The 72089-nt window shown below is 38.0% G+C and overlaps 1 protein-coding gene across 3 annotated transcripts; it reads left to right on the plus strand.

The window, feature by feature from the left end:
- Nucleotides 1-12786: 12786 nt before the first annotated feature.
- ZBBX (zinc finger B-box domain containing) lies at nt 12787-39492 on the plus strand. 3 transcript variants are annotated; one of them, XM_087739998.1, is made up of 21 exons: nt 12787-12919; nt 13435-13507; nt 15928-15997; nt 16737-16824; nt 17411-17524; nt 19112-19205; nt 21564-21612; nt 21761-21870; nt 27801-27968; nt 28440-28614; nt 29565-29685; nt 30208-30338; nt 30561-30664; nt 30984-31090; nt 32045-32076; nt 33404-33648; nt 34492-34651; nt 35201-35356; nt 36326-36562; nt 38160-38295; nt 39270-39492. In XM_087739998.1, exons 4-21 carry the CDS (start codon nt 16757-16759, stop codon nt 39343-39345), a joined length of 2283 nt encoding a protein of 760 aa, XP_087596124.1. In that variant the 5' UTR covers nt 12787-12919; nt 13435-13507; nt 15928-15997; nt 16737-16756; the 3' UTR covers nt 39346-39492. The 3 variants fall into 3 exon arrangements, with proteins under 3 accessions (XP_087596124.1, XP_087596125.1, XP_087596126.1); XM_087739999.1 differs by lacking the exon at nt 12787-12919 and adding an exon at nt 13309-13349; XM_087740000.1 differs by lacking the exons at nt 12787-12919; nt 13435-13507 and adding an exon at nt 13599-13669.
- Nucleotides 39493-72089: the final 32597 nt, after the last annotated feature.

Raw genomic sequence — 72089 nt, forward strand, 5'->3', positions numbered from 1 at the left:
GGATACGTATTGCCATGTATCACAAATTCTTGCCATGAACACAAATTACTTTCACATGTATCAATGCTTCTGTTCACACAAGCAAAGAAATTTTTTCTTCTGATAGGAGTGACAGACTTCTGTAGACAGACTCCATGTGGTACCTGCTTTTAGATTTTAATTTTATTTAAAAGATAATGGCTGATACTGTGGTGATTTTTTCATAGGAAATGTTTGCAAATTTCGTTACAACTCTTCTTCTGGGCAAATTTAAAAAAAAAAAATAAATCATTCTGAGTGCCGACTTCGGTCTGGTGAGGCTTGTTCTGGTGAGTTCCCCTGCCCAGGAGAGTGAAACAGTGGCGGCACAGAGGCTGCTCATGAGCGGCGTCCGTAAGAAAGAGTGCTCCGTGACTGAGGTATCAATGCGGCATTTTTCCCAGAGAATGAGAATGGGTACTTTAATATAAGTGGTGTTCTCCACATATAGCCAATATTAATTATTGCCTTCATCAATGATCACTAGACATAACTTTTTGCCTTTATTCTAGCCATTTTTCTGACAATCATGAGAACTATCAGATTTTGCAACAGACACAAAAGAGAAGGAGTTCAGCTTACTCTTAACACTTCTGCACAATGTATAGCTGTAGGAGTGGTAGAAAAAAGGTATTACAGTTCAGCTGATTTGAGACTGGCTTACTGAAATTCAGGAGGAAGAGGCAGAAATAAGTCTTCAGTTAAGTAATATATTTTTGGTATTGTACTTCTTCCCGTTATCTTTTGTTGGTTTTCACTATGCAAAAATCGAAGGCTTAACATGAAGAAATTATGAGGATGTCCATGGTATCAAGCTCTCATCTTGCTTCTCATAATTTAATGGGAATTTTTCCATTGGTTTTGGTAAGCAGAAGATCCAGTTCCTCCTGGACTCACTGCCACCCATCCCAGTGAAGACAAGAACCCCTGCTCAGTGCATGCTGAGAGCCCTGCTTGCTTGGCTTCTGAATACTGCAGACTGGGAGCAAAGAATGTGAATAGTCCTTCACTGCACAGCACCAGTAAACCCTGGACTGCTGGGCCCTGACAGCTGGCACTGCTTTTGTATTACACCTTGGGAAAGTTAATTTTGCCATTCCGTTAATTTCTGCTCTAGTTTTCCAGTCCTTAAGCTGCTTGTGAACTTGTTTTAACACAGAAAAAGTGATTTACTACATCTAGCAAGGATGCTAATAGGGAATTGGAGATAGCTTGACTTTATTTTTATGATGGAGTTTGCCAGTATCAAATTTTAATTCTTAACCGGCACATTTGCAGTTGTAAACCACTGTTCTTGAGCATATCCATCGTGACTTAAATGGGCCATTTTAAGTCTTCCATTTGCCAAATGCCTGCAGGGGAAGTAATAACTACAGTTAAAACAGAATATAGTTACAATATGCCCTGTGCATAAGTTTTAAAACGAAATGCCATGTCATGAGTGGAAGAAGTTAAAACCACCCGCTATTTCAAGCCAATTACTATCAATGATTATTTGCGCTAGGTCCTTGAAGAAAATGCATATTACACAGCATCCATATAAACACCGAGGCAGATTTTCTTCCTTGTAATTGTTCAGTTGTCTTTAGTTTGTGATTTAACAAAGTATTTTACTAAGCTGTGTCACTGTTCTTTGCTGCACGATGAACTACACAAGCGGAGCGATGGGGCAGTGGCCTGTGGTGGCAGGTTCTGACTCCTGACCGCACTGCCAACTTACAAGGGAGACACGCAGCCCGATTTTCAGGACGCAAAGATGTATCTTGGGTAGCTGATTTAAAAAAGGGAAAAATAAAAGTGATATCTTCATTCAGTAGAGAACTGACTTATTCTTACAAAAGAACAAATCTTAGGCTCCCGTATTAGAGTATAGCAGAAGTCCATTGGGTTATTTTCTTTATTATATTAGATTTAACTGATCTTCAGCTACTCTTCCTTCTCACAGCAGTCCTTCTGCTAAAATCTTTCACTGTTGCTGAATAAAATTAAGCATTAAAACAAACAAGTACTTACACTGGAATATTTTTCAGAAAGAATCCTAATTCCTCGTCCGAGCTTTCCTTGGTCGTCATCCAGGGACAGTTCAAGTCCCTCAGTACTACTGTAGTAGTGTTTGGCACTGCTGACCTGGGGAATAGTCATCACATTTCATTTCTTTATTTCACTACTACAAGGCAGCATTTTTGGGACTTTATTACAGCACCATATGATGGCAATCAGCAAATGAGTGCTGAGGGGGAGACAGGACATTCCCCACACCCTTTCACACTACCATTTTTAACAATATGCCTTTAATGAAAAAGAAAAAAAAAAAATTCTACTGTGCTGGATTTGAAATGTGAAAACTAAGATACTTCTTAAATTATGGGTTTGAATCAATGACAGATCATTTGTAGGAGATGCAAATGGATGCCATAAAAAGAAGAGAAATTCCTGTTTTTAATGATTACGCAATCGGTATTTTTATTGGAGTGTCTTCAGGAATGAATTATGGAGAGTCTTGCATACTGATAGGCATTTACAGAACTATGTAGGTCTCTATGAAAGCAAGGAACTATATATAGAATGTAATATCAGTAATTCTACCTTAAGTAGTAGTTTGCTACTGAACGAAAGCTGAATAAGCCCCAACACATAGCATAAAAGCAGTCAACATCAACTTGAGAGATGTGCAATAGTAGTTTAACTATAATACACATTATACGTTTAGATTTTTCTTGTTGAAATAAACAATAAAGGCAGGTAAGGTCAGCTTATTGGTAAGGAAAATGAAATTGTTAATGTTCTGTGACATTACATTTCACTGTGGTATTTTCTAATTCCAAGGATATTTAATAGTTGATGAAAAACCAAAGTTCACAGTAATGATTAGCATGAAGTAATTTTGTCTTTCCTTTGAATATGTAGGTTTTATGCTTTTTGGGGGAAAGCTGAAAATGCCTGTTAGATCACAAAGTGGAAGAGATATGGAATAATCACATAAAGATAGAAAGACGGAATTTTCTGAAATACAATCTAATTAATAGTTAAGTACTGGTTTTATTCATTAAGTGTTAAAAAGATGACAAAACTTGAATTTCAGAATAAAAATTCTGTTTCTCTAGCAGCTCATTCTTTGCCCGTGCAATAATTGCCTGTTCATCTTAATACAACTATCACGAAGATGTATTTGAAATCCATATTGATTAATTCATGCACACTGTGACTTGATATCTAATTCTTTGTCAGCTTGCTGGAATTGGAAGAAAATGTCTGATCTTATTCCTCTGCTGGAATGATTTTTACAGTAATTTTCTAACAGCGAGATCTTCACTTGTATTTACTTGCAGGACTAATGTTTTAGTCCGTAACTCTGGCATGTCAGCAGAGATGATTAATTTCTATTGCTGTTTGGGACAAAAAAGGACTCCAGTGAAGCTTTTTTTTTTTTTTTCCCCTTTTTTCTTAATACAACAGCTGTTTTGTGCTTGCTTGTTTATTTGCTGAATTTTTTTAGACACAACTTGAATCTTTTTCTTCTTTCTTTGTGGTATTGTCAGCAATTTCCTGACAGATATTCCGTCTTGTCTTTTCTCGGTAATGATCCAATAACTAGACTACAAAATTTACACTATAAAGACATCCTTGTTTATAGCCAAATATCTAACATATGTTAATTGCTTCATCTAAAATTCTGGTGGAGCCATGACCAAGGTTGTCATTTTAACACAGATGCAGCTAGCAGCCACCTCCTGTATTGTAGCAGGTACCCCCTTCTGTAGTTATGAGATAGATAGTAAGTACTTCTTTGTGGGCTCTACTAGGATTTTACTTGGAGAGAGGGCTCATTTGTAGGGTACCAGTGCATTCAGGCAGAACTGAAATACCTAAGTCCAAAATCATAATGTAAAAACACAGAAAATGGATCGTTGATATCGATACTAAAGTTCCCTAAGCATCACGGTTCGATTTCTGCTCAGAGGTGTCCCAGTCTGATTAGCTCACTGTTGACAATCGCCTAACATAACTGGGATCCAAAAACCATCTCTTTTTGAAGTTCACAGGCTCAGGCTCTTGTTCATTAGCGAAACAGGCACAATTAGGGGAAAAATAAAGGTGGTCACTTAAAAAGAGGCCAACAATGACAGTTCAGAACAAAGTACAGAAACAGAGCCTGAAGGAGACTGGGGAAAACCCACTCGCTAATAGGAGAGCCAAGGATGTTTCTATCTATCTAAAGTGCTAGTTATGGAAAGGCAGGTCTGCTGGGAGGTCAAAGATGTTCATTTGAGAGCCCTTTGACAGAGATGATCAAGGGACAACGTCTTCCCCTTTTTTGGAGGGATATGGATCAGAGTATTTTAGAGGTGGCTATATTTACACTTGTAGTTCTTAAAATGAGAAGAAAGAAATTCTTGCATAGAATGGAAGAATTTGCACAATCGTTGCTTCAGATCAGCTTCCTGAGGTGCTTTCCTCTCCCAGCCATTGTGCACTGCGTTTAGATAGCTTATCCAGAGACACAGACACCGCTCTAGGAGCTATGTAACTGAAGGGAGCTAAGCATATCTGTTACTAAATTGTTGGAGGAGAGAAATCTTTTCAAAGTTTACATCTTGCAAACAGAACAGAAAAAGTTGCAAAGATCTTTTGTAATGGAAAGTTTCCCAGCAACTTAAACACAGGAATCAGGCAAGTTCTGTTTTTAAACTAACAAAGATTTCGACGATGCACAAATCAGTTTTGCTCCATCACCTTTTCTGACCCACCTAGCACCGATTTCAATGTCAATGACTTCAGTAATATTTGTCTGTTGATCACGGTGCTCTCTGCACAGCTTGTTAAAAGTTACTCAGCAAGTTAGAAATGATAGCAATATGACATGTGCTTCTAAGAGCTGATATCCCTACAAGCCCAGAAAAACAGGATCTGAGCTTTTGATTTTTCTTATTTCAATATGCCATTGCAGTGGTTTAGCAACAAAAGGATTTTAATACAAGCAGACCAAACCATCCTTATCACATTTTGCACATAGTCTACTAAATATATAGGAGCTGGAACAAACGAACAGTAGAAGTCAAGCAAAAGTTGGCAGGACTGCAGTCTTGCAAAGCCTAGCAAAAGCAAAACTGCAAACTCTTCCTAGACAGAATTATTTTAATGATTATATTAAAAACCACCTTCTCCAGAGAAGCATCTCTCTTTCCCCTACAGACGTGCTAACTAAGCAATATTTCTTCATATTTGTAAGCAATTCCAGTGAAAGTTCTTTAAAAGATACGTTAGCATTTTGGCTGTAAAACCTGACTGTGATCCTTTTTGTGTCTTATTCTTTCACTTTTTTTACATTTGTGAAATAGTTGAACTATTTCTACTAGGGCTATGGGAAATAATTTGGTATTGCTGTTAAAGCTACTCATTATTCACATATAAACTGCCCATTTACTGTTTCTCATATCCAATTTTTGAAGAAAATATTGATGATGACATAGAAATACCTTGGCAAGGCTTTGAAGAAGCTCTACAAAGCTAGTACAGAAATAAATTGCAAAACTGAGGTGCACTCACTAACCTTGTCAAGTGAATGTCAATATATAAAGTTCAGTTGAGGATTTCTTAGTTTCAGTCTTTCTAGGAAGTTTGTGCATGTTATTGTAAACCAAAATAATCTTAGATGTACTATCCCCTGATTCCTGTCTTTTCTTATTCCAGAACGGAGAGAAACTGAGATGCTGCAGTTGTGAAATCTGAAGGAAAAGGTTATTAACCACTTCAAACATCAGAATTGCTCAGTTCAGTTTAGTTCAGCTGCCCTAAGCCAGCTAAGACCTATATGAGACCTATATTAATGGCAAGTTGTGGAAAAGCAGCAACAGTCTTACAAACGGCTGTATGAAAAGCAGCATTGAGAGACGTGGGATATCAGGTAAGAAAAGTAGCACTGTGAGTCTGAGAAAGGGAGGAATGGATGCAAGGTGAGTGCCGGCTCACATCCGTATAGCCTTCAGCATTTAAATATGTGTTACCATAGATCAGTAACTGGGGAGGAGAAGGAGCAAACCAAATTCAGCCTGTCCTTCTGTAAAAATCCAGCTGGCAATTCCTTGTCTACGCAGAAAAAAATTGCTATTCATCTGTTTGAATACACTACTGACACGGTAATCTTCAGGCTCGATGCCTACATCTCACGATGCACAGACTTGGAAAAAGCCATCATTGGTACTAAACATGATGGCAAACCCCTCTCAGCAATGGATATCGCTGCGCTTGTCTCGCCATCCTGATCTTCACACCAATTCTCTACTGAAAAGCCTTCAAGAAAACACCTTTCATATGAAAGCTCCTCAGAGGTTTGGGCGTAAGAGACCATTTTCACTTATGATGGTGAAGGTTTTGAGCCAAAGGGAAGGATGATCCTGGGCAGAGGTGGAAATTTCAGGGGGCTAAAATGTGGAATGTCTTCAAGGCAACGCTTACAACCTGGCCTCACCCTGTGAGCAGCGAGTAACTCTCTTGCTTCTTCCACTATAATATCTGCATACAAACAAGAAGTTATGTTTTTCCTACAGTTTGGGAAAAAGTGCCATTTCTATTTTTAATACTTGAATAAGCCTGAATACTTTAACGCTCTTTTATATGAAAAGTGAAGACTGTCTTACCACCCAGACAAACAAATGATTAGACAAAGGAGAACGGTTGTGTTGTCTTTGGCTATGAAACAGCAACTAAACAGTTAAGTCTTTATAATTTCTTAAGCCATTTTAATACATCTATAACTTAATTTGCCTTGTACAGACACTAGCAAAGGCTGCTGTTTTCCTTCTTCTGGTCTTTTATTTTCTTTTATTTTCTTAGGGCTTTGCCATGAAAGCTACTTTAATCTTCGTAGATAGATCTTCAGGTTTTTTGGTTGTTTTTTTTTTTCTCTTCAGACTTCGGCTGTCTTAAGTCTTTCCACTTCATCATGTTTAAATATTTTAGACAATTTGAAGCCCTATTTATAAATGGATATGATTAAGATTAGGCTCTAATAAGTGCTAATCTTCTCCTCCAGCCAGGGAGATAAAGCCTGTCTTAAACCTGAATGGCTTAAGACAAGTTCATTTTTTTTTATCCTTACAAAGTGAACAAATAAAACACTCTCCAGCAGCTGTATTCACTGGAAGCACTGAAGACAATCTTTTCCATTTATTACTGCAAAGTGCTTTTCTTTGTAGGCATCAGCCTGCTTTACCTTCAGATGTGTAGGCTGCAGATCACAGAGCTGCCTGAAACTTGGTAATGAAACTCGAAACTCACCTGGTCTCACAAAAAACTTGAAACTTGGCTCCATTTTTTGATACTTTGGATTGAATTTTGGGTGAAGCAAGGCCAATAAAGGCACTAGTGTTTTTTCTTCAAGGCATTTGTAAGCACAAATTAATTACCTAGTCTTCACACCACTCCTCAAGGTGAACAATATCTCTTTTTGTCAGGTAAACTCCGATGCTTTGCTGTGCGTTCCTCTGTGCAGTTTTGAGTTCATTTCTGCTTGTGCTTAGTTGAGCTCAAGGTTGAGCCCAAGGTTTTTAATCAAACAAGGATCTCTGGCTGAGCAAGGAAATCCCTATTCATGAAGAATGCTAAAAAATTATTGAACATGACAATAGCCCTGGAGTTCTAGGAAGTGTGAAGGACAGTTTTGACAGTAAACCAAACATGTAATAGAGTCTTTGATGACACAGAGCATGAGCTTCAGCTCACTGACCACAAGGGTGAAGTAAGCTCCTTGGACAACTGACGCGTTTCCACCACCGTCTTACAGAATCATAGAATCATAGAATCGTCAAGGTTGGAAAAGACCCTTAAGATCATCGAGTCCAGCCGTTAACCTATCACTGCCAAGTCCATCTATACCATGTCTTCAAGCACCGTATCTATCCGTTCTTTAAATACCTCCAGGGATGGAGACTCTACCACTTCCCTGGGCAGCCTGTTCCAATGCTTGACCACCCTTTTGGTGAAGAAGTTTTTCCTAATATCCAACCTAAACCTCCCCTGGCGCAGCTTGAGGCCGTTTCCTCTCGTTCTGTCACTCGTTACTAGGGAGAAGAGACCGACCCCCACCTCGCTACAACCTCCATTCAGGTAGCTGTAGAGAGCAATAAGGTCTCCCCTCAGCCTCCTCTTCTCCAAACTAAACAACCCCAGCTCCCTCAGCCACTCCTCACAAGACTTGTGCTCCAGACCCTTCACCAACTTCGTTGCCCTCCTCCGGACACACTCCAGCACCTCGATGTCCTTCTTGTAGTGAGGGGCCCAAAACTGAACACAGGATTCGAGGTGCGGCCTCACCAGTGCTGAGTACAGGGGCACTATCACCTCCCTGGTCCTGCTGGCCACACTATTCTTGATTCAAGTCTTCCTTGAACGTGCACCCTGCTTGGGTTTGTGTTCCCAGCAGACTTAACCAGCCCTCTCCTATCAAGCAAAGGGGATTATGCTGTTCAGGGGCTGGCCTGCGTTTAAATAGCTTTAATATTCCAGACCATCTTAAATGGGATCTGATGTGACTAAAAGTATAACATGCTTCACAGCTGATTGATTGGTAGCTTTCATTCCATATTTGTATCTGCAGCCACAAATGGTGGAGGAAGAGCGAAAACAAAGTTCTTGCTGTATGACAAAATGGAGCAAATAATTCTCAACTAATAACTAACGTGGTCTCCTCTTGAAGACTAAAAATACCCTGCTTTTATTGAAAGTATATTAGCAGTGCATAGTCAGGTAAGTAAGATAATGTTATTTCCATTTCTGCTCTGGTCATAAGAACAAGCTGTTCCAGAGCAAATTTGAAGTTCATTTCCTGCAAACACTGGTTTATGAGATTTTAAAACTGGCTTTTGGTAAATGTTCATGAAAGTGGAATTTGAACTACATGAATGTTTGTGGAAAGTGAACAAAGGGAGTTTAAGAAAAAACCAAATTATATTTGCTGTTCCTTCTTCGCTTTCAGTACTAAACTAATTCATAGCTCTCCAACCTCAGAAAGCTTGAAATTTTGGGTCTGGGACCTCACCTTCACAGGAGTTGGTGCCTCCCTACCAGTTTATCAGCCTCTGCTGTAGGCACACTGGTGCTACAGCCCACCACAGACATGGGAAGGATGAGGAGAGTGACTTTTCTGAAGACGACCCTCCTCTTCTCCTTTGGCAGCTTTCCCCTACAGCCCACCTCTCCGTACTGGCACGCAGCTGCACTAAGTGACTCATCTCTTCTGGGAATGGCAGGAGGCTGGATGGAAGTAAAAATGGCCAAATCAAGCCTGGATGGAAGTAAAATTGGCCAAATCAAGCCTGAGGGTCGCAGACACTGTAACATTCATCCATCTGAAGGGCTGAGCCTTACGGTATGGAAATGTGGTCGGGGAATGCGATGCAGGGAGTTGACTAGGAATGCCCAAATGACTGATCTTCATCGTCTGTAAACTGCCCAGGACTGAACTCAACAGAACCCCTTACTTTCCCTTGCATCTTTCAGCTCCCCATCTTTCATCTCTGCAGTGAGGGGGCTAAATCCTATGTGCCTCACCTAAAGTTACAGAGGAAATCCATATAAAACTTTGTAGAGTTTCAGAGTTCCTCAGTCCTGATCCAGTAAAAGCTGCTTCCAATTATTCCACAATAGGAATCAACAGCCTTTTATTTTGTTTGAAACTGAAGCTTGAAACAAATCGAAGGGATTGCAAATCAAAGTAGCAATCTGGGTTGGTATAAAATCCTACAAGTCAGTCTTGGTAAGGTTCTTGCTTCTGTGCTCAGGTGTTCTTTCTAGCTGTAGTTTTAAATACAGAGTTTCAAAAACAGTTTAAAAATATTTTAATATGGACTGAAGAGACAAAACACACAAAATTAACAAATCTGGTTTCCCTTGTTGTCAAGAGCAGTATGAGAACAAAGGCAGAGCACTATGAGAACAAAGGTAGATAATGGCAACAGGAATAGCCTTAAGAAACACGGAAGGTTTATAACTTATTGCACAACTCCACCAGATGGATTTTAGTTGAATTTCAGTTGTTTCTTTTCCTTATAAACTTTACATTTACTTTCAAGAAAAGTGACTCTGGGAGAAATTAGGCATGCACTCCTTTATTTTGTGTAATCTACATTTGTGAAAGTTGATTGCAAAAATACGAAATTATGTTTGATTATGAAAATAAGATCTAAGTAAATGAAACAAAAAATAGAACTGAACACCAGAGAAGACACATAAAATGGCTGAAACTTAAATAATCTAATTATAAATACAGTGACGTATAGAATGCCAGCATCAAATGCTGCGTTACTTTATCTCCCATGTATGTAAATCTAACGGTCCAAACCTCATACAAAACAGGCTCTTGATACTCTTCCAGCTAGAGTATTTGACCCAAAGCTCACAAAGTCTGTATGAATCATTTAAGTTTTGGAAGTGGAATGCCAGTTTTTCTGCAGAAAATTATCTTACGTATAAACTAAAAGGAAAGTCTTGCATTTTTCCTGGCGGAAACTTTGTAATTAAAAGTAGTCTTGAGTATTGTAACAACGATTGGGACATAATTTGTCTAGAATAATGTGTTACTTTTACATTCTTCAAAGATAACAGGTAAGTATCCCATGTGCAATGCCTTTCAGTAAGACATTATTACAGAATATGTGAGATGAAGAACTGTATTTACGTGGCTACTAACAACATGGTTTTCCTACAGGGAAGAATATGTTTAAATGTTACAAAACAGTGCTCCAAATAAGGTCCAAAATACACGTGGGCTATTGCTAATGGCACAGTTCCACTGTGGACACTGCTCTGCTCTGTCACAACAAAGACAGGACAGAAGGATGCAGACACCGGTGTTTAGGATTCAGCTACTGGTTGTTTTTAAAGGTGGTGTTTGTGTAAATCTCTTTTAAAAATAATATTTTTTCCTGATGCCAATGTCACTTTTTATTCTGAAGTACTCGTTTACTGCCAGGTATGAGCCTAAGCTGGCTCCAGTTTGCATGGTCTTTGGAATTATTTTGTTAAAACAGACAATAATTTATTTCTACTTTTTCACCAAGACATTTTTGGTCAAACAGAAAACAACTCCAAATTTGTGTCAAAGAAGAGAGCACTAGGACATAATTTTAGAGTGATACACTTATGCAAACTACAGTTCCTTCTCAAGATCAAAAAATCCATATGTGTTTCCACAGGCACTCAACACAAATTGCCTGTCGGGGTAAAATCTTGAAAACTGTCCTGTAACCAGGATGATGAAGGAAAATTACTGCCAGACAGATTATACAGTCAAGTAAAACTGTGTAAGTTATTTTGTGCCTCCTAGCTTGAATACATATGGGAGAAATGCAAATTTTCCAAATGAAATACAGCTTAGAGTGCATAAATTTCAAACAGATAATAGTTTGCACTTATTAAAGCTTGGCTTGGATCATAAACAGTGCTTTTTCCTGAAATGCCAGCTTTCCTGTAAAGACTGTTTTTTCCCCTAGAGGAGCATCAATTATAAATAACGGTCTAGCCACCAAAATTGGAAGGGCTAGACTCGAAGCAAATATACTGAAAAAATATGATTGATTAAAAAATTAGTATCTTGCCATGCACTCTAGGTATCCTCTGAGGGAATGGCATGGGAGTTATTGCTTATTGGCAGACACATAAATACCTGGTCTGGAATAGCCAAGAAGCGATGCACGGACCTACAAGTGCACATATCTACAGGGTGGGCATAGACAGAGCTTTTCTGAAAAATTAAATGTCACAAGGAAGCCCCATAGTTCTCCGGGCCTGAGCACCAACTGCAGGTTAGTGTTAGCAGCGGATAACGGGATAACTTGTATGAAAAGCTATTTGAAGCCTCCTTGCACTCAACTAAGTTGATTTAGATTTAGCTGCTTAAAGCACAGCACTAAATCAGCAGGAAGAGTATATCGGTTCCTCCAGAGATGAAGTTCTAAATAAATAATAAGTTAGAATGGAAACATCGAAGAGCTGAGATACAAAGATAAACAGAGGCATGTTTTGCTGTGGCTTAGGGAATAAAGGTTGAAATGAGACGGGAAGACTTGCAGCAGGAGCGGTGTGGAAGCTGGGGAGAGGACATAGCGTCCTTCTGCAGCACCGCCATGGGCCGATGGGCTTTATCTACTGAAAGGCGGATCCAAGGCAGCTCCAACTCAGCTGGTATGGGACGACTGTCCTTGGCCAAGGAAAAACCTGTGTCAGATACAATCCGAGGCAATTCCCCCGTTGCCGTGCTCTTCAGGGCACCCCCTACCGCTTCTGCGGGCAGGAGGGCAGCTCACGCAGGCATTACCTCATGCAGCAGCATGAGGACACCAGCCACCTATTTTTGTTTTCACTACAGAAAAGCCTTTATCGTGGGGAAAAAAAACGTGAGGAAAGTATATCCTGAAAACGTAAAAGTCAGGGGATAGAAGTGCTGTAAACGTGTTAATGCATCTCAGGATTTTTGGAGGGCCTCGCTCTCGCCTCGTGGGCCCGACGGCTGTTGATGCTGCCCGTAGCAGCAGGGTCTGCTTGATGCAAAGGGACTTGAGGGTCAGCTTTAAGGCCAGAGAGCGAGGAGCTGCGCGGCCCGGCCAGCCGCAGGGAGCCGGCGGTGCAGAGGGCCTGGCCCCGCTCCTCTTCCCGCTCCCGGCGGAAGGCCTCTCCGGTCAGCCCGGCCCCCCCCGCACGTAGTGGTCTCTCCCCGCATCCCACCCCCACAGCGTCAAATGGACTCTCCTCCTCCCCACGCGGCCCCTGGGGCCGCCCGCCACTGACGCAGCGCGCCGCTGCTGCCATGGCAACGGCGCGCGGCGGTGGCAGCTCTGAGGGGGAGCGGGAGCGGGGCCGTGGCGGTACCGGAGCGACCCCGGCACCGGAGCCATCCCCCGCGGGGGTGAGCCGTGCAGCGAGCCCGCGGCGGCGCCCGGCGGGACGCTGGGTCCGGCGGGAGCCGGGGACGGAGGCCCAAGCCTGTGTCGGGGAGACGGGGGGTGTGGGCGACGCGGCCGCGGCCCCGCCGGGGAGGGATCCCCTCAGGGACAGAGGCTCCCGCCCGAGCAAGCGCCTCCTTCCCCGGGAGCTGCTGCCCGCCGCGAGGCCGGTGCCGAAAGGCTGAGAGAATATTTGGGGGCAAATTATTCCCGGATTCTGCCTGGGAATGCCCTCGCCACCCGCCCTTACAGTTTGAATTTGTATTCGTCCTCTACACTTTTCTCTTTACCCCCCCACCCCGGCTTTCTGGTTTTAGGTTACAGTTCTAGGCAGTTCCCTTCTTCCCTGTCCTTCCTACCTTCCATCAGGCTTCTTGAAAAACAGAGCCACCGGTAACAAAACAAAAGCCCACTGCTTTGATAGCAGGGTTTTTTTATACTTTTTGTCTGCTTTGTGCTTTGTTCTGTGTTTTCCTAGAGCTGTCATCTGGACTGATTGAAGTCTGTAAGCCTTGCTTAGCAGAGACTAGCGTTTCATAGCAGTATTAAAGGCAAGTACTGACTTTCCTCCATTTATTCACCTGTTCTTATCCCCACCTGCTTCTTCATTTGCTCTGCTTACTTCTGGGCAGTGCTTCTGCAGGAGTTCACAGGGCAATTGCTGTAGCTATATAATGCAGATGATAAGGCATTTACCTCATGAAACATACTTGGTAATGTGGTTTTTTGGTGGGTTTTTGGTTTTTTTGGTTTTTTGTTTTTTGAGTATGGAGAGACAGACCATTCTGCTAGTGTCTTTCGTGTTGGAAGTTACTTAAAATGTAGTTGAAATCATAGTTTTTGGTTAAACAATGAAGATGACTTGTCAGAGTCATTGAGACAATACATCTTTCCAATGTGTGACAAAATTGCTAAGTATGAGAAAATAATTTAGGGGAAGTATAATTTAGCTGTTTGAGTTTCATGGTGTTATTTTATGCATGTTGTATGACATTAAACATAGAAATGGATAATTTGTTTAAAAATAGAAAGTGAAGTTTGAAATGGTTGATGTCACAGATATTGGGGCACGGAGAATATGAGTTTATCCCGAGAGACTGAGATTACATTAGCATACCTGACTGCTGGATTTAGACTAGCTGTTAGGAGCAGATTTACAAGGCAATCAAAGTTCATGTGGTTTTTTTTGGGTGGGGGTAATGTAATGTTTTTTTCCTTTTTCTTTTTTTAACCCATTAGTGAAATGTTAAAGGGCATTGTTTGGAAGGCCCAGAAGTCTCAGTTGGTATAATTAACAGCAAATGGGTGGAGAGCAATGCTAGACAAATTCTTCGTTATACTAAGAATTTCTCTTCAAAGGAAATAATTTAGTTTGAATTATTGGTAAGTGGATAGGACTCAGTCTAGCATGAAATCCGTGTTCATGGTTATGATAATTGGATGTGAGCTATTACATATACGGTGGTATCCCTTTGGATTTTATGGGTTTATTGATGTGAGAAAGCTGTTGGAATTCAGTCTGCTCTAGTTAAACTCTTGTAGTTTGAAATAAACGGCACCCATCTTCAGCTGTCTTTAAGTTATAAAGCTATCTTTAAATCGATTAGGAAGAAATTGGAACTAAGCTGAGATATAGGGTATATGGGATTTGTGTTCATTTAGCTGTGCAGACTTTAAAATTAAATTGGCTTAAATTTCATTTAGCAGAAGCACCATTTTTTGTTTTGTTCTGTTGTGCTATATATATCCATTAGCAGCACAGAGGAATCTGCTAGAATGATGAAATTTGAGCACTAGTGTGTGTAGAAGAGCAGGCAGAAAGGATGTGGGTAATTAACACTTGATTTGTTTATGTTGATGAGTTGCTTTACTCTGCCTCACTGGAAATTTGTCTTACATATTAGAAAGAGAAAAGGATTCGTAAGTAAACAAAAAGCACACAGAAAAAGCAAACTTTAGTCTGTATTTAAATTACAAGTCTGTTTCCAAGTAGGGAGTTTGTTTCTGAGGAGTTTGGGTTTGCCACGTTCATGCTTGCCTTTGGTGGACTTCCCTAGCAGTCCCGACAGCCCGTCTCATGGGTACTTAAGGATGTCTTACAAGCTAAGGGTGCATATTTCCCCAAATGGTGTGTGTTTAACTTTGAATGTTACAGTCTTGGTGTTTACCAGCTGTTCTTGTAAAAAATAGAATTAGGCTCTAATAGCTATTAAATGAATTAATGTATTTTCTCAGAACAATTCAGGTTTTTGATCACCTTCTGTCTATCTGTATCCCCTGTTATCTGTAACCTGATGCTTTTGTTTTTCCACCCGGTATTACTGTATTCCCAAAACTTTGTAGATGGTTGTATCTGTGATACTATCGCAACTTTTAAGTTGCGTCTTTAAATATTTGCTTCCAGTGGAATATGTTAAAGTTTATTAAAAAAACCCCCTGCTTTCCCTCCCAGACCTTGGTAAGCTGGCTTCAGTCATTTATCTCTGTTTTTATTATTAGGTAGTCTTTAGGCTACATCAAACCCAGTGCGTTATCCCTGCCTGTCTGAATGTGCTAGTCCTGCTAGCACGCGTTTGCCAATAGAAGAACCTTCTTCTATTCAAAGTTAAAAGAATCTTGTTTTATCTTAGAATGTGATAAAAGAATAATTGTTTTGAAATGATAAGAAAGAATGGAGTGCTTGATTTTTCTGGTACAGTAAGAAACTTTTTTTTTGTGCGTACATCTGACATTTCTGTCAGCACTAAAATGTCATGGCTTTTAGGTTCTGTGGCACCAGATATTTTAACTGTTTTTAATGTGCCATTGACACATGTTTCTCCTCATGGACAGAAGCATTATTTGGACACATTTTAACTGTGTTAATGGTCATTTTCAAGTTTATGTGCAAAAAGGCAGCTGAGCTTTTGCTCTTGAGCTCAGTTATATATTTGATGTATTTCAAATACTAAGCTTCTCTGCATCATTTCAGTTACGTCCTACTTGCACCTGGAATCTGATAGCCAACAGTTGAAGAACAGTTTCCAAACGTCCTGTCAGCTGTAAGTCTGGTCTATAAAGTGTTTTTTTTCTTTTCCATATGCATCCCAGCAGCACAAGTAAATGTGCAGCTTTGGCACTGTGCTTGACATCGAGCATTGGCATGTTTCTGCCAGCAGCCTGCTTAGTCTGTACTAGTTAAACTGCAAACATTCTAGCGTAGGGAGGGTATGGATGTTAAGCTTCAGTTTGGACTCTGTGCTGTATGAACTTGCTTGTTGGAAGAGTATTTTACAACCCGGGGAAAAAAATTCTTTAAAATACCATTGTCTTGAAGAGTAGGGAATAACTCTGCTCTGCAGGTTACCGTATTGTTTTCTATCAATTTGTATATGACAGAAGACAGTTATCTTTTCAAATCAGTTGAGATGGTTTGACTTCATAGCCACTGATACAATTTTCTCCTTCTCTGTGCTTTCTATGGGTCTGGTTCAAGAAAGCTGTGTTTTATTTAACATTAAACTGCTTTCATTGAGCTTTAGGGAATTGCCCAAATGAAACAGACAAATAAATCTTTTCCCTGGTATCATAAATGTAATAAAAAGTTTTTCTTTCAGTTAAATTTAATTTAGAGTTTCTCTAGGATTTTATTGATGCTTCATATGAACAAGCTCTGTGCTCCATTTCTCTCCTTTACGCTAATATTTTTAGATTTGCAACAAATTTTTACTGTTTTAATTTCAATCGAATTCCCATTTCAACAAGTTGCTAACTGTAGATAATTGAAATTCTCTTTTTTAGAAGAGATTATACTGGGAATCATGAACATCAGTGATTTTGTAATACTCCCAGGCTCAAAAACTGGAACCTCGGTGAGATTAAAAGCAAAGTAAGTGCATTTTATCTGATTGTGATAGAGATGTTTTTTCATTATTTTTAATAAGTTTTAATGCAACATTAAGTAGAACAGCTTATTTGTGTAAGAGCAAGGTGACGTGTTTCTTTTCTGGTATTTTCGCTACACTTTTGTCCTTAAGCCTTTCTTTTCTTAGGCTTTAATGAGTAAGTTATAGGTCTTGTAATTCTGTATATCTAACATATATACTTTGTAAACAAACAACACTAAAAGATTCACTGGGATAGTTTATTTTATCATAATTAAGCAACAAACATTTCTGAATACAGACACAATTGTATCAGTTTTATGTTGGCGACTCTAAAGCTTATATTGGAATAGCCATATCGCTGTTGGCATACCCCTCTGTAATGAGAGATTCTTGGGTCCAAGGAGTTTGCACCTGACCTGCCCTAAATTTTCCAGAACTGTTTTCACTCTTGCTGGGAGTGACGTGCCTTTAATGACAATTTTTTTTTTTTATTTTTTTCTGACTGCTTTAAACTTACTTTTTATTTTAAAGACCTTACTGTCTTTCACGTAACTTCTAATGAATATTTTACTACTTTAACTTCTCCAGAACTGTCAGAGAATTGCAGTTGGAGAAAGTGCAGTTAGAAACAGAAAACAAAGAGATGGAGAAGAAATTACGGCAACTACAATCAAACATGAGCAGAGAAAAAGAAGAGAGAAAGTAAGTTAAATTTCTGTTTCAAAAAAAGGAATCCAATGAGATGCTCCTTCCACACCTTCCCCTGCCCGAGATGGGATCTCTTGCAAAGTCTGGACTTATTCACAATAGTGTTCAGTCTCCTCTCCCCAATCTTCTCAATGATAAACTTTCTACCCTATGACTTTCTTATTTTTAAACTCCCATGTGAAATTTTGATTTTTTTTCTTTTTTTTTTTTTTTAGAGGTAAACAAACAAATCCTTCCTGGCAGGGATATTCCTTCAGAAGCAGAGATCCCTTTTGCTCATTTATTCCTTCTTCTCCCTTTTTCCTCTGTCCGATTGGATTTGTCACCTTCGTTTTAAAGCAGGAGACAGAAAATAGTTTCTCTTGCACTATTTCAGTCTTATTTCTGATGTTTCTGAAGAGGATAGTGTTCTTAATATTGCTTTGATCCTGTTTTGCATGCATCTGTGTAGCTTCTCAGAAAGACATTTTCTGTGTGATGGAAACATGGCTTGGAAAATAAGCATAATGTAATGAAGCAAGTGCTAGGGTGGAAGTTTCAATCTCGGCTCTGTTACTGGCTCACTCTGAATGTTAGCAAATCTCTGCAACATCTGCTTCCATTTCTTTGTACTTCTGCCTGACGTATTTTGTCCCTGGAGATACAAGTGCCTTGGATACCTTAGTGCCTCAGTCTTGGTAATGCTAAGGGCCTGCTGTTTGCAGCTCTGTAAACTTTTGCTCGAGCTGTTGAGCCAGCGGCACTTTTTTCAGATAGTGCGTGGCACTTTTTTCCCCATATTGTTCTCATGCAGTTGTTCTTGTATTGTTCTCATGCCCTTGTACCTGCAAACCCTGATAGTGTTGTTACGGTGAGTTAAATGACAGGAATCATTGGCATTTGCAACGCTGGTGGGAAGATCATCCCTCTTCCCTCCTACACATTTTCCTTACCCCTTGTTTTGTATACTTTAGTTTGTTTTGCACTATGTTTGGTTTTCTGTGAAACAAAGTAGATCAGTCATTTGAATATTTGCTAAACACCATGATATAGTGTATTATGCAGTGTGCTAAAGCTGAAAATCACTGTTTAATCTCCCTTAGCCTTAAATTCTTCCCCACTATCTACCATGCTCCTCATAGTACTCAATATCTAAACTGATATTCGCTGAAATCTTAATTGTAGGTATGTGTTCTTGGCTTGTTAAAAGATGCAGCATTTTAGCTGTGCTGGCTGAATGCCCTAGAGTAAGTTGGGACAATGAAGACTTGTCTAAAGTGTGCTTCTGTTACATATTTGTTCTTCTAACGCCAACCTTAGAGAATTGATGCGATTTTCTTACATTTAGAAACTTTAGACTAATTTGGTCTAAAAATAAGTACTTTCTTAGCAATTTGATGTTTTTACTGCTATTAAAGTAGATGTGAAGCAGGTTTCAATGGAAGGGAGGTGTTTGTGTTTTGGGGAATTGATGATCCTGTAGACAAGTACTTTATTTTTGCGATACTCTGTTCTTATTTAAAAACCTGAAGGAAAACTTTTATGCTTCTTTTGCTTACAGAAGACATAATTTGTAAGTTCTTTCTTGCTCTTGGTTCATAGGAAATCAAGTGCTTATCACTGGAAATCTGGACAGGCAGGACTAATGACCGTTCAAGCCCGCGTTTTGTCACAAAGCAAAGAAAACTATAATAAGGTAGTAAGCTATCAGTATATTTGCAGGTAAAGCTATTTAAAACAAAATAAGATTTAGAACATTTATGCTACAGAACATGGGAATTCTAAATACTGTAAAAACAAAAAGGTTAAGCACCTTCTGAGTAAAATTTCTCATTGTTTATTTTTCCATGCCAAGCTTATGTTACCCTTTGAGCTGGAGGAACATCAAGTTCTGTTTGGTGGTCTGTTGGGTTTTTTTTAATTGCAATAGATAGCAAAATATCATTGCTTCTACAGATTTAATATTATAAGGGTCTAATTTGGTAGATGGAAGTCATCGGGAGCCTGTCTTTCAAATTAATTAGGCCTTGTCTAATGTCCATTATGAATCGGAAATATAAGGCTTCATGTGAAGTTTTGAGTCCAAGTTCTCTATCTTCATAGATAAAAGCTATGAAAAAGGCACACCCCATTAAGAAGTACTACAGTTAAAGTTTTTCCTTTAACTCGGTCACTGTGTAATGGCCTCTACATTCACAGTAGGACTCCCATATGACTCTGTAGTTCATTCTCTTTTTTTTTTTTTTCTTTTTTTCTTTTCTTCCCCACTTCTGCATGTCCTATAATCTTTCTTATGATGCTTCTGGATTTTTTTCAGTAAGTACAGAAGGAGACTGAGAACCCAACTTGCCATTTGGTCCACAGTAGCTGGGAAAGTCCTACAGTCATCCTCTGAGGACTGATGCTAGTTGGTCAAGCATGGGTTAAACAGATCTTTGAAGCATTCTCTTGGACAAGGACTGGACTCAGTCCGTTCTCTTGGACTGAAACTGAATGCTTCTGACTTTTGTTCTGTGACATCCTTGCTCAGACCTAAAAGGAGGGGTGTAGAACTTTCCTGTTAAGTCATTGAAAAATTTGTATTCTTTTTAATATGTACCCAATGGGGTATTTTCCCCTTACTTCCTTTTGGAAATGACTAGGGCAGTTTTGCTTAAACTCTCAAAAAATATTAAGGATAAGGCAGATGTATGGGAATGGTAAAAGTTGGTCAAATTTGCAAGTAGCTGAAGACTGGACCTTGTAGGGAGTGTTATCGCTTCCAACTGTAATAACCTAGTCTTAATATTTCATTCTCTGGTGAAATAAATTCATCATTTTAATAGCTTAGGTTCTTGTCCTTGAGGCTTTATACATCATGGAAGCTGCATTAGGTGTATCTGTCATCAAACAATGTTCACGAGCACTGTTAAAATACCAGTTGCGATAACAGCTTATATTCTTTACTTCTTCCATGAATTAGTACGAAAAATCTGTAGGGGATCCCCAAATCCAAACTAATTCAACTCAGAGAAACTTCCTCTTTCCTTTAGCGGACATTGATGTGTCTGGAGAGGCATGCAAATTGGACTGAATGGGACATAAAAGGAGAGTTTTCTCTTGCAGTTATTTTTTCTGGAAGCCATGCTAACTATGCTATGTTGAAATGAGAGCTGTTAATTAAGAGAGACCATTTGAAACTGGCTGAAATAAAGCTTATTTAAGTCTGAAGAGAAAAACAGACAATGGCAGTGGCAACTTCGGACTAAGCCATTGCAGCTGCGATTTGAAGTCTTCTGAAGCAGCAGCAGTTTGGTGTGAAGGCCTTAGCCAACCCACTCAGTTTCAATAAAATTGCCTACTTGCCCATGAGTAGAAGAGAGGATCAGAACGAAAAGGTTTTCTGTAGCCCACCTCTTTCTCTTTCCCCTTCTCTGATACAAGTAACTCAGAGCTGTTAGTGCTTCAGAGACTTCAGATTTCAGCTGTGATGGCTAAGGAGAAGATGCATGGGGCAGAATTTTCAAAACAGCAAAATGTCTGCAAATGCATACGAGTGTGTGTGGGGAAGTGAGGGTGCAGTGTGGACTGTTTGCAGGGAAAAACTGAGGGGCAAAAATGTTGAAAATGATTAGTTACTGGGGTGCTAGATCATGGAAGAGTAATGAGGAGAAGCAGAAGCAAAACAAACTAACACCTCTCCCACCACCACCAAACTATAGGTAGGTACACGTGCAGTAGGCTTCACTGGTTGACATTTGAGCTGAAGTCACTACGGTTGTGCAAGTTGTGCAGGTCTGTGCTTGTGGAAACACTGCTACGTCCCTGGCTGGGCAAACAAGGACAGCGTCGTTTCATGAACTGGGAGACGGGTCACAGGCTTAACGGCTGTCACGGACAATACATGGAGTTTTCTCTTTAAATACAAGCTTAGCTATTTTCCTAGAAACAGTAAAATTTTAATTCTATAAAAGTTATGCTTTTATTCATTTTCATTAGTATCATAATGAATGATACATATGTGCGTGTGTACGTGTGTGTGTACATATATATATGTAAATATTCTTCCATATAGGTTTCTTCAGGAAAAGTGAAGCTGCAAATACTCAAAGAACAGATTCAAGGTAAAGACATCTTTGTAAGTTTTTATTTAGTTAACAAACTTCTGGTAGAGTATCTGATTCTTGGAGGTTGCTGCAATTAAGCAATAAAGACATCAGAGACGGGAATACTGGGTTTGGGTTTGATTATTTTTTTTCTTTCCCCCCCCAGAGCCAGTTAAAGAACCATTTAAGCATGACATGGCAAATGCTGTAGCTCATGAAAAATCGGGAGTGAAAGGGATAGCATGTGGACTACGTGAAATTAAGAGTGCGCTGCTGGTAAGTAAATGGTTTAAAAATTACTCTGTGGCAACAGAATATAATGTGTGTATATATAGTAGCTTTGTGGCAGCACCTAGACATGTATTAGATAGTATACTATGTTGTAAAATGATTTGTAAGCTGCGTGTGGTCTGCACAGACAAGCTGCCTGACCTGGAATTCACTTCCAGGACCCTTCATGAGGAGACCTATATACGGAAATACATATGTGCGTGCCTGAAACACAGGTGCAGGTCTAAACACTACGTTAGCTCTCTGTACGTTAGCCTTTCTGCACAACGCAGTTGTATTACGGCAGTCCACGGATGTCATCGCACTAGCTGCCTCCGCCCCTTCCGTAAAAAGGAATCATTTTGATGGCAGTATTGCTATTTTGAAATGATAAAGTCAAGGAGCTCATTTGAACTTTTAGCCTTAGCTTTTCTGGTGAATTGAAGATTTTTAATACCTTATTTTTGCCGTTCGTTCTGCTGGGGAAAATAAGACTTCTCTAAGATGGTCAGCTTGAGATGCCATACTGACTATTAGATGTGCAGCAACTTAAAAAGAGGAAAAAATTACTTACGTGTTTGAGATTAATTTGATCCTACTTTATTTAAATGTCTTGCTGGAATTGAAATTAAAGTAATAGTGTTTTTTCACCCATTTCCCAAAATATATTGGTGATATCCACTGTAATTTTAGGATTTCTCGCTGTGGTAAGTACTTACTGTGCATAAGGTAAAAGGAGGTTTTATATGCTGATCTCCCGGAATGGCAAGGAAATAGATTAAGTGATTCTGTTATCAGAACTGTTATCAGTTCTTTAACAGGGAGTTTCTTTAAGCTGTATTTTTATTAATTTGCCCAGTATGTGAATGTGAGTGAAGACGACTGACCTCGTACTTAACTAGAGAACACTACCATATGATTAAAATAAGATGTATGGTTGCAGGCAAATAGGGCGAAATTGAGTGGTCCGTGAATATTTTGTCATTTTGAATACTCTGATAAGCACCAGGGCACGTCTTAATTCTGCCTGCTTTCTGAGCTGGTACTTGCGGGCTGTGTTAGAGTGGAAATTACTGTTATCAAGGATGAGGTGATTTATATTTAATAAAGAGATTTTGCCTTTTAGCAAGTATAAATAGGAAACCTAGCCTCTAAAATATGATGTAGCCCCATACTAATCCATTTTTGAAGTAACTTGTGCAAATAGAGTAGTTCCATTGTTGAATAAGAAAATAACATTTTAATTCTAAAAAAGCAGCACCTCTCTTAAAAAGATGCCCCCCTCCCCTCTGCCCTGTAATACATGTCATGATGTGTTTGTATTGCTTTTACAGCAAATTAAAGCAGCTGGAGCTGCTAACACTCAAATCAAAAGGAAGAGAGATTTTATTTGTGTGTGTCTTTTTAATGGTTTTCCTTAGGAAAAAAATACCTGTGGATTTTACATTTCTGTTAAGATTCCCTGGCATCAAAGCCACCGGGGATTCTCCCTCCTTCATTTCTTTGATTTTTTTTTTTTTTTTTTTTTTTAAATTTTGTTTTCCCCCTTCATTTCATTAGTGCTCACCTAAGAATTGACACCCTGTCTGGGCAGCGCAGCCGAACAACCCCAGCAGCGCAAAGGGCGTGTTTTTTCCTGCGGCCTTTTAACGCGCAGTCCCATCTGCGCTGTAAATCCGTATTTTGGCACGGGCCAGTCCCTAGCTGTGCCGAAGCCGCTCTGGTGGAGGTGCGGAGCCCCCGGTGTGGCCGCAGCCTGCGGGCCTGCGCCTTCCCCGGCGGGAGGCGGCGGCCTTGCCCCTGCCCGGGCCGCGGGGGCGCCGCGGCGGCGGCTGCTTGGCCGGGGCGCGCCGCCAGGCGGCGCTGCGCTACTGCGGGAGCCGGCCCTGCCCCGGGGAGCCGGCCCTGCCCCGGGGAGCCGGCCCTGCCCCGGGGAGCCGGCCCTGCCCCTGCCGCCGCTGCTTCTCCCCGTGTTTCTGAAGCAGCGGCTCTTCCGCATCTTCTGCTCAGACGCTTGCAGTAACGGGGGGCTAGCAATCGTTACTTTCATGATGGATTGGTCTGCGAGTTGCTTTTTTATTAACCTCCACCCCCTCCAATTCAGGTGGAGCTATGCTTCCGATCACTTCATTCCCGATCCCAGAAAGTCTTGCAGGTCGTGAATAACACTTGTAAGATTAGGGCAACGCTGGTGGATAACTAGGCGTTGTTTTAACACTGCTTAGTGTGAAAGTAATCCCTTTGTAACCTAGCACATGTGGCTTTCTTACTCAGTAGAAAGTTTTTCAGTTAAAAAAAGAAGTTTTCATAGAAGCAAATAGCATAGCTGTTTTATTGCAATACATCTTGAGAAAAAAAAAAAAAATCATGCTGTCTTTTCTTGTGCCTTGATGGATTTTATAGTTATGCACGCCTCATGGAAAATAGAGTTAAATTGAATCAATGGTAGTGTTAAGTGGTTAGAAACATGTAACAAATTGCTGGGTCAGGAGATTTTTATCCAGGCTCTTTGAAATATTGTTATTAGTATATTGTTCGAGACTTTTCCAAATTATTGGATGTCAAGCATTTTAGAAAAAAAAAATTGTAAATACTAAAAATGGCCAAAGGTGTTTGTTCATTCATCAAAGACAATTACATACCCTTGTGAGTATATTTAACAGTCTATGTTACTTGTAATGTAAATATAGTAAGCTTGAAATTCCGATTTCCTACTTATGATTATATCTGTTCTGTCAGATGCCACTTTCAGCATTCCTGATTCTTTCATACTTGGATTCTACTCACAAAGGAATAAACTGTGATGAAAGTAAAATGTTATACAGTACAGTGGAGACTTAAGTTGTGTGTAGTTTTATTATTCAGCTCAGTAATATTCAGTTTCTAACATACAACTTTGTCGCATATCTGTTATGAAACAATAAAAATTTTATAACTTTATAATTAGGGTAGTAAAGATCCTTCCTAGAATTATTGTATAACACTTAATTGTAACAAACTTAAGTTTCTCATGCGTTATGTTTGATTGCATTTCATAAATGGGTTGTAACAACTCTTTTTTTGGACCAAATTGTACATGCATTTTGGATTTTATCTTTTGGACAAAAACACTGTTTTTGTTTTCCTAGGGTCATTTCAAATTTGATTTGGTAAATGCCATAATTTGCTTTTTTTAATACCTTTTCAAATGTATATTATTACGCTTGTTTTCATTTTCTTTCATTCCTACGTTAATGATAGCTGTTTTATAGCTGGACTTAATGAATCAAAGAGAAGCCATGTGAGGAACCTTTTATGAAAAAAATGTTTGGATTGATATGTCATTGTTATGATTACAAAGAGTCAAAGTTACTTTATTGTGAAACTGCAAGCTAACATAAATATAGAAAAGGAAGACAGGGTCTTGATTAACTGTAAGTTGATTTAACTGTTTCAGTTCTACCATATGAGGTTTTCCTGAAGGAAAAGTTTACTTTTCGATGATGTCACTGGATATATCATTCTGTTATGCTGCTAAAATTTATTTTATTATCTCATTCTTTCTTCCTAGAAATATAATCCTTTCAGTACTGCAGTAAATTGTGAAAGCTATTGGTCTGATAAATACATCTTTGTTGAAATGATCCTTGCTTATAGTATGTTAGTAGAAAGATTATATCATTTGATAGAAAAACTTCAGGTGAGAATTTAAGGCAGTTACAGAAGGATACACCATCCTGTGAGTAACAAAAAGCCAGCAATAAATCATCATTTTGGGATGATGTGTTATCCTGAATTATGTAGTTGATAAAAAAGTTTTTGCATGAGCTGTTTTGCATAGATATAAAAATATTTCACCACACCCATCTAAACGCAGACTGTTTAGCTTTTTTTTTTTTTTTAATAGACTGTAGCAGATCTTTTAAACCTAGAACTGAAAATTGGGTGGTAACAATAGTAAAATAACAATGATAAATCTTGACATTGGTAATGCATTCTCTTTCAGAGAGAGAGAGAGAGATATTTTTTTTTTTTTTTAAAGGGATAAGCCACTTATCTCATTTTTGGTGGTAAGCAAACTGGATTGAGATGTTGGAATTTATTGTGGGGATTAAAGGCCATAGAGCAGTTCATTGGAAGAACACAAGGATTTAAACTGAGAATCATGGAGCGCTGTGATCACTCCATCTCCATCAGGAGAATTCCACCTTAAGTTGTCTTGATTCTTCCCCCTTCTCCACCTTTTACTTGTCGTCTTCTTCCTTATTCTCTCCAGTCCTTCTCTGAAACTAATTAGAAATTTCCTCTCTTAATAAAAGGAGCTAACAAAAGGGTGCAGAGAGAGATGCCTATGTTTGTTAGGCATCAAAGTAGGAGAAAATCAGCATCTGAGTTCAGCTGCTGGGAAGTTTAACATGAGGCCAAAACAAATAAGCTTTGCAAGTATTCTCTAAAATCAGTTTTGCAATTCTTGCTTAAGTATTTTGAAGCAATTGAGCAAAATCTCGATGAAGGTGTAGATGTTGTTTATACAAATAACACAGCAGGGTGAGCCTTTCAAGTATTGACCTCCTGTTATGTACCGTGTGCCAGAGTACCAGAAGGAACCATACATAACGCAAGTATGCTTGCTCGAAGAGAGCAGGTGTATGAAGCTACATCACTGAAATTATCTCCTTCAAAGAAATGTGACTTCTGCTGAATTCTACTGTAATGTTAAGATTATTTTGTTCATGTGGTGAAAAGAAATCAAAACAATCGTTAGTGATGTACTTTGAGTGCCTGTGCCATAGGAAACAGAATGAGCCAAGGAGAAAGGCAATTACAGAGAGAAATGCCCCTCTTTCTCTTTGAATATATGCTTCTGTGATCTCCATGCGTTAGCAACATGTTGGTGATGTCAGGGGGGAAAAAAGAATGGCTATCAATTATGCATGATTATGGACTATTAGGTTTGAGGAAAAAGACAAAGCACGCATGTTCATACAGTAAACTTTGAACCCTATTCATCCTTCATTGCAGTATAAGAATCAGAAGAAGACTGCAAAAGGAAAATATAACCGCTGTTTGAAGTAGGTGGTCCCCATGCGTACTCACCAGCACGTCACAAGTACCATCTAGCGTGCTTCAAAGTCGCTGGATCGATTATAGTGTAGAGTAGGTGGAAAGGAGGAGATGTGAGTATATTCTAGTTTTGCAACGGCTGCTTGACTGATTTGACTCTTTCTGATTACACTTTCTGCCTGTACCTTTACTGCTCTTCTGTTTTTGTGGTAAGAATGTGTTCCTTACTTGAGGATTTTATAGGCAAAGGATCTTTCCTTCTGGTCTCTGTGCATAGGGAGGGCACATAGGGAAAGGATGAACATACAATATTTTTTGGTTTTCCTTCGTAATCATTCAGGAGTTGACAATAAAAACCTTCATATTACATTTCCACTGTAATTTTCTTTGTTCTAATGAAGGTTGCAAATCAGTAAAGTCCCAGTGTAAGTAAAACTGTTATTCTCCTTCTGTAGCTATTTTCAGTCAAACTCATCTAGTTCTTTATACTTTGGACTTACCTGGACCATTTTTTGTCTGTGAACGGGCATTCCAGTTAGTTCTTTAAATGAACATTTTCCTCTTGTTGACCTCTACAGGTGTGCTTCTTTCTACTGAAAAGCTTCAGTAAGCAGAACTTCATTAATAAAGTGCATAGCTCATAAATTTGTTTAAATGATATGTGTTGCATAAAACGCCTCACTTAGTCTTTCCTGTGTAGTACCTAATGGAATATTCAGATTATGGAGTTTTTGCTGACACATTTGCACACTATCGATTATTGAAATTATGATGTGCTTGCTTCACCATTACTCTTCAATATGTGGTTACCTGCCTGCTTTTAATATGCTGTTTGGTGGAATGTTTGAGTATGTTTATAATAAATTAATGATTTCATAATGTTTCGTTAACAGACAGAAGCCGATATACATGTTGGAAGATTGGAAGTTGTTGATCACTTCATCAGCAAAGTAAATCTGAATGAATCGAAAATTAATCATGACCAGAAGAAAGTAAATAGCAAGCATCAGGTTACGTCGGACAAGTTTTCGTCTCTTCTAGTGTCAGCAGGCAGTGCTGAGGTAGTGTACAGTTTGGAAAAAAAAAATTCTTCTTGTTTAGGATATCTTAGGTAGAGTAGCCTTAGGTTTTTCCGCAGTGTGCCAAGTGAGGAATCAGGCTATCAGACTCGCACAGCCCATTGACCCCTGTTCATGTCTGTGAGCATAATATCCATCCTATACATAGGGTGTGGGCTATCTGTGGCTATTGCTTTCTGCCTACTAAAAGCATTTAAGTTAAATGGGTTTTCTGTGTGTGCCTATACAAACTTTTTTTTTTATTTTGCTCTTGATAGAACATTGCAATTTAGTTGTGGGCAAGACTACGTAAAAATTCTAGTGATCTTGATTATCAGGGTAGCTAGACTAAGCCCAGAAAACAGGGTGCTGTATTTCCATAGCTGATACTAAAAATATTGTTGCTATTGCATGTAACTGGGAAAAAGATTATCACAGAAGTGCTGTATTAATTATGCTCTGGCACTGATTTAGGAACTCTCCTCAGAATCAACCTGTACGGGCCTTGAAAATCAGGACAAAGGATTATTACTAAATGGTATATTTAATGAGGAGGAATCTGCAAAGTCTTTTCGGGAAGCTTTGCTTCAATGGAGAAAAGGTAATCGTGATCACAGAGAACAACTGCGTGCCAGCGAGGTCCTATCAGGTATGATTTTTTTCTGTTTTAATTGCATTTTAAAAACATTAGGAGCCATTTTGGTGAGTTAGCAGATTTTTCATTAGTGAAGGTAGATGTTCTGTCAGAATAGTGAATGTTTCTTCTTAAGTTTTCTCTCTTATGTTCCTTTATAAATTAACAACAACCTCTGAAGTTTTTTTTAATAACGTGCAGATTAGTGTTTACCCCAATTCTTGTAATAAACTGTGGCATTGGCATGATTGTTTAGCTTGTGTCCCTGTACTTTTCTATGGCATTGTTTCTCACGTGAGACTTTAATATGAACTGTAGTGCTCACGCGTAAAGTCACAGCTTTTAACTGAGGCAAGGAATGTGTATGCCTCAGGATATTGTATGTTGAATCAAAGTACGTTTTCAGCTTCCCTTCCACAGGCTCTTAAAATTTCTTTGTGCAAGTGAAAAAATGCAATCAGTTGAAGTATGCATGGAAAAATATGAAGAAAAAACAAAACAAAACCAAACCAAAACCAAACCAAACCAACCCAACTTTTGTCTGATTGGATTTGTGCAAGCTAGTCTTTCCTGTAGTCCGTGGATAGCGTTCATTCTTTGTGTATTTTTGTACAAAAAATATTATACCGATTCCTTTTTTTATCTTTTTTTTTTTTCTTTCTTCTTCTTTCCTGTGATATAGTGGGATTTTTATCTGTGGAGTCATGATCCCCCCTGCCCCGCCCCCAATGTGGTAATCTTCCTTTATGTGAGAAGCTGGAATAAATGAGTCTTTACTGGCTACCCCCACTGCTGACTGTGTTGTGTAAATATAATACTGCTGGCCACTTAAATTTTGGAATTACGCAAAGACTTAGCTAGGCATAGACTACTAATGTACATTTATTCAAAAAAATGTAGTTAAATAGCAAGTTTATAAATCTGAATATCTGTATGAATTTTTTTATTCTAAATAATTCTAATAGAATCTGTGGGAATTTGTGAGGTACAGACCAATCTTGCTGTTATGAAGGAACCTATCCAAATTGAATTCAAGAAGGATGGCCTGAGCTACATGGAGAAACTCTTGCTTAAGAAATACAGAAGGTATTGGTACTAATGAAAGAAGTCAGAAATACTTAAAAGCATTAACAAAAATTCCATTGTAACTTTTTAAATATTAGATATATTATCAAGAGTGAAGGTGACTGTATACAGGGTGCTTTGTTTTAATAAAATAACCATTATAACCAGACTTGATGACTTAATATTTCACAATTACCGCAGCGGTAGTATTTGGAGGGATTCTCTTTGCTATCAGTTTATTGTAGAATTTGAAGACTGGTAATGATACTTGGTTGCTTGATTTTGGGGCATTTGCTACAGGAGTTTTCTAGAGAAAAGGAAGTATGATCTTCAGGATACTTTTAGAAACATCACAGAATCATTTTGTTAGTCCCTGAGGTGCGAGGTCATCTCAATGAAATTAGGAAGAGTTGCTGCTTTTCAGCAGCAGTTAACACTGCTGCAGTAAGTAGTGTGGTGTTTTGGGTTGGTTTTCTTTAATGACTGTGATATTATGTATAAAAAAAGATGACTTTTTAAGGTTGTTTTCTTTTCCTTTTTTAGAACTCTTGTTGATCAAATTTCTGGTAGTTGCATTAAAGATTTAAGGCCTGTGCAAACACTGAGTGTACATCAGGCTGTGACTGGAGGAGGGGGAGAAGGAGATGATGATGATGATGTCGATGACCTAACAGGTGTAATAGATTTCTGTTTATTGAATCTAACTATTAAATACTTTTTCTTGGGATTTTTTTTTGCTATGATTGCTGAGCAGTTACATACTTAAGCAGTTTCTGCTTAAAGTACCAATAATGAAAGGAGAAATTTATGGTACTTCATAATAAAAAGTTTGCATTTTTATAAGTGTGTCTTGAACAGGAACAAATGAAATGCATCCTATTAATTATATTTCGTAGTTGAAGAAGTGAAGAGATACTGGACATCTGTTTTTAGAGAGGAGGTACCTAACACTACTTCTGAAAGTGCAGAGTCCTCTTTGAAAATTGAGTTCCTTGATGATGTAAGTATGTAATAAAGGACTTCATGAATCTCCACAGTGATCTGAAGTGATTTGTTTAAATCTTGATCTGGTAAATCTTTAAAGTAGCAACAGTTAAATAATTTCTAATTAAAAAAAATATTGGTGTATTGTTTATCTTTTCCATACAAATGTGGAAAATTTATCTTTCTAAAGGTTCCCTGTAATTTTTTCCTGTTGTGTCCAGGGACCCTTACTATATAGAAATTACACAGAAATAAAATCACTTGAGTTAATGAGGGTTTTTTTGAATTTTAATCTATTGCTGAATATGGGGTTTTTGGTTTTGTTTTTTAATTAGTCTTATGGCAAGGACTTGGAAGAATCATCTAACTTTTTGGTGATGGAAGCTGGGGCTATGAGAGTGAATAAGCAAGGAAAAACCGAACCGCTGAAGCAGTATGGAAGGTATCAGCAATGCAGAGATTATTTGGAAGAGAAAAGGGAATAATCCTCTCTTCTGATTTAGTTACATTCCTAAAAAAATGGTGCTTTTATTTGCAGACAGTCATACTTGATATGAAAGGGGAGAATCCTTGATTGTAAATTGTTTTAAGGCATGGTTAAGATATGCATCTTTTCATCCTTGGTGCAAGACATAGACTGTGCCAGTATCACGACACTTAGTTACTGCTTTCCCTTCCTTTTACATTTTTTCCAAGATCTTGTCTGTGATTGCTGGTTTTTGTCCTTGAAAGTTTTCATTTGAATGATCTAATGATCTGGTGATTAGTTTATAAGACAGTCTGAGAACAGTTTGGCAGTTAACAGGCATAGGACATGTTTACCGTTAAAGTTAGTGAATAGTAAGTTTGCGTCTTCAACTTTGTCAGTGAGCCTCCGAGGTATATTAATTGCCTGTAACTAGAGAGGCACCACTTTGAAATTTATTTCGTTTGCTTGATCACTCTAATATTAAACCATGTAAGATACGTTTCTTTATATGTGCATGTCCTGAATTACAGGTAGAATTTCTTTTTTGTATGCTCTTATCTCAGTAGGAGCAGAGACTAGCATACAGACAGTCTGTAATTGGTCAGTGTTGTGTACTTTAAAGGTACTCTCACTCAACTAATCTTGTAATTCCAGGCAAAACTAAGATTCCTAATAATTAATGATACATGTGCAATTCTTCTGATCTCCCAAAATTTATTTATGATGAGATGTGATCTGGTTTTGTTATATTGTGTTCTTCTGGTCTTTCCACCATCCTCTGTTTAAAAGTGGTTCAGCAGTTGCAGATCAGAACAACACAGTACCAAACTTTTTGCCAAGAGAAACTGTAGGCATCGTGAGAAAGTCATCTTGTCATGTAACTTCCGCAGCTGACACTCAGTATTTTTTACCTTTTCCTCTTGACAGAAATCCCGTTTCTTCTAAAGAACTTTCTGAAGGTAAATTTTGAAAGTTATTTGTACAATTTACAGAAGTGTATATGGTTTTATCATTCTCATATAGGATGTGGTAGTCAACTACCATGGTTGTCTGAAAAAAATAATTAAAGACCGTTAAAATATGTACCATTCCCTGAGCTATGCGGGTCCCTTGACCACAATTTGATGGGCTGCACAAACTATTTTGAAATGATAGGTATCTGCTGTGACAGTACTCTCACAGTTGTGAGCTCATATTTGAGGGAGAGACTGCCCCAATATGAGTTGTATACTGAAAACAAACTGATTATAAAGCAGATGAAGTGATCTTATAAATCCCTCGGTGTATCTGTACTGTATTAGATTTAATGTCTGTACTGTATTAGATGTAATGTATGGCATGTGTCCTTTTTATGTAGAAAAATGCTTTTATATAGATAGGTTGAGAAACTGTATAAATGATTACCTGTTCTGTATGAAAGATCATCATTTGTGTATAAATATTCCAGTGCCTGTTGCGTGTCAGTGAAATCACCATGAAAGTCTGGCAGCTTTATTTTGTGGCACTCTTAAGGGTTCCCAAAGATCTTACTCTGTGTCCTAAAACTATGTGAAATATATTGTCATTTTTTTAATATTAAGAAATAAGTTGGAATGTAAGGGTACTTAATTTCCTCTCCTTGCAAATACCAAACAATTGCTCCAGCACTTCAGAACCTAGCACTTGTTTTCTTTGTGCTTAGTTCAAGAAACTGCTTATTTAAGTCGTCAAATGTGAAAAAGCAAACAAGAGCTGACTAATGAGATGTGACTTATGTGCTTCTTTGGGCACAGGATGAAAAATAAAAAGGCTACGTCTTGTATAAACAAAGAAAAACAGCTTGCAGAATCATTTGCAGCCTGATAGTATGTATTTCAAACCATTGTTCTACTTTTAAGGAAATTTTATGAAATTGCTACTATTGCTGTTCTTATGCTGGAACTGGTTAGATTATAGCATTCTAAATGTAAAAAATTACATTAGCATGAAGAAGTAGTTGGAAATGTGTTAAGATTATTTTCAAGATCTAATATTTTCATAGACAGTGATGTACAGGAACATGCATTAGGTACAGAACTGGTACTACTACCTGGTAAGTCTAGTTGTTGGCATCTCTGGATATCAGACAGGAAGCTGATGAAAGTTAACTGTTCTTATTTGTAGTTTTATGCCTTAGGGATAACTTCAGTGGAGGTTTCATATTTAAGTTCATGAAGAAAATAAAGTAGACTTGCAGGTTATGAGTCATATTCATTTCCATTTAAAAAAAATAATTCCTGTTTTCATTATTTTTTTGTACTCTTGTAGAAAAAACGGTTTTCTGCAATCTTGAAAGAAATGCAGTGCAAAAGGAGCATATTAAACTAAAGACTATGAGAAGATCACTTAGCTCCTGTAAACTACCTGAGAAGATTTCTAACCCTACTGAACTAACAAGCAACAAATATCTCCTTGAGACACAACTGCAGAAAACCAGTCAAGAGTCACAAGAAATGAACAGTGTCTGCAATAGCCAGGATTTCGTTTTGCCTGTAATTACAAAGTCTTCAGTGGTAAAATATTTTATCTTTGATTGCTAAATACATGATAAACTATGTTTAGTGTACTTTCCTAGTTTCGCATGAGGCAACATACCATGTTGCTGAATCAGCTGAGAGATAGTGATAGTTGTATGGTTACCATGAAATATTGTACCACTTTTCCCCATTATCCTCCAGACCGCCACCCCCAGGCAATCGAGACTATAGTTTTAATCAGAGGATTGTCACTGCCTACCATATTTCATCTGTAGGGATGAAGGCATCTGTACTTTCCAATTTGTATTGTCAGTTTTCTCTTGATGTTTAAAAAAAGCAAAAGAAAGGATAGACTAGTCTCAGACAAAACAAAACAAAACAAAACAAATCACCGAGGTGTGGGGGAGAAGGCGGCTCTTCCCCTGTTAGTATCAAGGTTACTTCACCTGTTGGTTGAATGCCAAAAATTGTAGATACTCTTATCTAACTTCAAGTATTCAAATGTTCTCTTGCTGAATATCAAATTGAAAGAAAAAAATCATGGAGGAGATTGGGACGTTAGATTTGGAGTCATTGCTAAATAGTATTACTTTAGCTGATGTACACAGAGAGAAGTGAAAACAAAGAAAAACTGCTTTGCATGTCCACACTCAATCAGTGGTAGACTTGAACTCTTACAACAGTAGCAATGGAAGTTTACAGGGTTTTAAAGCATATATCATGCAAAACCATCAGCCTTAGGAATATCTGTTACACCAGGCTATCGGAATCATTCCAAGTTTTATGAAATGAGCATTTTATTAATATAAGCTTGCAAGGGCAACTTACAAAGTTTCCTGTTTCTTTTCCTGTTTCTAATATTTTTGTGGTTTATTCAAGTTACAGGATGTAGCCAAAAGACAGAAATCTGTTTCTACACGATATTGGGGGCTTGAAGGTTTCTTTGTTGTAGGTGTAAACCCTAAACAAGTAATGCTTGAAGCACGCTCTTCGCTGTGTGCTGACTCTAGCCCTATGGACAGTAGTATCCTGTTTCCAGGTAATGATGTATGGATAAAATCCTGAAGCAATATACGTATTTATCACTGTTACTGTAAGACATCCTTCTCTTCATGTAACTTGGATCTAGCTTGCTTTTAGAAGTCAGTTCGGGGTAACAGTCGTGCCAACACAAACAACTGGTGCTGTAGAAGGATAAAATAAATGTACTACCTTGAGGTAAATTACATCAATATAGTGCCATAGATTTATATGTTTCTTTATATCCCCTGAGAACTTAGTTCCAGTAGGAATTTCTGCTTTTCTTTGTGCATAGTATGCATCACAAAACAATGCTTTTAATGGTGTATACGAAACAACATGTGAAATGATTGGTGAGCATGAATATTAATTTTATCAAGTATATCACTTGAATTTAAGCTTGTTGGTGTGTTATATATATATTTTTTTTTTTTTTTACATTATGTGTAGAAAATTTGTTGCATGACTTCTTTAAATCACACACATTAAATGCAGCAAATATAGTAACGGTAAATGCATATTAACACAAAACCTGCAAATAACTTTCTCTAATACTTTTTAATTTCAGGAGATGGAAAGTGGGTTAGTGAAAGGAGCTTAAGTGAATACGCTGATGACTCTGTAGTTCAAGGTGTCTTAGAAAGTCAGTTGAATAGACCTTTCGGTGTTTTGGAGACTCAAAATAGAATTTCTCCCCTGATGGCAGCGTGGAGGTCATACCCAGGTAAGGATAGCAACAGCGTTGAGGTCCTACTTTAACAAGTTAATTTTTCTTATGTAAAAAGTAGAAGCACTGTCTGTGATGATTCTGTTGAATGCAGGTCATTTTTATATCTTCATCTATGTATTTGTGTTTTGGGTATAATGGCTCATATACATGGCATTGTTTTCATAAGAATGGGGTTTTGAGTTACAAATTATCTCTTTCCAGCTGTCACTAATAGTTCTTTTTATTATGTTTAGTTTCTGCTCCTGCCTCTTCCCTATTACTCCCGTCTTAGCTTGAATATTTATTTAATAAATTGTCTAGAACAAGATTATGTATTACTGTGTGTTTTGCAGCATCTAGTACAATATGGTTTTGATCTAATAGAAGATTTCTTCATGCTACTGAAATAAGTCTTATTACATGCACCATAAGAATCAAGGAAACAAGTAATGTATAACTGCATCTGCACTTTTTAGTAACTTTTCTCAATTTCAACTGTCTCCATCTCAAGGAATGTACCTTATGTTATTTCTCTCATCTTAAGCAACCAGTTTGGCATTTTAATTTTAAAAACGCTATGTGCAGAAAATGAAACTGTCAATTTCGAATCCCAGAGAAATATTTGAAAGTGTCTATATTTTATTCATGTTGCCTTAAATTAAAAAAAGACAGAACCAAAGTTTTAAGCTTTCTACACACATTCTCGGTCTCTCCGCTGCCCCAAAATTTGTGCCATTGTACATAATATTTAAATATTTTTTTTTTTCTGAAAGATACCCTTGAAGTATGAGGTGCTACATCCCAATATAATTGTAAACTCTTTATTAACATTTATTAATTCACAATCTTAAGCAAAATTAATAATCTGTTCAGATCAATTCCTAATTTTAACTACAATGAATGTCATTAATGAGCTGAGATAAAATTCTCTTTATGTGTGAAATCTTGAATTATTAGAAGTTGTGACCTTTTCTGTTATTTCAGGGAATGATTCTAGAAGACCTTGGTCAGCAAATATGCTACACTGTAAACTGACTAAAAATTGTTCAACACACACACAACCAAGACCAAAGAGTTCACCTCTGCATAAGTTTAGAGTTAATACTGAGATATCAAAACACAAGTGCCTTGATGTAACTAAACAAGATGAGTATCTTTGGGAATATGTAGCTGACCAAGAAGCCCTACTCACTCTGGAAAAAGAATTACAAAGTTATACAGGTAAGTGGCAATACTCCTTTTTTTTTCCTGATGCTTTAAAAGTGACATAGTGAAAACAAGTAGCTATTTCACTTGCCTTCTCAGATCTAACCGATTTTGATGCAAAAATGTACTAAACCATTTGATGATGCAAGAGTCTTTTGTGGTTGAACAGCGATTTATTTCCATTTGATCATACTTTAACCTACCCTTAATTTAGTAGAAGCAAACTGTTTCACGCAACTGTCTTAAGTTTTTTATCCCTTGCATTTTGTTGCAAAAATCTGCAGGATGTCCTAGGTATTACTTCAGATCATAAATTTATTTTAAATAGGTATCCCTTCCTTGGGTGTTTAATAATGACCACCCAGGTGTTTGTTAGAAGCTAGATGCGATTTGATGCAAGGGTAGCAAGAAGGGGAAGAGATGGACAGGGAATTTTATAAATCTGTCCTGACGAGAACTGCCACTAATAAGGCACAATAGACCTCTCATTTTGGGTTTGACTCACCCCCCTTTCCTCTGTCTTTTTAAACCCATCTCCTTGTTTTTTGAGGGTGGTGGAGGTGGCAGGCGGGCAAGGTCAGTTGGTTATGGTTGAACAGAACGAGTGAGTTCTGGTTTTCTTTGAATACAGGAAAAAAAATGTTTGGGATGCTTCTGTTCCAGTCTCAGTAAGGAAACAGGTCAAGAGCCTAAGGCACTTTGTGCCATAAGCAGTCTTGATGGACTGCATCTCTTAGGCTGTACCATGGTCCCTCCCTTCTGAGTTGCTATGGTGCTCTTATATTGGCAGGTCCTGGCTATGATGTGTCTTCAGTAAACAAAAGTAGCCTGGATCCCAGAATGTTCTGTCTTTTAAAATGTTTTTACCTTAGGTTTTGCTATATTTTTTTTTTTTCACACAGCTCTTCTGAGGCTTCCAAATATCACGTTTCAGGACAGCTGTCCTTCCTTTTTTGATACGTACTCATCAGAACTCATGTGTTTTTGGAAGAATTTCTCTTGTTAATGCTTGAAGAATGAACATCCATGCTGAATATGCTCAGAGAAGAATAGGGAGGAAAGTTACTGTTGAGCTGTCCCGTTCTTTCTCTCCCTTTTTGTTCCACTTTCTTGGAATACTTTTCACTTATAAATAAGTTCATAGCAGAGATTTATGGCTAGCTGGGAAAACAGTAACATACTTGCATGTGTGTTGTATAAGAAGCATAGACTGTGACCCCAGTTGACCGTGTTTTTGTGTTGGTGGATGTGGGATATATCCTGTTACTCCGGTTTAAATACTACCATTAGTGAGCTGCCTGAGTTCTACATTTGCTACTGTATTTTGAGGTTGCATAGGTATTAGTGGGCCCTATATATAAAGTTTCATATGGTACTGGCATATACATCTTAGAAGCAAACCCCGTCTGTTACTTCTAATGATATGGGAACCATATAATAAAAAGTCATAATTTATTTAAGGGCTTGTAGTGACATACTTCATCAGCTAGAGTTGTTTTGAGACTTTTAAGGGCAAGTTTTTGTTGATACTGTGAAATTGTTTAAAATTGATAGTGTAGATACTGCATTTTTTTGTTTATATTTGTTCCTGAAATGACCTAAAATATTTCAGGTCCTGAAAAATGTTACAGCTTCACTTCAGAAGATGTAACCTCCTCCAGCAGACACTCAGAGAAGGTATGTGGAAATACTACAGATTGCCATAAAAACCTGGACCTAGAAGACCACAGCAGAGTTGATACTATCAGGTAAGTTAAACTTGCTGAGTATGTTTTTATGATATTGTAAAATCATCAATATGCCAAACATCTTGCCAGAACTGAAATAAAAACAGTCTTGACTTTCTGATTGTACTTTACCTGCTGATTACAAATGTCAGCATGACCTCTTTTGCATCTTAATGTTCTAAGCCAGTACTCTCAGGCAGCTCAGATTAAGTGATATATTTTGTCGTTGAGACTCCAAATTATAAATTTCGGGATTATGTTTTTTTTTAAATGCATTAGCTTTTGTTAACACACAGCACTGAGATTTATAAAGTAAGTCTATTACAAATCATCTAGGTTCTTTGGTTGAAAGGAACATTTAAAAAGAGCAGTTGTGAGCAGGTGAGCCAATAACATTTAACTCACCGCAGTCTATGGTATATCTGTTACATCGCCTTGGAGACTAAGGAGGTGACTGGAAACAAGCAAGTTCCCCAAAGTTCTGTCTGTCATTGGTTTCTTACTATGATCTCGTAACTAGTAAGGATAAGTGAGACACTGAGATGTTAACTATGTGCTATGTGAATATAGCTGATTCGGAGATTTGTGTAAGTTTTTTTTTTATTTTATTGATTTTTTTTTTTTTTAATGTTCATAATACTGAAATTGCAGGTCAGCAGAAAATTAAACAATATTTGCAAATAGTGCAGGTAGTATAAATGAGACCCACTTTCCTAGCTTACCCGTTCTACGATGTGGGATTTCTCTATTTAGGCACAATAGTGACAACGTTATTTACCTCCTACTTGTTTAAGAGGTGAAAATGTATGTGACAAAAACTGAGGGGGAAAATGAATACAGTAGCTTGTAATGTATGTATACTTGCAAAATATACAGAAAAAGCTATTTTCATGCCTTTTAGTTCTACATATGTGAACATATGTCACTAAAGCTTAAAGCAGGGTAGCTTGAGGAATTTGAGCTGCTGAAAATCACTGTGGTGTGTTTCTTTTAAGGGGCTGGGATGAAAGCCAAATGGATGATGAGGAAGAAATTCTGGAGGATAAGCAACAGGTTCTTGCGTTACAGTGAACATGCAAAGAACTTAATGCAATTTCTATCTTTGCCTATCATACAAAACCAAGAAGCAGACGAAGAGGTGTCTTGAGTGCTGCTCAAGATATTATATATTAAGAATTGTTTTGTAAAACTGTCAATAAAAATTCTTAAAAATCCCTTGATTTTGGCTTTTTCATTAGTATGAAGAAGTAACAGAATAAAAGAGAACTGGTCTTGTGCTATTATTTTTTAGGATTTTTTTTTTTATTCTTTAATTTTTATTCAGTATAAGATTCTTTGCCCGCAGATTGAATTTTCTGTCTCCAAATGCAGTTTTACGTTGCCAAGCTGAGAGGTAATGTGCAAGAGGGTATTAATGGAGTGTTCTTAAATTGGGGGTCTCAATATGGCCAAGTTTATATGGTGAGATGCATAGCAGAAAGTATAATAGGCCTAGTATACTTTACTCCTTATCATATATTTTACCACTAAGGGACTTTCGCCTTGGAGAATAGAAATTAACAGTTTTACATAGTATATTTTGCTTCTCCTGCTACATTCCTTTCTTCTTAATTTCAGCACATAGCATATACTAGCAGTAAACTTGGCTCCCTCTGCTCAGCGTCAATGAGAAGTCAATTCTCTTTCTGCACTGTACTACTTTCACTGTTCCAGTATGCCAGTTCGGAGTGATTTGCGTTCAGCATACCAAATTCAGCTGTACTGTGGGTTTCTATCTTACAGGCTTTTTAAGATTAAGAGAACAAAGAGAAATACAGTAAAAAGATGATCTTGGGTGGTTTTGATTTCACCAAACCATTTTAATTTCTCTATCTGATGATGACAAGGTCTCAACTGTACTTTTGAACTTGTTGCATCTGTGTTGTATAAAAAGGTTTCTTCTTCTTCCCCTTCTCACCTTCCGAGTTAATCTGAGGTTAAATGCAATTAATATAACTTCAGTAAAAGGTTCCTTGGCTGTTACATGCTGACTTGGTACTTCAATGTAAAGAGGGTTTCTGCTCTCTTTTTGAGGAGATGCTTAATTGTACCCAGTAGTTTTTCTGTGGAGGTGGCAGGAAGTTACGGTTTTGAAATGATCTGACTGGTGTCTTTTGGTGACATCTTTAGGTTTCTCAGACACAGCAGCACGCTTCAGCTTTCTTTAAAGTTTTTTTTTCCTTCATCATGTTCTATTTGAATGTGGTGGACACTTTTTTCCTTCTTTTATTAGTTTCCTCCACTGTGGTTTTTAAGATGCTTTTCAGAGTATCTTAAAAGCTTCCCTGCTCCCCGCCCCGAGTTTTGATCAAAAAAAGTGTATCAAATTGCAGTCACAAAGGTTTCTGTCTCATTGTGTTGGGAAATTTTGGAAGTGGGATTAAGGAAAAGCTTTTGTCTGACTATTATTCTTACCCATTTTTGGGTAAATCACCTGACAGGACTAAAATGGTAACTGTTGTTCACAGAAACTTTCATATAGAAAGAGAAGCTTTGTATCCTGTGTTACATCTTCCACCTGTGTTCCACAGTTCTCTCATAACTGCTTTAAATGAGGAGTTTATAGAAGATGAAATTCAGAAAGCAACATTGTACGTGCTTTTCACCATGTTGTTACTCATCTTATATTTAATGAAAGGATTATGTGTCCACTTCAGTCGTTTTTCACCACAGCAACAGTGATCAGTAAGTTACGAAACTTCATGTCAGATGCCTTTTATTAAAGGTCATGATTTCAATCACTACATTGGTTAATTAGGAAATGTACATAGTTTTAAGAAATTAATTTTGTTTATAGCCTCAAATGCTTAAAGACGTCTTTGAGTGCTCATCTTGAAAACCTTGTGATTCTGTGTTCAGAGGTGGCAGGTGACCTTCCTATCAGTGGAAACATTCCAATATATTACTTAGGTTCTGACAATTGAACACGTACTTGTTGATATTCCCCCCATGCCATAGAACTGTAATGTAGTATGCATTTGTTGTCTGACCCCCCCCATCAATTATGCACTATTAGACAACATAGACAGTAATCTTTTCAACAATTTCTTTTGCAGGAAAAAATACTTCAGTAACCCTAATTCATAAAAACTAGAGCCGTCAGGCTGAACAGACCATTGATTTGATTTCCTGCCTCATTTCTTGTCTTTAAGGTGAGGGCCTATTTTCCACTTCAGTTTTCTTTATGAAGTTTACCATATATTGGTGTTTTATTACAGTAGTTCTTTGCCAGAAATTCTAAGAATAAAATCAGAAAGCAGGTGTTCTACTTTGCAGATTAAGGCCAGTGCTTTTCTCTCATGAATGTAACCTTTTCCTTCTTTTTGAGTTACTTTTTCAGATATTCCTATTACACTCATTTCCCTTGCACAGATAGGCTGACTGCTTCCATGCTGTTCCCAGCCGTTTTTAACTAGAAAACCGATGAAGCAGGTGCTGCTGTAGTGTGTGCCTAGAGCCCTCAACAGTCAGGTTAATCCTTGGTGTTTGTGCTTGTCGGAGATAACTAGAAAGTTACTGACTGTTTTCGACATCTGATTTTAGGTTTTCCCTTCCCATCTCTTTTTCTTGAAAGACAAAAATGCTTCTGATAATACCTCTAACAAACTTTGGACTAAAAATAAGCTTACTTCAATGTATTAGTAATCTTTTTGGTTAGCCAGTGACGATTTAAATGCACCTCAGTTTTGTATTCCTAGGTTTAACACACTTGAAGATGTCTTTCTGGTGTGGAATTTTTTTTTTCCTCTCTTCAAGACCTAGTGATGGAACCGATATCCTAACTAGAAGACCAAAAAATGCATCTGAACTGATGCAGTTCTGTGACATTTATTGCGTGCTTTTCTGGTGCAAATAGAACAAATCTAGTGTTGAAAGCTTGCCGCTGATGATTATGGATGTGGTTTCATGTACTTCTCTGCATTTCTGCCTTGATACAAATACAATGTGAAAATGGTTTTGTTTTTTTTTTCTTTTTTTTTATTTCCTCCTGTGCCTGTTGTAGGGATGGCCAGAGCTAAACCCGTGTCAGGGGATTTGCACAGAAAAATGATCTTTTCTGTCCCATTAGAGAAAGAGAAAAGGAGAGGGGAAAAAAGTGAAAGACCAGTTTATTTTTTTGAGCTTCTAGAGTAAGTCTACACGTCTTTTTGTGTACATTAACTTCTGGCAACCTGATTTTACAAAACATAAAACCTATGAATTAACTTGCAATCAATTTGGGTTTTAAAAGAGGATATCACATTCATTATATATTAAAGTATTCTAGGATTCATGTGGACACACCTAATTTTCAGTAGTCTGACAGACTCTGTAGGTCTGTTGGTTTTCTTTTTTTTTGTTTTTTTTTGGGGGGGGGTTGTTTGTTTGTTTGTTTTAGCTGTTTTGAATATGGCCATTTTCTGCTTTCCAGCAACTCTCAGTATAATATGCATCAATGTAGCAGACTGCTTGGTGGGCAGGTGGGCTAACTATTTTTAGTGGTTATACAGTACAAGAATGGGTGAACCTAGAAAGGATTGGATTGGATTACTGGAGAGATTTTTAGGGCTCCTTTGTTATCTTACAAGCAAATGTTTCCTTTCTGTCCTTGCAACTAAAGAAAATAGATTAGGCATGATTTTTGTGTGTGATGTTTAAATATTAGTATTCCAACACTCAGCTTTTTTTCTCTCCATGATTTTTTTGTTAAGAGCTTGATGTGAGACCCAGGAAAAATTTGACTCCACCACTCTTCTGCTTAGAGACTTGTTACAAACATTATTTGGGACGATTGAAAACCTAGGAAGTGTCTTTTGTCCATTGTCAAGCTTTATGACCTTGTCCTGGTTTCGGTACCAAGAGCAATGTACTTCGGCAGTTTACATATCAGAGTGCTGCTGATCTAAGCAGGATTAGCATATGGTAATAATTAGATGTTTCTAGGTAGTCAGAGGAGCTCTTGTGCTTCACAGGGATTATCTGCCCATCTCTGACGGGGAAATTCTACCCATGTATTAATATTTTGAACTTTACTAGCCCCAGGTCATTACAGAATTCTTTCTTACCAGCCAGTATTTCTTTTTTCTTATTACCTGAAACTAATGATGCATCAAGTGGAGCTACTATCAGAAGAGAGTCCATCAAGACTCCTGTCTTGTACTGTTCTCTTGAAATAGCCTTTCCTAGTGGACCTACCCAGTTGCCTGGTACCAGTGGATGACTTCTACAGGCAAATCTAGCTGATAGTAAGTTGCCAAATATTTTTTCAGTCAGTTTCTGTATCTTGGTGTTTTAAATATCAGTTTTTTCTCCAGCTTGCCAGAAGAGAAATATCCAGCAATAGTGATAAAGGAATCATGTGAAATTTGTGTTGTTCCCAAGCGCTATAATTCTGAGACTTCCATTGCCCTTGCCTTCCACTAAGTATCTTAGTGCATTTCAGGGAAGGTCACAGAATCGCTGGTGAAGTATCATCAGACTGGCACTATCCAGCCAGGGTGCTGTGCTGTTATGCTGGATTCTGATGTGTGTATATGTAATTGCTTAATATGAAACATCCACGTTTCCGTGACCATTAAGGAACAAATTTACAGTGTAAAATGAATGTGCCTTGTTCTCAAAATACAGACAAACTTAACAGCTGTTAACTTCAGTTGAATGCTTATTTCTAAAGCACTTACCTGGGAGTCCCTGAAATATTTTAATTAGCTGCCATTTGGCTGCATGCCTGATAATGTCTAACTTTGTTGGTTTTTTTTTTTTTTATATAGAAGGGGCACTCATCGAAGTAGTCAAGTTGTAGAAACCATGTGAAGTGCTATCTACTTCTGCTACTGTAGTTGGCTGTCCACAAAAGAATACGTTGAGACTGGAAAGTGAGAACTGAGATTTTCCTGTTCATGTTTCATTTCAACCAGTTCTGGCAATGAATGAATTACACTGAAAACACGGTTTGTGACTACTTGTGCTGGTACTGTAAAGGTCTCTGGTACATACTCTAGCACTCTAACAGAGCAGAGCTCTGTTTTACTGTTTGATTCTAACCTTTAATAGACTTTAAGGTGCTGCATCCCATTTATAAAAATTAAGGGTTGTTCTTTCCTCCATCATAATATGGCTTACGTGCATCTCATTCAATTACCAGAAACACATAAAACCAATTAGTTTTAATTTATCCAGACCCTTTACATCAGGGAAAAATACATCTGTCTTTTTCATTTGAAAAATGAATTCTGCAAATTGCAAGTCATCAACACAAGGGCATTTCTAAATTATTTTGGTCGAGAGAAGTGTTCCGTGACTTTCTATTTACTTAGGATTAATTAGGTTGTTGAATATGCTTATGCTTGTTGTAAGGGAGGAAAACATGATAATCTACTTTATATTAATATTAGAGATCAGTTAACAAGCACAAGAAATGGAAACCTCAAAAACCTGCTACTAATTTTCCATATGTTGAGGGATGTAAAGACCCTCACAAAAAAAAGCTATCTGTGATTTCAGTAAAACAGAGGGATTTCAAATGCTGATTTCCAAAGGAAGGACAACAAAGATGTTAAGGAACAAATACTCAGCAGAATATCTGTTCCAGTGGTTTTGTTTTACTTCACTAAAAAAATGGCACTTGCACAGGCTTTTTGAGAAGCAGAGGTCAGTTTTTTGAGTCTGTATAAACAGGTCATTTCAGGTCCACTTCCGAGTAGTAGCTAATAAGGAAGGCAAAGTTTGCAGCGTGGCAGGTGTGAAACCGTGGGAGGTTAGAATTAGATTATGCATACTAGTTCAACTAAAACTTCTGGGGGCGGGGGCGGGAAGCCTCAGCAAATCCTTCATGAATATCCACAGTTCAGGATTTGGCCCAATGTGTACATAAAACATTTCTCTGAACCTAATACAACAGAAAATTTTAGTATTAATATGTTGGAGAATACAAACATCTCTTTGTTTTTGGTTTTTTTTTGTTTTTTGTTTTTTTTTTTTTTTTTTTTGACAGTGTTTCAGTTATGGTACATCTAGCATTGTTTTAAAATTATTTTGGAAGAAATAGGAAAACTCTATAAATTTCTTTTATTTTCCTTTGTCTAGTGTGAGTCTTCCATATGTTACATTTACTATATATTTGTCTACACAAGGTTGAAAATTCCTAGCCTAAGGAAGTCCTTACTCCCTTGGGAGAGACTTTCCATGATTTTCTGCTGTAGTAAGTTTTTCTGTACCATAAAACAATGGCAGTGGATGCAGGAACTTTTAAAGAAGCAGTTGCATAAAGATGTAGAGGTGGTCCTTGTGAACTGGGAATTATGCTTGGATCTACTTAAGATTCTGTTTATAACCATAAATGGCTGTAAAACGGGCAATCCATTCTGTAGGAGGAACTTGATGCGATAAAGAAATGATTGAGACAGACAATGAAAACCTATCTATATTCCTCCACTGAACGATGGAATACATGCCAGCATGGCTTTCCACTTTGCACAGATCTTCTTCCTAGAAAACTGTTTTGAGGGGAGAAAGGAGAGGGCAAAGCATTTCTCCAGTTTTGTTGCTGGGACAGCTTCAGATTCTAACAATGACTATATTTTAACGGAGGGTGCCTGTCTAGTTTGGAAACCCATATGAATGAGAAATAGGAGCTGGAAAAAGTGCAGGACAACCTTTGCTAAAGGAGTCGAACAAAATCGGTCCAAGTATCTGTTGGGGGAGAGGTATTTGTAGCCCTTAAATGGTTCTTTGTGTCCAAACCTCTTTGTTCTGTATACTGAGGGATTTCTCTGCAGAAACTGTATTTCCTTGCTTTGCATCTGTGTTCCCTGTAGCTCTGTGCTCACACTTCCCGCAGCCAGGTGGAATTATAAGGGAACTTGAGCAGATGTGTCTAAGAAGTGCGAGAGACTCCTTCCATTGTGAAGGAGGCCAAGACCAGAGGGCCTGGAAGGAAATAGTCCCTGAGCCTGGGTCTGCCCGTGTCGCTGTGACCTGGAGATGGTACAGATTCACTGTTTGGGCTCAGAGAGCTCATCTGGCACAGTCTGTAATCTTTTCATAAATATAGTGGCCCACGATGTGGTGCGCACAAACTCTTTCTACCAATGCTGCTTCTGCACCAGAGCCCTGACAAAGCATTTTCTTTTTTTTATTCTAAGTTTGAATCATTTCTGCAGGGAAGCCTGAAGACAAGTTAATTGAATATGGCTCTGTTTGAAAAATGTGAACACTTTTCTTAACGTACTATGAATATATAGTCCTGAAAAGTAATGCTCAGTTGCATCGTTTCTGTCTGGCTACTGTAGCTTGCCGAATACATATATACTTTCTCCACTACTAGATTTCATTTTCCTATCTGCTGTATTACATTAGAATTACTATTAAATTATCAATTAAAGCCATCACATATTGCTTAAAACACAGCTACTGTTTCTGGCATTATTTGCATTTAGCTGCTAAAGTGCTGTAAAAATAGCTTTTATGATCACAATTGGAGTATAGAACACCAGCTACGTAGCAGAAAGAACAAAGTCCCAGAAACTTTTGAGACAACAAGGTTCCATATCGTCTGTCCTCCTTAATTCCAATCATCAAGCTTTCACGGGTTATTTCTTTCTTGGCTAAGCTGTTCTTACACCAGTTCTTGGTTGGTTTTTTTTTTTGGTTTTTTTTTTTTTCTCCCCCCTCCGATTGTTAGTATATCTGTGAGAACAGTACTAAAACATGCTAATCAAAGTTAAAGCCTCATTCTGCTACACAACGTTCTCTGTAGGTGAGGTGGCCTGTGCTTCAGAGAAGTTGGATCTCAGAAGCAGGCCAGAAAGGAGTGAGGAAACAGAATTAAGACAACAGTTTTTAGAATAGAAAGAGCTACAGTTATAGATACAACCTTTCTGCTTCTGCCCACCCCCCATTTTTTCTTCTAATTTTTGCATTTTCAAAGGTGACTTTGAGAGCTTGTGTCCATTTAAAAGATGACAAGTTGGTTTTGTTGTGTAGTTTTTTTGGAGAAGGTCAAAACAGGAGCAGAGATAAGGACTCTGATTACTTTTTACTACCATTGGTAAAAAGAAGAGAATATCCTGGCCTCTCTTTCAGCACAGATTATGTAAATGGCTTAATTTTAAATGGTGAAATCTTAAGAACATCCAGGGACAGCCTATCTTTTCTTAATAAAGTCTGTGGGAGTCTTGCCGGTGAAAAAGCACATAATGTTCTTACTCACATTTTTGCTTTCGCTGTTTAAATGACTTTGGAATCCATTTTATAAAACATACTGCATAATGCAGTATCTTCCTCCATCACTGTGATGAACTCCACTGCCTGCATTAGCTACTGCATACTGGACTTCATCTACTTTCACCCCAGTCAGTCAACCTAATGTACACGGTTGCTTGGAAAGAGGGGCTTGGAGTGGCAAGGGCAGTACCCCTATGTACTGTTTGTTAAGAGAAGAGCTCCTGGAAGTAATTTCCAAAGTCTCTAAACTGCTGTGAACTTTCTCAAGTGTAGGAGACAGGGTTCAGGTTAATAAACTGCCTGAGAAATACAGAGCTATGGAAATAATTTTCCAAAAAATGTCCTAGTACAGAGAACACATTCTGTGCCCTGTGTGATCTGGTGACTGGCTTGACTTCTGCTGTGAGCTAAACATTAAAACCTTTTTAGACTACCCAATTTTTACAAACCTCTCTCCATCTTTTTGATTTAAAGCTATGATATGACTTCTAAAATAATTCGCCAGACATGCAAAATTTCATCGCTACCAGGTATTGTCATAGTAGGTGCTAAGAGTGACAGTCAAAAAGTTCTCACATTCTGCTGTCTAAATTTCATGTGCTTATTTGAAGTGCTTGCAAGATTAATGTGGAATGAAATAAAATCTTCAGCTTGGTTGTAGGTAGACTAATATTTCCCATGCAGGAAGGTGTAGTATTAAATAAGAGCTTGGTTATAAAGTAGTCTTTCCTGCTTGCGATGTAGCCAAGAGTGGGAAAACAAGAACTGGACATGAGCAGTTCTAAACGACGTTCATGTGGCTCTATTTCCCTTTTCAAACTACTTGCTGTTGAGTGCTTTGAAATTTCATGCCTTGTACGGGTTTGAGATGGGAATGGGGAAAAAACATTTCCATTTTGATGGAGTACAGCACTAAACTTCAATTTCAATGTAGATATTAAGCAAGCTAATTAGATTTTTCAGTTTTCAAGCTGGAAAGCTTCATAGCCAATACAGAAAGACACTGATAAATTAAACAGATTAGAATTTGCTCTGTTTGTAGGAAATGCAGTATGGCTAGAGACAGTAACCTGCTTTGTATGGAATATTTTTGCTGGTTTGCATTTTTAACAGACGAATTGAAGCAACTGCAGCTGTCTTCTTCTGTTTGTTTAAGAACTGGCTAGATCATGAAATTATTAAGTAGGCTGAAGGTTTAAGAATTGATTTGACCAAGACATTATTAGCCAAGCCAAAGTTAAGATAGAGTAACTAGCAGGAAGGGTAAATAACATTCATAGTTATGAATACTATTGTTGCCGAGTCGGCTTTAATTTTACTAGGAACTTTTTAGGCTATGTTGGCAAAAACCGATTTTCATGGAAAATTTTTGAAATTAACAATGCAATTTGTATTTAAAGGGTACTGGAAGTCGTCCTGGTATTTTACAAACCTCTTAAAAGAATAAGGAGATTACTGCTCTGAGGGGTTTACAGTTTAAAATGCTGTTCACTTCATCAAAAAACAATACAGAAATGCCATGATTACCCTTTTTTTTTTTTTTTTTTTCCTTCTATATTGCACTGGGAACATGAAGTATCTTTTCATAATTTAACAGACATTTATAACTTACACCACTTCAAAAGACAGTGTTTTATAGTTATGCGCATTCCATTCTGCAGTACAAATTAAAACTTGCTTAACTGTCGTAGATAAGCATAACCAAGTAACATTTCTTATGCTGCATAAGATGACTCTGTTCTGAAAGTCAAAATAGCTTTCTAGAGACTATTTTGCATGTTAATTTTTCTACCTGAATATATTTGGCAATGTAATTCCGGGAAAGTTTATGAGTTTGCTTATATAACTTATGTGTATAACACTCGAATATACCAATAATCTTAAAGTAAACCATTTTCCTTCCACTTCCCTGCAGCATTTTGTACTGAAATTTTAAAAGTTGGGATGTTCAACTTCTACATTAATGTCTCTTGTATTTACATTATTCCTGCAATGTAAAGCTGCAGAAATGAGAATTGTGTTACAACACTAGGACCACGGCTTATGGTATAGTGTGTAAGGAGTATTGTATATGCTTAGAAAATTGCACGACATCATAAACTATTTCACAACAGTGGGGTTTGTTTTTCACTTACAGGACTTTGATCTGTCTGCAGGGTGTTTATCATTACTACTTTGTATGGCATCTACATTTAACAAGGCAGCTGAAGAATGATGAGGTTTCTTTCCTGACAATTTTTTAAACAAAATAGGATGCTTGCTGCTCAACAAAAGCTTTTTTTTCATTTAGTCAAATATCAGGAAAAGAAATAACTGTAGAGTTTTATTAGTTGCAGATAACTTGCCCAGGCAGCTGTACTCTCAGCATGTTGTCAAAATAAAACTTGTCTCAGAAGCCAGAGCAGCCTAGGAAGCTAATCAATTGAAAACACATAGCAAAAGTTATGGGCCACTCCAGGGTATTAACGATGTTAAGTAGTCTGCCAAGGCATAGGAAAATCACGGTCAGAGTAATGCAGTATTTTTCCTGCTTGGTGTTAAGACGCTGGTAGTGCTGTCTGCTATGCATTCTGGAAAGCAAGAAAACAACTAAGTAAGCGCAGTAATGTTTAATAACAGTTCGTCTAGTGAAGGAAGATGAATAAGGCCAGATGTCCTGTCCAGGAAAAATCTACTGGGACAAGGAAGAGGTCCACTGGAAAACCTCTGAAGCCCTAATGGCGACTCCTTTGAATTCTTCCTCCAAAAGATATAACTTAATGATCTTGGAAAAGCCAGAAGAGAGGAGCAGATTTGTTGCCCTTCTCTTGGGAGCCCCCAGTTCTGTTACCACCATCGTTGCCCGTGCTAGTTTGACGTGTGACTGTGTCCTGAAAGTCTCTCAGTTTCCGCAAAGGTTAACAGGCCTTAAGTTAACGACGCCTTTTTAAAATGTTTTATAATCTGTTGAAATGTTTCTGTGTGAATGTAAATAAGAAAAGGAAGGGAGCTAAGCCTTGTGAGGCTAAGCGTGGCCTTTGTTTCCTGTGAAAATGCTTGATTTGTCAATTTTGAGTGACTTTCAAAAGGACAGTAAGATTTTCACATTACTGGACAACAGGATTTGAGTCAAAATGAGAAGTTAAATATGAATATTGGCACAAACTTAAGAAATCAAATGGAATGAACTGAAACACACTTAGAAAATTTTCTGAAAGAAATAGCATAACAGCAGTATGCATGTTACTGGCAGCGTTTGTTTTCTGTATGGTGGGGCTAAATTGCACGAGTGAATTCTCTTCTGACGGAGCTTTCATGTTTTCAAGTTTTCTGCAGGCTCTCGCTACAGCATCGTAGAGATCGTAGCATGTTGCAGAGAGCTATGAGTTGTGTGGTTGTTGCCCACATCACTCGTGGAGCGCTACACGTCAGTGACTGTGTCCTGGAATTCAACAGGTGCTCGAAGAAAAGCATGCTGAAATGTGGTAAATATTCTGATGTGTGCAATTGCCATTTCTTCTTAATTAAAAAAAAAAAAAAGTTCTGAACAGCAAAATACCTCCTCCTTTTGGTGATATCCATTCTATATTTCACTCTTCATTTTGATTCAAATTCTGTGGTCTTATAATGTGAAAATCTCTCTGTGCTTTTAAAAGAAGTCACTCATAATTTACAAAACAGTTAAACATTTTTTCATTGACAACCAAGGATTTGTGCCTGCAAGCATCACTGCATGAAATGGGCTATTTAAAGCAAAATCTGTTTGCTTCAGAGAGAAGAAAAATGCTCTGAATTTGAATGATGCGTCAAAATGTCAACCAAATTGTCAGCCAAACGTGGCAGCTGTTCCATTCTTAGGTTCACGTTATAGAAAAGATAACTGAAGAATGTTGTAGCTGGTTTTATTTGTTTTGTTTAGTGAAAGTATTTTTTTATTAGAAATTACTTTTTCAGTGATCCTCTATGACAGTAAACAGCCAAACTTTTATCTAGGTTTTGAATAAACTGCCTGTTTCCAAAATCTTCTGTGCCAGGTATTGTGGGTGTTGAACATCGTTAGAGACCTAGCCCAGTTTCCTCCCACATTTTTCTGTGCTTTCTCTTCATGTTCTCCGACCGCCCTTGCCTCCTTTGATTCCAGTAGGTGCTGATCAAGATGCAATATATTGCAAGGTAAAGCAAATAAACTGTTCTTGTGTAAACATTCACAATTCTTTCTCCTTTTCCTTTATCTCCTATTATAGGAGGCATCTACTGCTTGTGCCTCAGACTTTGCTTCTTGTCCTTAATTTCTTCCTTTCCTTCCCATTGTAGCTGGTAATGAACAAATGGAGGGGAGAGAAGAGACAAGAAAAAGATGTGGCTGATTGCACAGCAGAGTTGGTCTTTAATGGTGAGTTTTCCGTTTGGGGCACTTGCTACAGAAATTTCTGGTCTCCAGGCCTCTTTCCCCACCTGACCACCCCCTCCATCCCAACCCTTGCTGCAGTCAAGGAAAGGTTCTCCTGACTTTGTTTCTTGATTCCCTACTGTTAGGCAGTGCCTTGACCTCTGTTCCTCAGCAGGCTCTCTGGCTCCAGCCTTTGTTTTGTTCATCAGTGTTCCTCTTTGGAAGGCAGCCCTCAGCAGGGATGTTGCTGGTACCTTCTAAACACTTTGTATAGATCTCAGGTCAGGAAACTAAAAACAATCGATTGCTATTCTTTTGTGTGTATGACAGTCAAGAACTAAAAGCTCCCATAAGACGCACACAACAGGATTCTTCCGTACCAGTTCTAATTTTGGAAGATGTGTACATTTTCCTCAAATGAGAATGTTTTACTTATTTTGGGTTATTAGAAATGTAGCATCCGGTAGACAAAATCCTATTAAAATCAGCTTGGGTTCCAGGTTATTTTTTTAGAAGATGAGGGGAGTAGGGAAAGGAGTGGCAGAGAGAAAGACAGAGGAGGTTTAATTGTATGGATGCATACAGTATATGTATATGACTATGAAACTAAGGAGTTGTTTCATATTTTGTCATAGAGGAGCTAGATTTAAAATGGAAAGATTACATATTGCAAGAGCAACAATGTATTTATTGATGCTCAACCTTACATTCATATGTTTTGAGAGTGTGTGTGTATAAAAGCAGTGTGAGTGGCCTAATAAAGCCAATGATTTGTAGCAAAATTGTGGAATATATAGCAGCTTTAGCTTTAGCATTATGACTTCAGTTGGATTCCCTCATGATGCCTACCTCACTTAACCCAGCCGGAAAGATAGCAAACAAGCTATGTCTTGTAGAAGAACAGGCGCCACATCTGTAGTTGAGTTTTTCTAGGGAAATGATATTGCAAAATGTGAGTTTTCTGCGGGGTTTGTTGAACTGAATTGACCTTTGTAACACAGCTCTATTCTCTTTAGCAATCCGCAGGTTTTGAAACAGATCAATAAATTGAGCAGTAACACTTCACAAAAACCAGATGGTCTTCACCCAATACTTCTAAGGGAATTAAAATGTGAAATTACCAGACTTCTGCTGTGGTACACCACTTAAATTTGCCTCAGTGCAGAAGGAATAGCAGGGAGTAACTATTACACCAGCCTTTTTAGTGTTTCAGTGTGTAGATGCATTCAAGGACAAGTAAGTCTGACTTATTAGTACAGCATAAGAAAAAAGTAAGGTAGTCAGAGGAATGGATAAACCTGTGTTGCATATCACTGTAACTTTTAGGAAGATAAACAGTACCTGGAAGATCGTAGCTCCTTGGAGAAGTTAGCAAGTATGTCGATGTGGGTAACATAATTTACATACTGTGTGTAGATTTTTCTGAAAAGCCTCTTAAAAATTATAAAAAGCTTTTAAGAAATTGAACAAGCGTTGGACTAAATATCAGGCCTTTTATGCATTTGTAACTTAAAAAAAAAAAAAAAAAAAAAAGAGGACCTGAGGGATAGGATTGTATGTTTTCATGTGGAGGACAATTACAAGGCCAGAACTATGTAACAAATGTGGTCTGGAAAAGGAGGTAAATAGGTGACAATTTGCTGTTGATACAAAATAACTCAGAATATTCTAATTAAAACTGATTGTGGAAGCTTACAGAAGTGATTGGATGACAGAGGAAATTGAATATCGATAAATGAATTACTGTCTGTGGGTGGGAAGGAACCTTAGTCAGTCATGGATGAGTTTTAAATTTGCTAGTTGGGAAACAATCCTTGTCTATAGTTCCTTGAAAATGTTAGCTGAATGGCAATCAGGCTGCCACATATGTAATTCTTTATGTAAATGCTAGTTATGCTACATTGGTCAGTATAGAGGGGCACTGTTGATGTAATGTTAGGAGAAGGATTCAAATTCACTGCCTACTCTAGGAAAAAAATTCTCCATTAGAGGTCCTAGAAGAAGCAGTCCTGTATCAGCAAGTCTAACCCTTATTTTGAAGGCAGCATGTAAATTTTTTCTGTGTGGTTGGTTGTTTTTTGCTCTTGATACTATGTTTGGGAGGTGCTTCCAGAACCTCACTGCTCTAAGAGTCAAGTTGGAACCTTCATCTCACTTCCAGATTAACTTTGATTTTATTTATTAATTTATTTGGCCATCAGAAATGTATTTATTTTTAAATAGCATTTTTAGTTTAAATGGATCTTCTCTCTCCATTAGCGCTTTTCTTTCAATTCATCTTATCTAATGAGAGGCAGCAATTAAAACCCAAAAGATGGTACTTTGCTAAACTGATCAAAGATAATACTCTCTTTCATGTGATCCCCCTTGGTCCTCATAATAGCCTATGACTAATTCACCTTTTTATGAATACAGCTATGTTTGGTATAAAAGGTATGCTAGATACATTGTTTAGTAACGTAATTAAATGGTTTAGAAGAGGCTTAATGCAGCCATCCACATGATGAAGCAAATGACTTTTCAGATTCCACGAAGACTGCCTGTATAATGCTCTTAAAATTCCTGATTTGTTGCATAGATGAGAAATCTGGCATTTGGCAGAGCTAGAAGAAAACATTTGGATGCTTTTGATCAAAGGTGCTTATGGAAAATTATACTGCAAAGCATCAAGTAAGTGATAAGAATATATAATGACACAGTTTGAGAAAGAATGAAGCTCTCATCAACAGAAGTTGGTAAATTTTGGGGGAAATTTGCTCAGTATACTTTCTTAGTTTCCTATTGCTCTAGTAAAGCTTGATGCTTACATATAACATTAAAATAAGATGCTTTAAATAATGGAGGTTTAAGACAGGCATTAAAGCCCAAATTTGTGTAAAATTAAGAAGATTAGCCACAGAAGAATGGTCTTCTGTAGCATGTGAGAAAGAAGTTTGTAAGTCACTAAGTGGAAGCTAAATAATTTTCTCACTGTCCAGTATTCAACTTTATGCAAGGATAAACAATTTCTTTTACCACTAGTTCAGTAACTGGAAACGCTTGGTGTCCAAGCTAAAGGAGTGGTTTAGCTTACATTGCTTTTTGAGGGCTGTTTTATGTTGCAAATCTAAGGCTATTCAATAAATAATAAAGAATTTGTGTATTTTTCAGGCATGTTATTTCTATAATTTCCTAAGCAAACATAACAATGGAGAGAACCTTCTTCTCCCATTGAATAGAGAACAGTTAATCTTGCATTTGACAATTCTGTAATCTGACTTATATCCAGTTTACTGCTGGCCACCTGCGAACAATTTTTTTTTTTTTAATCTTGAGAGCACTCATTTGTCTGTGAAGGATTATTCCCTTGGACTGGCTCAGGATCTTGGGCCTGCCACAACAGCTGTGTGCTTAATTCAGACATTTGCAGTTATTGAATCGTGATTTTTGGTAGAGGTTTCAGTAGGCTTGTAGAATGAATACTGCACTCTGTTTTAGAAGGAAAATTGCCTTTCATGATGTGGTGTTTGCTACCGTCATCTGCAGTGAAGTTATGTCCTGTTGCATGCAAAATTAAAAGTAACCTACTAGCTGACTAGTCTTCTAGACCCTGAAAGGAAGCAGTCCTTAGCTTTTGATAATACTATTAACATCATTTTCTTGATTTAGTAATTTAGACAAGATTTTTTTACCCATTCCAATTTCGGTGGGGGTTTGGGAGGGGCGGGGGTTCTCTCCCATAATGTGGTACAGGTCCTTCAGCTTCCGCTCAACTATTTACATTTTTTTCCTTTGTTCGCTGACTATTCAAGTCCCGGGAGTAATGATGACATCAGTATGCCTGTGATGCACTGCTCTGTCTTGCTTTTTCATCAAACTGTTCAGCTACTTTTGCTTGCTTGGTGCTTGGCTAAGGTTGGCTGAAACTGTGTCATGGCAGTGGATAGGGGGAGGTTATCTGAGATACGACAGACATTTCTCCTTCCTCTCTTGGTAGGATCGCTTATTATTCATTTGAATAGCTTGCTTTGTCAGGTCCTTATTGGGCTCAGAACTCTTCTGAACTTACCTGTTGCACTGGTGGCCAAAAATATTCTTCATTTGTGTGTACATTTTTGGACTTCTTTTAGGACCAAACACATCTGTCTGTAGATGACTTTTAAGGCTTGTTGAGGTGTATGGTGTCTGTGACATTTGCCTTCTAAAAGCAGAGAAGATTTATGTCTAATATATAATATTAAATTCTGTGCAACATGTTCTATGTGTCTAACATGATCATATGTCACAAATTCTCTTTTCACTGTGTGCCTATGTACCCAATATAAATCGTGGATTTCAGAGGGTGTTTAGAGTGAGATTTTCAGAAGTGTTTGAAACAGATATCACTCAGGGTAGTTTTCTTGGTCTAACACTTCTTGAGAGTGTCTCAATCCCCATATTCAGATACGATAGCTGAAGTGATAGTGAGGTGTCTGAGCAAACAGAACTTTTGATAAAATTAAACTTTGAAGGTATTATTATAGCCGAAATCTAAATTCTACACTCTTACCCCATGCAATGTGGTCCTGTCTGTGATGTGGTTGATGTTGTGTTTATATATGGGTAGCATATAAAGCAGAGGTTAAAAGCTGTGCTCGGACTTCCCTGGAATGAAATTACTGTTTAGGAGTGCTTAGTTAAATATACAGGGAGGATTTGTATGTGCGTTTGCTTTAGATCAGTGCTGCGTATTTTTATAGTGTATTTTGAATATTGAGATGGGACTTGAGACTCTGATTTGTGAAAAGAAAATGAAGTAAAGGAAGGAACGTGAGCGGCATTAAATAAACCCATTCCTATCTTGAATGATAAAAAGAATAGGAACTGGCTGAAATGCTGCTCTGACACAAAAGCTCACCACAGCCAGAAAGTGAACCCGAGAGCCCTGTTACCGAACAAATCCACCAAGATGATTTGCTTTGAGGGAAGATGAAATGATGCTGGTGTCCAGAGGTGCCAATATTTTGGTTGCCATAAGTGTGATCAGCCCTCTCCAGGCATCCACTGTCCAAAGCCTACAAAATGAAGAGCAAAAGGAAGCAAATAAAAATAAGTGTAAAGCTCATTTTACAACAAAGACAGAGGCCTGAGAATGACGCTGTGTGAGTTCTCTTTGCCTGTTGCATGACATGCTAAACTGCTGTAAACAGACCCAGATGTGATCAATTCAAAAGCTGCTACAAAAGACCCAGGTGAGACATCTGGGAACAGACTTTTCCCCTTTTTATTTTATCATTGTTGCAGGATACTGCTTTAAAATACTACACAATCACAAAAGCTGCTTCTCCTGGCTGCAGAGAAGGATTAGGAGAGGAGGAAACCTAATAAGTGACTCCTCACCAGCATGAGATGCATGGAACAAAATTAAAGCAGTCAGAAAAGATAACGGAAGCTAAAGCAGCAATACTTTTATGAGAGTTGAGCCACAAAGTAGGGGCCTCAAGGCAGACCTGCTATTTCATCCAAAATCAGTCACAGCTCTTCAGATACTGAAGTAAATGAAAAATCCGTTGACAGAGACAATACTGTCTGATGCATGATGGACACCTAGTGCCGTCAGTGCTTTAAAATCTTGGACACATCCACACCCATGCCTTTATACAAGCACCCACTCAGACACCTGACTGCGTTAACTACAGTGATACAGTTCTTCACGAATACCATTATACAGCTGTAGGGAGACATATGGCCAAACGGATGACAGAGGGCTTTCAAATATGGGGGAAATAATGGGCAGCACTGGCAGATAGCTGTAGAAGGAGGAGCCATTTCGTTCCTTGTGCTGGGGCAAACGCCTGCCATGTCCCATCACCGACTCCAAAAGCTGCCTTTGCTGCCATAGGAAATGCAGAGATAATCAGAACAAGGGGTCTAGATGAGAACTATCACTGTGGGAGAACTAGATTTGGATTCCACAAAAACACAAGTTTGCCTGACTTGATGTTTTTTATTTATTTTATTTTAGCTTTCTGTGTCTGCGAGAATTGTTAAAATGAATTATATCGTACAACAAACTTTGGGATGCCTGGGGCAACACTCAGGTTTTTAATATTTTAGCTGCAGCGTGTCTGTAATATGCAAAAGGACTCTTTCCTTTCTAAACTGCGAATGTTTTATACACTTGCTGGTATCAGAAATACCTCTGCTTCTGCTGTACTACCGCCACTGATACTGATGTTATTTGGTGTTCACTCACCCTAGCTCCAGTCAGTTATTATTGCTTAAGGGCTTGAAAAGAGATGATTACTTAAGTCAGGGAGCAATTTAACGTAGGTGGAATGTGAGGAGCTTTCTAAGGAAGGAGCTAATGGAGTTGGTTTTAACTCTTGCTGTACACAGCTAAAAAATCTTGCCTGTGTCTGTCTCTGTCAAAAATGTCTCTGTGCATCTTGCCAATTTATTCCAACTTTTCCATTTCAGTTTGGGTAGGGGGTGAGGTAGAAGTAATTCCTATCTCTTAGAGGGGTAGCCGCATCATTTCTTCCTTATTGTTTCTTTTAATTTATCATTTCCTTTAGAAATAACCACCTGTAAGTTTGTATAAACATTTAAGTGCAGGGAGTAATAAACCAATGTTCTGTGGATGGTAACTTTTTTGTGACTATTTATATTTATTCAGAGACTCACAGGGAACTCTATAGAGGCCTTCTGCTGCCAGCCTGGAATGATCGCAGTCCTAAGACCAGTGTCAAGCACTGCTTAGAGTCCTTATGGTCTGCTCAGATTAATGAGAGTGGCTGCTCTGTGCAAATAAATGTCATCTGTACAGTTTAGCAAATACATATGTCTAGGACAGGCACAACTTGAGGTCAAGGTAATTGAGAAAACTCAAAAAAATCCATTTTATCCTAAAGGAATAGGTTAAATGAATAGGAGTGAATAAAGACAACTAGAAGAGCTGTTTGTGTTTTATTTAGGTCCAAGTCCAGGTATTTAGGTCTTTGCTTGTGATCATATCCAGATGTTGAACACAGGGAAGAAGAAACCTTAGGCAGTCTTTCCCCTCTGGTTGTGGAACTGTTATCAACTAAAAAGCAAGTATCCTTCTTACACCCAGGATATCTCTATTAACCGAGGATGCTGGAAAAATCAATGAAACAGTAGATTCCTTGATCTGTCATACCTCCAGTGCGGTCATTCACTGTAATCCCTTGTCATGAGAATCTCTGAGCCCACGCAAGATTTCTGTCATGCTGAGGTTGGGTATCACTAACATCTCTTCTATTTCTGCCGAGTAGAATCTGCTTGTCTGATGGAAATGCCAAAATGATGTTGTTTAACACATTGTCTCTCTTTCTTATGATCTCACCCACTTAAGGAAGTGTGTGTTGTAGTTCTTAAAAAGCAGGAGTATTCTGTATGTTGCATATTTATCACAGAAAGCTTAGTACTACCCTCAGTACTGAATTTCCTCTCCATGGAAATGATACTAATTTTAAAATATACTGATTGTAATTTTATATTGGGAAATGTAATGAAGGCTTTTTTTAATTGGTTAAAGATTTTCTATCAAATCCTTCAAAGAAAGAGGCCTCTTCATAGAAGCCCTTGATGTCATGCTGCTATTTAACTCTTCATTAACTGTCATACCTAAAAGTGTTAAGGCCCACTGAGAAGAGAACAGAAAGAAGAGGAGGTTGTACTGCCAGATTTTTGTTAAAAAGTAAAATGAAAATAGTCTTTTAAAGTGTCAGGCTTTGTGTGTTCAAGAAAGTGATATTAAATGAATTTGAGTACTGAAAATGGCTTCTGATGTTGAAGACATCGTCAACTTCAAAAGATGTGGCATAACTTCCTACAGCATTTCATTTTGAGTTATTAAAGGAAAGGAGGCCTAGAAAACAGGAATATTTCCTCCTTCTGCAAAAGCAGAAGCCAATCTTGAGTACATTTTCAAGAGAAAACACATTGTACGACATCAGTGCAACAATGCAAAATCAATAGATTCTGAAGATGATCCTTTTTGTAAATTCAGCAGCACTACAGGGAAAAAGTGCTGATCCTTTGAAAACTGTAAAAATTACTGCCTCTGAAGAAGTGTTAGCAAAATATATTCAGCTATTATACTAACCAACTTTGCTTGGAAACTTGCTATTAGCATGATTTTCTGACATGACTACCATGAAAACATTTATAAATTGAGTCCTGAGAGACTGGCGTATGGTATTCAAAAGCTTGCTTGTTGGATTTTAAACAATACGTATTGCATGCATACACAAGTGTGGTTATGCAGCCCTTGAAAATTATTTCTAATTCAATTCCTTCCCAGGTCCCCCATTTTAAATACTTTTTTTCTGTAGGTGTCACTATAGCTTAGCAGATAGAAAACACTTCCCTTAATGAAAACGTAGAATACATACAGATCAGAAGCAAGCTGTAATCTGGTTTACTGTGCCATGGTTGTCATATCAACAATGAGGTTTCCCAGCAACTAACAGAATAAATTATTTTGTAGATTTATTTACTTATCCTTTCTAATAATGAACCTGATGCAGGAGAATTTTTGCTCTTTATAATTATGTGGCAATTAGGAAAGGCTTCCCGAATCATTTACATTTTGTCATCAAATTAATACTGACAGTTAAAGTGAATCTTGTTAATAAAATTGAAACTGATAAAATTCATGAAGATTTTCCACTTACACCAAAATGTAGCCAATTTATGTGGCAAAACTTTTCGTATTTCTACTTAACTGATTGCTGAGAGAAGAAGAAATTATTAGTATATATGGATTTGCTGGTGTTGCTTTCATAGCTATTCAAGATGCAAACTTTGCTTGGCTCCCCTTTGTGTGTATTACTTACTCTCTCTGCTTAGAGTATGTGCTTACATAATTTCTTAAAGAAGTGTTGAATAAAGCTTGCTATTTTAAAGTGTGGTTGAAGGAGGTGCCTTGACCTGCGTCTTCCAGCCAGTAGTAATACATACTTTCTCCTAAGTATAAATTCACACCTCCAAAGGAACGAATTGTTGGTAGTCTGGTGGTAAAGGCACAGCTGTGGAGAGCGTACTGGAAGCTGTAGTTTTAGTCCTAGCTTTCAAAAAGAATTCTCTGTGTGGGTTATTTCTTCCTTAACCCAATGCTTGTGCAGCATAAAATGTGTAAAACAGTAATGAGAGCAGACCTAGGGTCACCGTTCCACCTTCTGGCAGGGTGGCGTAGTCACAGGGCTTGCAGCATCATTGTAAATTTTACACTCTTTCCTTGTGGCACATTAATTTGGCATGATTTTGCAGAAAGATTTGCCTTCCTCTTCATTCTTCTACCATAGCCTACCCTACAGGATGCTCTTGGGTATCGTCATCAGCAGTGAATGCTGTGGTCTTGAATACTCTCTGGAGGAAGACGGTGTTGACCTGCTTTTCACTTCCCTGGAGGGCTGTTCTAATTATTAAGCTATTATCCAATAATGTACAAGTGATACTCTGGCAATCATTTAAAGCCAATCCAGTTGCTCTTGTCTATTAGCTGTGCTTGGAACATGCTTAATAGATTGGGGTCTCAAGGGTGTTAAGAGGCCCTCTGCTTAATTAGAGACTTGGGATTTATGTATCTGGCTCCTAAGGGTTGGATCCTTCAGATGCAACTTTAAAAGCTATCAGACTAAAGGGGAGATTTTGAGTTTCTCACCTAGGCAACGAGTGAGAATGTGGTTTTTTGGATGGTAGTTTTGATTTAAGCTCTAAAAATCTGTACAAAGCCTTTGGGAGCTTGCCTTTGTGTGCATACCGAATGGATCAAATTGCTAGAGATGCTGAGGTATCACACTGCCATGTGGTCTTAAATAAGGGCTGGAAACCAAGTTCTGGCCTTTAGCCTCTCAAGCAGTAGGTGTATTAAAGAAAGATTTCTTGCACACAAACTGTCTTGGATTTCCACTCTGTTCAAATTACTATGTAATTTATACCACACCTCCTAATAAACTCTCCCTCTGCTTCCTTGGAGAATACAGCACTTGAAGTTAATTAAATAGAGAAGCTATGTGAAGCTCAGAAGAAACTAGAACAGCTCTGATTGTCTGACTGTAGGATATCGTCTCAAGCAGGCATTTGGGCACTTATTAGCAAACTGGGAAATTACATGTTAAGAACCAAGGATTGTATATACTGTGCAAAATCTAAGGAAAGATCTTTGACTGCTTCTGGGGAGAAAAAAAAAGTGTTCAGTGAACGGAAAGGAAAAAAAAAAAAAGCCCTGTTCGGCGAACAATCAAAAGAAATTTAATCTGTTTAATAGAAATAGATTTACTAGCTCAGTTTGGGCATAAAAATGGAGCTTTTATTTGCATAGGACAGAGTCTTCTAAATGCATTGGCATAGAATCTACTGGTTTACATTAACTTGAAATGGAATATTTTCAGAAGGTGGTGTGACATAGTCACTCTTGGGAACAGAAGTCTCTCTAATATCAGAGGAGCTGTCGCCCAGCCTTTCTGTAGCTTTAGTGATCTACTGTTATTGAAGGAAATGGAATTAGAATAATACTTCTATAATTATTTGGCTAAGCTGCACAGATAAAGGAAGGCTTGTAAAACTCCGGACAGCTTTTCTGCAGTTTCGTGTGTTTCTGTATGGTAAGCTGAGAGTATGACATACATTTTAACTACTTCAAGCTGCTCCAGGTAGTAATACTGTGATAAATCCAAGCTTTTTATTTTAAGGGAACTTACATGGTGACTTGCTCCAGATACTGGTACTCTCTGTGGGTGCTGTATCTATGGTAGCCTAATACTAAATGAAACTACTCATACGATGTTGGTTTAATGTGCAGTTTGCTATCATTATGTTCTGGTAGGTTATTTTGTTTGTCTTTTTTCACTCTTTGTACAAGTTTTATCACTCTGTTGCCCTGGATGTATGTAATATATAGTGCGTACCCTCTTTGGAGCTTCAGCTGTTTGTTTCCTTCCAATGCCCCATCCTTGAGCTCAAGAACTGTCGTAATAAATTGATTTACAAGATTTGACACTTTTATTGATTATCTCTTTTCCTCACCTCTGGACCCTGTCCAGGATTTATGCCCTGTTTTTTTTCTATCTGACCTTTTGGCATTTGTGGGTCTTAGTTGCCATGTAGTTTACTAGTGGAATTCGGAGACCCTTCTCAGTGTGTAGCCTCTGCTCATTGTTCCTTCATGCTGGGGTTGTTTCTCCTAAGAGATGAGCCCTAGAATATAAATAAGTATAAATCCCCAGAAAGTACAGGACACAATAATCTTCATAGTGGGAGAGAAGAGAAGATGTTGAAGTCTAAGTACTAATTATTAGCTTTAGGCACCTTCTGATAATTTCAAGGAACTAAGGTAAGTTTCTGAGTAGTTCAGCTCAGCATCTCCTTCTGGGAGTTGTGTCATGACTTTCATGTAAAGTATAACCTTTACAATATATATTTGATAGATGTGAATGTTTTTGAAGGACTAATAAGTAGTATTAATATTTACCAAAATTGTTCAGCTGCTTATTTTGTGTTAAAGCTTCACTATCTGCGGTTGTCTTTATAATCAATAGTATATGAAGGAAACATGTTTTTGAGAGTCTGTTCTACTTAGCCAAAAGCAATGGAGTCATTTATTGCCGGCTAAGACTACTTCATCTCTGTTTGTCCCAATAAGACTCTAAATCACTGGTGGGGTAAATTCATTTATCATGAATATAAGAACAGAGTCTGCTGTTTCACTAGCTGGGATAAAATTACCAGACTACTAGTTCTCACGCTTCAGGATATAAATAGATCATTAGATAGGTTCAGTGATTTTCCTTCCTATACTAGCCAGATCCTTTATGGTTTTTGTCAGTATTAGATATTTTACTTGAAGCATGTGATGTTAGCCAGTGCTGCAGACAAGTTAAAGCTACTAGGTGCTTCTTGAACTTTCACACTCCCAGGGCTACTTCATCAATCTCAGATTCTTCCCTTCCTCATTCTTTTGACTTTATCCTCCCACCAGATAAAAAGAAAGAAATTAAAAAGGAGGACAGAAGAAAAAGGGTGAAATTGTATACAGTGCATTGAAATTGCAGGCAGGATTCTGTACAGCACTTAGTTTATTACACTTTTTTGGTGGAAAAGTCAAATGTGGTAATTTTGAAGTAAGGATTTTGTTATAGAGGATATAGAATATTAATATAATATAGCAAGAGGAGAAGAAACTAAAAAAATAGGAGAGGAAAGAGATGAATAATTTATAAGAAAACACTTCTTCAACTCATTAAAATGGCCTGACAGTCAGGGAAACTTAAGATTTTTCTTGTTTAAGAAGAAAGTAGAACACATGCAAATGAACTTTTAAAAAACTAATCAAATGAAACTTTTTCCTCTGTTTAAGTCTTTAGAAAGAGAAAAATGTTAGTAAGATAGTTCAGGTTAAAGTTTTTACTGTCATGATATTTACAATGATATTTAAATTTCCATGAACAGATCAATATGAATAACTAAAACTGACGTTAAAAAAGTGACTTCACTCCTTCAGTTTCCAGGGGCAGACAAGTGAGTGATCGCAAGTAATGACAGTTTTTTTTTGTTTTTCTTTTACTTCAAACAGGTTTGAATATATGATCTGGGAAGGGTAGGGGAAGAAACATGGTTTTGCTATATGCCGCTCCTTTTTAGGAGATTTTCTGCAGATGGTAGGAAGACCTAAGATGGAGTCTTGGGGTAGTTGTTCTCTATAGCAGCTTCTTTCAAGGCCAAGAGATTGGCCTTCCGTTGCAGTGGTGCTCTATGCCTTTGCACCATTTTATTTCTTCCCTGGAGTCTAGTTCTGATGGCAGCAATAAGTTTCTCCAGGTGAATCTTTTGCAAAAGCCGTGTTGCCATACAGCTGGAAGAAATGGTGGGGAGATGTGGCAGCTTTGCATAGGTGGTTCTTACCTCAGAAAGCCCCAGGATTCACAGTACTGCAAATCTTGGAGCTTAAAGCCCATCCCCAAAGTTTTCTATCTAAATTTACAAAAATGGGGGATTTTCATGAGGCATTCTTTATTTATAGGAAGGGTTTCTTTTTCTGAATAATTTTCAGGTCTTCATCATAAAAATAAAAACTTGAAACAAAACTTTTTTAACCATACTTTTTTTTTTCCTTCAAATTTTGGGAAATGTCAGTGGCAATTCTTTTGGTATGGAAAACTTTTAAAGGATGGGGAGATGTAAGAGAAAGAGTGTGTAATTTCCCAAGTCAATTCTAAGTCAATTATCTAAGGTTGCCATCCCCAATTTTGGATAGAGTGAATATAATCAAATTAGCATTTAAAGAAATCAGGGAATGCAGAGTTATGGCTGTTTGGTTTTTTTTTTGTTTGTTTGTTTGTTTTCTGAAATAAGCTGTCCCAACTATTTCAACAGCAGTCCATTGGAATGAAAACTCATTATGACTTTCCCCAAAAGAATGAATCAGTCTGCAATCAAAAAATGCAATGCATCACACCACCACCTAGTGTTAGCTGGGTGAACGCCTGGATAGTCTGCAGACAAGTTATCGTGTACAGATTATGAAAAGTTCTAGAAAAAGAACAAAGAATGATGTAGCGAGGAACAGTAACAAGCACATCATCTGATCTACTGTCTTAGGTTTTGCAAGCAAAGGAACCACGGTAATGTGTTCTATGAAGGACCAAGGCCTGCAGACCTTGACGGAGCACAGTTAAGGCAGCTAAAAGCAGTGTTTCATTTTGCATCTCACAGTTTTCTGATGGGTGAGATTTTAAATTTTTTTTTTTTTTAATTCTTGATATAGTCCATGAATGCATTTTTGGTGATATGACCCCTCGATTTTAACTTCCCCTTAGCACATTTGTTTCCACTTGCAATATAAAATGTTGAGGTGAAACAGATTAATAAGGGCTGCCATCCTGCAGTAATGCCAAACTATTAATCCTTTTGGGTTTTTGACTGTTATTTCTCATTTTAAAAATAGTGTGGGTATCTTTTCCTGTCTCTGTTGCCATCCAAGTAAATGCAAGGGGAAATAAACTGAAAGAAGACCCTTCCTGTTTTGAAAAGAAATCTTCCAGCTCTTATTTGATCCAGCTTTGCTATTGTAGCTTAGGTTTGCATTCAGCTTCTATCCATCACTTGAACTGGATTATTTGTGTAACTGCTGTTCCTGGTTTTGCTCTACCCTTTTTTTTTTTTATTCTTTTCTTCTGAATGTTGTTCAAAAACGCCCTGAGGAATCATTCTTGTTGTTCAGATGGATTCTCTGAGGACACTCTGTGTTTGTCTGGGTGTTGGACACAGAGCGATCTGATCCCTCATAGCTGCTCTGCAGTAGCTGTAAGCGACCTGTTGAGCTCTAGAAATCTTGGATGTGTCTGCCACGCTTATGCAGACTGTCTCTCAGAGCCACAGCAGTTCTGGCTGTTGAAGAAAGCACGAGACTTACAGTTAATTCGTGGATATAGAGCAAATCCAACGTATCTCCGAAGTGCTGGATTTACTGCACGGTACAGAGCAGCTGTGCTCCTGCATATATTTGTGCGCAGGAAATCTCAGACCAGAAATATAACCACCAGTCCTAGAGCTGAAGCTGTTTCATTTATACAATGTCTCTTAGCAAAAGAAAATACTTTAAAACATAAAATGATTTATACGTGATTGCCTTAACTAAATATACTCCTTTGACATAACATTTTTCTAGCTTTGTGGCCTTGTTTTTCACTGAAGTATAACTGCTTGGAGACCTAATCTCTTAACCCTACGCAGTCATTTGTTCTACTAGTTTAGAGAAAAAATACGTGCAAGGAAGGGATGGTAATCTGAAACGAGGACAGGTTTTTGCCTTCTGAATTTTTGACCAGAAAGTTGATGAATGCTGATGATTAAAAGAACAATTGCAACTATGTTGACTTAGATTATAGGAAAATCCTGTTTAAGAGTGGAGCAGGTCACACACAATTGACCTGGAACTGTTCTTCGCACATTTAGCTGTGCATGGCCAGTTTAATCCTATTCTTTTCAAAGATAAAGGAATGTGCATTAACACTTACTGTTTAGATGGTGCCTTCAAAACAAATAAAACAGCAACAGAAGTTTAACGTGTAACGGTGCCTAATGCATTACCAGGGCCCTAAGTTCCAGCCTTGAGACTGGCAGGCAGCTCAGCTTTGCGTGAGATGGGGAGATTAAAACTGTTGTCCCAAAACTGGACTACGGCTGTCTCTGGTGACTACTGGGACCGGGGTTCATTGTAGCTGCGTGCTGAGGCGAAGCAGCTCTCTGATCCTGGCTCTGTCACGTGGCACGCGCTGAAACCGTGGCTTGTTGATTTCACACCTCTCATGCGTTACTAACAAGATACAACATGATTCTATGTACTTTGTTTTCTGATCGTACATGTCTTTAACTTGGAATAGAAAGAATCCTTTAAGATCAAAGATTTCTTTAGCTTCTTTATAAGCAGATGATAATTAATTGAAACCTAAATCCATCTCCACAGTTATTCCAAATAAGCTAAAAACAAAGAAACAACAAAAAACCCCAAGGTACTCTATTTGTTTATCCATTAACACGGTCTATTTTTATCTTTAACAGTGTTGCTGATGTTCATCTTTTCCCCATTGAAAGTCTTTTGGATAATGCCTTACATCCAACCAAACATCTGAGATTTTTTTTTTTCAATGAAGACAGTGGGCTGTATTTTTAAATCTGCCATGCACCATAATCTCTTGTGGTTGTATGAGGAATTGATTTCCAAAATATGTTTTTGTAAAATATTTTTAAGGCTTACCGCAAACTTGTTGTAATAAATGAAAGGCGCTAGACATCAGATTGATCAATGTGTGATGTTTTCATATGCATTTACACATTTTTGAACTAGAAATTTTAAGTCTTCTGTGCTGCTCTTTAACACTTTCATAGATCTTTTATATAAGAATAGTCAACCAGATTTTCTTTTGGTTGTTTTTCTAAGCCTCATTTTATTTTTTATTCCTACCAAAGGAAATATCTATCATTGTTACCAAGTATATAGAGGTTCATGAGAAAGCACTGTTCAAATCAAATTCAGAGTTCCTACTCCAGAAACTGACTGGCTTCAGCAGGGCTCTAAGATGCTGCAAAAACTTTCTTGAACAAAGCTGAAATAGGGGAGGAGTCACCTAGTTGGAAAAGTTGAGAGTTTGGACAACATTCATTTCTTACAAGAAAGATGGTAGTATCCTTCGCTATTTCACTGCTGGAGGGCACAGAAGAAATCCTGGGTTGCAAATAGTGCAGAACTGAAAATTTTGGAGGTTTTGTGTTCTGTTGACAGAAGTGGAACTAATTGTCAAAGAAAGCAACCAAGCCAGTTGAGAGAGGCACTGGTTGTGGTAACTCACATCCTTCCAAGGATCACCTGAGGCCATGTACTAAGGGGATTTGGTAGAGTGGTCTCATACTGCTACAGTCTATGACTTAAACCATGCTTTGGCCCCAAAGCGATACCACTTGCAACTTTCTCGTTACTTCATTGCTAATATGGTCTTACAGCTCCAGAACAAAACTTGTCATGTCCAACTTTACATGGCTTCCCTTCATCTTCTGTTGGTAGCAATAGCAACAAGAGATAGATTAATCTCTCTGGCTGTCTGCAGCTGTGAACTGACTCAGCTTTTGCAATTCCTGATGATATTCTGATAAAAGTGGCGTAAATCATCCTATTGAGAACTGTGTATAAACACATCTTGACAGATGCTGGAGTTTTGGGAAGACTCAGAACTAGATATCCCAGACCTCCCTACGGGTCCTGTGCTGATTCGCCAGTGTAAACAATTTCTGTGAACTGTGGCTTGTTTTACCGCTTAGCTATTTTAGCTTCTGCTCTGATTTTTTGTTTTTGGTGTCTTGAGCATTGGATAATGTTGTGTGTATGTAAAATATTCAAATGTCTTAAGCCAGACCTCTTCAGGAAGACAGAAATTTATTACTTTTTTCACAAGGTGTTTTAAGCTCTGCTATGCCCAGGCTAAGTTACATAGCTAGTGGGATTTTTTTGTCTGCTTCTCCTCCCCTCCCCTCAGATGAAAGGACAGATACTGCTTTTATTCACAGACTGTCTATGTACTTGTATAGGACCTTGGCTAACTTTCCTTTTTCTTGGCTACAGCTCAAGCCCTTGAACTTCTGACACTGTTTTACCTTGCTGGAACTGTTTCAAGATTAAACTGCAGAGTATGTCAGCTTTTCAACAGGCATAGGCTTTAAGTTTTACTCGGAGAACATGCTAGGTGATGATTTACCTTCTGCCTTAATTATTTTCCTCCTCAAAATGTTTGCCATCTCAGCAATAGCAGAAATAACAAACGAACAGGCACCAAATATAAATAGCTGAAGCTGAACAGTCAAAACAAATAGTCTCAGACTGAACTTTATTGGCCTCAACAATTTAGCAAATACAAATAATGGTTTAAATGTGAAGATAGTAAATGTGGAACTGCGCCCTGTTCGCAAACACAAAGGTAGGCTTCTGTCCACTGCTCTGTTGTCAGACAGCGTTTTCTGGGTGAAATTCTGTGCTTTTATCTCATTAGAGATACAGCCTGTGACAGGATGTAAAGCTGAGACAGGAGGTCCGAGGTTATCTCAGTTTTTGTCCTCTGCCCGGTGCGTGGCCGTGGACCGCTGTGCTCTCCCCTCACCTCCCACGGGTGCTGGCCGGGCACTTCTCCCTCCTCAGGAGGAGGCTGGTTGCTGCAGTAGGTTTTTGGAAGGGCTGGAAAGGCTCCCCAGATAGCTTAGCCTTGAGGGCCTGCCTTCATTAATGCGTGTCTTTGTTAATATGGCTGCCTTATTGGCCACACACAGAGGTCTCCTACTTTTTACTTCAACTGCAGTTTGCGAAAGGCTCTTTGGAAGCCTACCTGCAGGCCTTGTGCCTCTCTCCTTGGTCAAAGAGAGACTTGGACTGCTTTTGTATAATAGCAGTCCTTTTATATGGCATAACAAGTTTGGAGTCAGGTGAAAATATGTTTTTTTCCAAAAGTGATTTGCCTTACTAACTACATTTCCAAGTTGTTAGAGGTTGTGTAGGTCAGACCTTCTAAAGGCCCAGCTTAGATGAAGCAATGGTTTTAAAGTCGGTATCTGAAAGGGACACTCAGAGCACTGTGGAGTTCCATTTCTCACATTTTCTTTTAAAGGTAAGTGGCTCTTTCTGCTTTACTCTGTGTGGGTCTCAGTGCTGTTCAGAGTTAAATGTGGGTGTGACTGTGGGCATAACATACACCTCTGTGTTAAGCGTTCTTTGAGCTGGGCCTTTCAGCTCCCTCCAGGGACTTCTCCAAGAGAACCAGAGTTTCATTTCTCTCTGACCTGGGACAGAGTTTACGTAGGAACTAGGTGCTTAGGTGTTTGGCTTCTGAACGTGTAGAAGAACCTATATGTAGGTGCTAATGGAGAATGTATTGCAAAAGAACCAGTTGTGTTTTATTGCTTCAAAGCCATCCTTGCTTTGGAGAACAGACGGTCCTATTTATTTTTGGTCTCTGAGGTATAGGATGTTGGACATTATGTGTAATACAGGTGGTCTGGATTTCAGTGTATCCTACGATGCCAGAAGTCAGCAATGATTATTTGTAATCATGTGCCAAGTTAGAACTAGAGAATTAGAAAAAAACCTGATAAAGAACGAACAAAATTGTCAGCGATAATACCTGGGTCGATAGTGCTAAAGAATTTAGGTTAATAAGCTCCTCCTGCTGTGTTACCTAGTTTTAATCCAAATTGTTGTGTGTTTGGTGAATACGCTGCTGAGTTTCACAGTCCCTTCTTCAGGCACCAAAACAGGTTAAGAAACCCCAAGAACATTCTCCTAATTGTATTAGGCCATGTTCATTGATATGCTCTGGCTACTTTGTGCTGCTCCGGTGATGCAAAGCAGCCATAAACCTGGATTAGTGCAGTGGAGCAGTGGGAGACTTCAGTAAAGAAACAGGATGGCTGTAGTTTGCTGTGATATTTGTTCTTGTCTGAGACTTGTATCTAACATATATTAATTGACCAACGTAATAAAATTATAATTTAATGCAGTTCAGTTCTCCTAGGAGTCATTAGTATAATAAAATTATGATTTTTTTTTTTTTTTTAAGTTGCATGGACTGTATCTAGGGGTAAGTCTTCATCTGTTTTAATTAGTTATTGCTCATAGTCTTAAAGGACCTGTCCTTAGCTGTGAAAGATGAAAATGCCTTACTCTATATCTGCATACTTTTGCCCAAACAGGGAGGAGATGAGAGAACAAGAACGAGCATTTGCTACATATCTGTGGAAAGGAGGAGTAAGTTGTTTTTTTCATTGCTTTTTAAAAAGTTGTATTCATTTAGAGTCAAAGGGTATAAAGAAAGAAAAGTGTTAGCTCTGAAAGTTTGAGCTCAACCTTAAGGTCTGTGATCACCACCTTTGACTAAATTAGGACGGTAGTAGGAGTATCTTTTCTTGCAGTATTAGACTGTCACAATGCCTACCATGAAATAGTGAGCAGCTGACATTAAACAGATAGTAAAATGGAAAGCTTTATTTCTGAACTCTTAAAATTATATATGAACCCATTCTAAGAAGAAAATGGAGTATGCATTGCAGAAGAAAGATAAGGCTACTCTTACTTCTCCTCAGCACAACACAATGTTTTATACCATCATTTTCTCCTTATTATATTTTATTTGCACTCTATTTCAGCATAATGAACTAAATCTTGGGGGAGACAAAAATTCCAGAAATGGCTAATAACCAGCTTCTCTTGTGTGAAACACAGCACAAGTTAAGTAAACTGAGCCGCAATAGTTAACATTTTGTTTTCTTTGTATGTGTAACTATCAACCCTACTTTTACAGTTATGAACTTTTTTTTTGTCCAAAGAACAAACCATTCATAGAAGACAGAATTTCATAATTTTAACTACAGAGTAAACGCATGGCCCCAGTCTCTCTTGCTTCTATTCTTTGATTGCTTTCCAGTACAAAATTGATTGTATCTCAGATTAAACTTCAAGCTCACAGTGATGAATTTGACAGCTTTCCCCATATCACACTGGAGCAAATATATATAGTATCATGTATGCGCCCTTCCCCTTTTTTGTTGAGTTTTGGAGAAATACCAGGTCTTTGAATTTGCATAATTTAAAGGAAATCCACATAGAAATTAAAATTAATTACTTTGTTTCTTCTGCTGCGTTTGTTCTTCTTGACTAACTACCGGGTCAGATTCAATGTTG

Source organism: Nipponia nippon, unplaced genomic scaffold, assembly GCF_047370975.1.
Source record: "Nipponia nippon isolate SJK-2023a ecotype South Korea unplaced genomic scaffold, ASM4737097v1 scaffold_7, whole genome shotgun sequence".
Taxonomy (NCBI): Eukaryota; Metazoa; Chordata; class Aves; order Pelecaniformes; family Threskiornithidae; genus Nipponia; species Nipponia nippon.

What these genes read in the sequence shown, in the direction of transcription:
- ZBBX (XM_087739998.1), top strand. Translation starts at nt 16,757, where the DNA reads ATGAACATCAGTGATTTTGTAATACTCCCAGGCTCAAAAACTGGAACC. An exon ending in TTGCTTAAGAAATACAGAAG is followed by an intron (nt 29,686 to 30,207) that starts GTATTGGTACTA and finishes TTCCTTTTTTAG; the next exon opens with AACTCTTGTTGATCAAATTT. An exon ending in CCGCTGAAGCAGTATGGAAG is followed by an intron (nt 31,091 to 32,044) that starts GTATCAGCAATG and finishes TCCTCTTGACAG; the next exon opens with AAATCCCGTTTCTTCTAAAG.